Source organism: Macrotis lagotis, chromosome 1, assembly GCF_037893015.1.
Source record: "Macrotis lagotis isolate mMagLag1 chromosome 1, bilby.v1.9.chrom.fasta, whole genome shotgun sequence".
Lineage (NCBI taxonomy): Eukaryota > Metazoa > Chordata > Mammalia > Peramelemorphia > Peramelidae > Macrotis > Macrotis lagotis.
Genome location: NC_133658.1, coordinates 206,369,018 through 206,441,106, shown reverse-complemented (window position 1 = coordinate 206,441,106; position 72,089 = coordinate 206,369,018).

Here is a 72,089-nt window from a genome sequence, read left to right as displayed (position 1 = left end):
TTTCACCTATCACTCCTCACCAATGTTTTGCTTTCGAATACTGCTTCCCTCAATCTGTCCCCTTTCTATCAGGCACCATATCTTTTCTTTCCCTCCTTTCTATCAGACACTCTTTCCATGCTCCCTCTTTTCCCCTCCTAATATCTGAAGGGTAAGAATAATTTTTAAACCCAAATGAGTGTTCTTCTTCTTTCCTCTTTGAGCCAAATCTTATGAGAGTAAGATTCAAGTAGTTCTCACCCCTCCCTTCTTTCCCTCTATTGTAACAGGTCATTTGAGCATCTTTATGTAATGTAATTTACCCCCTTATACCTCTTACTTTCTCCTATTTCAAGGCAATCTCCCCTTTTTATTGTCTTATTTTTTTCAAAATCAATTTATGTCCATAATGCAGCTCCCTCAAATAGATTTATAATTCTCCATAGTTATGAGAATTTTTCTCACAGGTAGGAATGTAACTAGTTTAATCTTATTCAATAGCAGTTTTTTCTTTTCCCATTTACCTTTTCATGTAACTATTTTTAATATATTTTTATTGATATTTTTATTTTTACAAATACCTGTTATGAAGTTTTTCAGCATTCAGATATATATATATATATATATATATATATATATATATATATATATATATTAAGTCACAAAATTTCCTACCACCCTCCCTTTCCATCCTCCTCCCCTCAGCAGCAAACAGGTTAACATTGTACATGCATATTTGTGATAAACATGTTTACAGATTAGTCATTTTCAGTATGAGGAATTTGGATTAAGGGAAAAAGATAAATAAGAGATTATTTTATAAAGTATTCATCAAATTCTGAAGTATTTTATTCTATTTTGCTTTTCTTCCTCTGGATGGGGATGACGTTATCCATAGCTTGTCTAATATGGTTGTCCTTGCTCTCTGAACTGCTGAAAAGAGCTGCTTCCATCAAAGTTTAATCATCTCATAATTTTGATAATGTGTACATTGTTTCTTCAATTTAATTTTTTTCTGAAGTGAGGTTATTTACATATTTTATATCCTCTACTAATAATCTGGGCAATTTATATTTTTGTAAATATTCATCTATTTCACTCAGGTTATTCAATTTACTGGCATACAGTTCAGCAAAGTAGTTCCACATTATCTCTTTAATTTCCTCCTCCTTTGTGGTTAGTTCACCCTTTTCATTTTTTGATACTGGTTATCTTCTTTCATTTTTTTAAAAATCAGATTAACCAAAGGTTTGACTATTTTATTAACTTTTTCATAAAATCAAATCTTAATTTTATTCACTAGATCAATGATTTTCTTGCTTTCAATTTTATCAATCTGTCCTTTGATTTTCAGATTTTCAGATTTTCTTATTTGGCATTTAATTAGGGATCTTTAATTTGTTCTTTTTCTAGCTATTTAGTTGCATACCAAATTCATTGATCTTTTCTTTATTTTATTCATATAGGCATTAAGAGATATAAATTTACCCTCAAAACTGCCTTGAAAGCATCCCATAAATTTTGTTAGTATATCTCCTTAATATAATTTTCTTGGATATAATTATTTGATGTATTATCCACCAATTATTTAAAATTTAGTTATTTAGTTTCCATTTAGTTTCCAGTATTTGGTTTAATCTTTCCATAATCCTTTATTACATTTAATTTTATTGTTTCATGGTCTGAAAAGTGTGCATTTATTATTTCTGCCTTTCTGCATTTGATTATAAGGTTTTTATGCCCTAGGACATGGTCAATTTTGGAATAGGTGCCATATATTGCCAAGAAAATGGTCTATTCTTTTCTATCCCTATTAAGTTTTCTCCAGAGGTCTATTATATCTAAGCTTTATAAGATTTCATTTACCTTCTATACTTCCTTCTTATTTAGTTTTTGGCTAGATTCATCTAGTTTTAAGAGAGAGGGAGATTGAGATGTCCTATTATTAAAGTCATTCAGTTTTTCTTCTGGAAATTGGATGTTATGTCACTGAGAACATTGATGTTTAGTAATGATATAGCTTCATTATTAATGGTGCCTGTTTTTTGCAAGGCAATGATGTTTAGTGGCTTGCCCAAGGTCACACAGCTAGGTAATTATTAAATGTCTGAGGCTGTATTTGAACTCAGATACTTTTGATTTTAGGGCCAGTGCTCTATCCACTGTGCCACCTAGCTGCCCTTAATGATGCCTTTTAAGAAGATTTAATTTCTTTCCTTATCCCTTTTAATAAGATAGATTTTTCCTTTTACTTTATCTGATATCAGTCTTGTGACTCCTGATTTTTTATTTCAGCTGAAGCATAATATATTTCTCCATCCTTTTACCTTCATCCTGTGTGTATTTCCCTGCTTCCATTGTGTTTCATGAAAACAATATATTGTAGGATTCTAGTTTTTAATCCATTTTGCTATCAGTTTCCATTTTATAGGAGAGTTTATTCCATTCATATTTACAGTTAATATTACTAATTCTGTATTTCCCTCTATACTTTCTTTCTCCATTTATATTTTTCTCTTTCCTTCCCTCTTATTTCTCCTTATCATCATTTTACTCACTTTCCTTTTTAACTTTTTTAAAAATGTAACTTTCAGTTTATTTTATATTTTTAGTTTTATGTTTATTTGTATTTTCACTTTCAGTTATACCCTTCCCTTCCCTTTTAGCAATCCCTTTTCCCTTATCTTTCCCTTCCCCTGTGCCCTCCTTCTCTCTAGAGTGGGATACATTTTTAAACCCAAGTGGAAATATATCTTATTCCCTCTCTGGGCCAAATCAATTGAATAGAATTTTCTCAGTGTTCACACCCACCCTTCTTTCCCTTTAAAATTTTAAATCTTTGTGCCTCTTCCACTGGTGTTATATATCACTCAAGTATTTTTAATCAGGTATCATCAATTAATGCTTGATTAATTGCTTGATAAACTCAATTTTTGATCAAAATACCATCTCACTTTGATTATTATTTGATAAGCAACATTATCTCAAAGTCTCAGACTCTCTTCTGTTTCATTAGAAGAACACTTTTATGAGTCTTGAATTGCATCAAATTATAATAAGTATTTACCTTACCCTTTTTTCTAGTACCCTAAAGGGACACACAATCCTCATGAACCAAAGTATCATCCAAAGACAAACCATTTCATGAACTGTTTGTACCTCTCCCTGCAAGCCAAGTTTCTTTTACATTTTACCCCTTCCCCCACCCCTACCCAGTGTACTTAAACATTAGTTAAATAAAGTGTGGATTAAGTCCAACCTTGATTTAATTAACTACAAAAATATCAAATAACTCTAAGTACTTGAGGCTCTGAAGGTCTCACTTGAAATCTTTATAAATGATTGTAATTTATAGCAGACACTGACTCAGGACTGTCCAGTTTATGATGACCTCATTAGAAAAAGTGTTAAGCTTAGTAAGCACTTCAGAGTTAAAGTGGGTCAAAGGATAGTGAGACACTTAAATTTAGAGTTAACATAGCTGCTTTTTATGAGAATTTTTTGTCTTAAACATAGTGATGTCATTTTGGACCTCTACAATTGAGAAAATAGAGCTAACTATACCCATATCTTCTAAGTTCAATAACTTCAATTATATTCAGCCCTTTAATTATCCTTAGAAAAGTAAAATTCTCAAGAGTTAGAAGTGTTATATATTCCTTTTTTGGATTGTATACAATTTGATGGTTTTGACCAGCATTTGTTTTTTTGCTTGTTTGTTTTATTTTTTCTTCCCCTATTCATTTACCTTTTTTATGCATTTCTTGAATTGTGTATTTGGCAATTGAATTCTCTGTTAAGTTCTGGTCTTTGTGTTAGGAAATTTTGGAAGTTCTCTATTTCATTGAACATTCATCTTTTTCCATTACAGTATATGTTGAATTTTGTAGGGTAGTAAATTCTTGGTTGTAGTCCCAGGTCCTTTGCCCTCTGATATATGGTATTCCATGTCCTCCAGTCCTTCATTGTTGAGAATGATAGGTCCTGTGTGAGTCTGATTGTGTTTCTTTTGTATTTAAATTATTTCCTTTTTGTTACTTGCAGAATTTTCTCCTTTCTTTGAGAGTTTTGGAATTTAGCAAAACAACCCTTGCAGTTCTGGAGGGGTTCTGTGTGTTCTTTCAATGGATATATTGTCTTCTTCATCTAGCAGATTTGGAGGGTTTAAGTACACATTTCTTGCATGTTGTTTTCTAGGTTCTTTTTTGATCTAAGCTTTCTAGTAGTCTGATGATTCATAGATTATCTCTCTTGGATCTATTTTTCTAGTTCTGTTCTTTGTTTTTCCTAAAAGGCACTTTACATTTTCCTTAATTTTTTCAACCTTTTTATTTTCTTAAATGGAATCTTGTAATCTTGTAGAATCATTTGTTTCTATTTGTTCAATTCTAATATTGAGGCTTTTATTTTCTTTTGTGTTTCATTTTTAAAGGTGTTTCCTTTTGTGTTCCCTTTTAAAAGGTGTTGAATTCTCTGGTCATGTTTTCATTATTTGAAGATGTAAATTTAAACCACCCCCCCACAAAAAAATAAAGAGAAACCTCAAGAAAAATAAAGTGAGCAAAAACAAGTATACTTCAGTCGTTATTCAGACACCATCAGCTCTGACATTGGGATGGATAACATTCTTTGTTGTAAGTGCATCACAGAAATTGCTTCAACATTTTTCTCCAACAGTTGCTATTGCTAGCTATATTATCCTTAAAACTATTCCTCTGACCCCATTTATTCTATTCTCTCTTTCTTTTCTCTCTTTCCCTCCTTAAAAGTGTGCTGGATCTGACTACCTGCTTGCACAATCTTTCTTCTCTTCTATGACCTTTGGTCCCCCTCCCCTTCCCCTGTTCCCTTTCTCCCATACCTTTCCTCTACTATTTTCCCTGAGGGATAGAATTCTATAACCAATTGATGTTATTTCCGTCTCTGAACTACATCCAATGAGAGTATGGCTCACTCACTCCCTGCACCTTCTCCCTCTTCTACTCCACTGCAAAAGCTTTTTCTTGCCTTTTTAAATCCCATTCTAACTCTCCTTTCCCTATCTCCCAGTACTTCCCCCCATTAACTTCATTTTAAAATATTTTGTGCCTTCAAATTCATAAGTTATCAGCATCATCTTCCCTTGAAGGATTATAAGTAGTTTGTCCAATTGATAACTGGTCAAAGGATATGAATAGACAGTTTTCAAATGAAGAAATTAAAACATATAATCATATGAAAAAAGCTCCAAATTATTATTGATTAGAGAAATGCAAATTATTACCCCATACCTAACAGATGGGCTAAGATGAGAAAATGATCAATGTTGGGAGAGCTTGTGGGAGTCTTAGGTCATTTGATGTTGGAGTTGTGAAATGATGCAACCATTCCAGAGAGCAATATGGAACTATACCCAAAGAGCAATAAAAATGTTCATCCCTTTGATCTAGCAATTCCAATTCTAGGCCTATATCCAGAAGAAATCATAAAAAATGGGATAAATCCCACATGTTCCAAAATATTCATAGCAACTTTTTTTAGTAGTGGCAAAAAATTGTAAATTGAGGTGATGCCCATCAGTTGGGGAAGGGCCAAACAAGTTATAGTACATGAATATTATGGAATATTATTGTTCCATAAGAAACCATAAATGGTAGGACTCTAGAGAAGCATGGAAAGACTTAAAAGATCAAGTGCTGAGTGAAGGGAGCAGAACCAAGAGAACAATGTACACATTAACAACAACATTGTGAGATCAACCTTGATGGAAGCAGCTCCTTTCAACAATTCAGAGAGCTTGGACAACCATATTGGACTGACGATGGACAATGCTATCCCCATCCAGAGGAAGAAAAACAAAATAAAACAAGACAAATTAAACAAAACAGACTCTGATGAACACTTTATAAAAATATTTCTTATATATTTCTTTCCCTTAATCCTAATTTCTCATTCTAAAAATGACTAATCTGTAAATATGTTTATCACAAATGTATATGTACAACATTAACCTGACTGCTGCTGAGGGGAGGAGAGAGGGAACGGAGGTTTGAAGGAAATTTGTTAACTTAAAAATATACATATGCATATGAATGAATGTTGAAAAACTTTCATATCATGAATTTATAAAAATAAAATATCAATTAAAAAAAGGATTATATGCTATTCAACATTTTTAAGTCCCTTATGATTTTTCCTTCCCATCCACCCTCTTCTTCACCTGAGTCCTTTATTTGAAGATCACACTTTCTGTTCAACTCTCTTCATTTCATCAGGAAAATCTGAAAGCCCCCTCTATCTCTTTGAATGTCCATCTTTTCCCCTGAATGAATATATTCAATTTTACTGGGTAGTTGATTCTTGGTTGTAATTCAAGCTCTTTTGCCTTCCAGAATATTGTACTTCAATCCTTACATGCCTTCAATGTAGTTGTTGCTAAATCTTGAGTTTCCTGAATGAAGTTCCACAATATTTGAATTGTTTCTTTCTAGTTGCTTATAATATTTTTTCCTTGGCATGATGTTCTGAAATTTGGTTATAATATTCCTGGAAGTTTTCATTTTGGGATCTCTTTCAGGAAATAATTGGTGAATTTTTTCAATTTCTATTTTACCTACTGCTAATAAGATATCAGGACAATTTTCCTGGCAAATTTCTTAAAAAAGGAAGTCTGGGTATTTTCTTTCCATGACTTTTAGGTAGTCCAATAATCTCTTCTGGATCTGTTCTCAAGGTCAGTTGTTTTTCCAGTGAGACATTTCACATTTACTTCTAATTTTTCATTCTTTTAGGGTTTTTTTGTTTGTTTCTTGATTTCTCACAAAGTCATCAACTTCTCTTAGCTCCATTCTGCATTTAAAGGAATTATTTTCTTCAGAGAGCTTTTGTATCTCCTTTTCCATCTGTACAACTATGCATTTTAAGGCATTTTTCACTTCTTTGGTCTTGCAGACTTTTTTTTAAGATTTTCTTTTCTTCAATATTTTCTTTGGTATCTCCTTCACCAAGGTGCTGATTTGGTTTTCATGATTTTCCTGCATCACTTTTATTTTTCTTCCCAATTTTTCCTCTATCTCCCTTACTTGATTTTCAAAATCTTTTTTTTTCAACTCTTCCATAACTTGGGATCAATTCATATTTTTTTTTTTAGTTTTTGCAAGGCAATGGGGTTAAGTGGCTTGCCCAAGGCCACACGGCTAGGTAATTATTAAGTGTCTGAGGCCGGATTTGAACTCAGGTACTCCTGACTCCAAGGCCAGTGCTCTATCCACTACAACACCTAGCTGCCCCTAATTCATATTTTTCTTGGAGGTTTTAGATTCAGAAGTTTTGACTTTATTATGTTATGAGATTGTATTTTGATCCTCCATAGGACCTAAGTAATTGTGTATTGTTAGAATTTTTTTCTTCTATCATTTGATTATTTCCCCAGCCAATGACTTGATTTATTAAGGTGGGGCAATGCTTCTAGGATGGAGGACACACTCTCCCAAGTCATTGGGACTTTTTGCAGTTGTTTTCAGGGATACCCCTCCTTCAGAGATCTGCAACTTCTCAATTCTTCCGAGGTCTTAAATGAGGCTATGATTGCTCTCCTGGCTTATACGCTGGTTTGTGAATAAGCACAATCACTCCTTTATTTCCTGGAACCATGAGGAGAATCCCTGCTCTGCTACAAGCAGTAAATTCTGTTGTTCTTCTGCTCCTCCACAAACTGGGGCCCCCAGATTGCATCCTTGATCTGAGTTTGGGAAAATCAATAGAATCTTGTCTCAGGACTAGCAAAGAAACAGCCAGCTCTGTGGGCCATTTCTAACCCTGGTGCAACAGATCCTTCCCAAAGATCTTCCAGGTTTTCTTGGACTGGAAAATTATTTCATTCAGTCTTTTTATGGGTTCTGTCAATCTAGAATTTTGTTAGAGTCATTATTTAAAGGCTTTTGTAATGGTTTGGGAGAGAACTCAGGCAAGTCCCAGTCTTTACTCTGCCATCTTGACTTTAAAGTGACTGCTATCTTTTTCCATTTGCCCAATAGCATTTTTGAAGGAATTATCTTTTTTTTGTATGTGCCCAATTGTATTTCTAAAAGATTTGTTTTCTTCTGTCTCTTTTAGGTTGTAAGATGTTAATTTTTCTTTTGCATTTCTTTTCCCAATTTTTCCATTTGATTTTTAAAATCTTTACTGAACTCTTCCAAGAAGTTTTTCTGGACTGGAGACTAATCCATATTCTCCTCCAAAACTTCACATGTTGTACCCCTTTTGACCTTCTTTTCTGAGCTAATGTTTTGCCCATCCTTATTTCCAAGGTAACTTTCAATAGACCCTACTATTCTGACTTTTCTTATTCATTTGGGGATTTGTTATTGGACCCTATCCAGAGATTGTAATCTTGGGGGAGGGATTTGCTTGCTGGCAGATCTTCAGTGTTTGAGAACCCTGAAGACTTGTTTTCCTGGGGCCACTGATGTTAGAAACTCCAGGGTGTTACTCAGTGGATTTACCAGAAAGAAATGACAGAGGCTCTCTGTCTGGGTTTTTAATGACTGGAATTTCAGCTATCCACTCTGTGGGTGATAGGGAAAGATCTCTGGGCTGTCTGCTCCAGGGAAGCATGGGTAGCATCAGGCCCCCTGGGCTAGGAATGCCAGGGTCTTGACATCTGGGTTGGGACATCCAGACCAGCCATGCCAGCTAAATGGGGTCATAGGCACCCATATTGGAGCTCTCCCAGCCTTGCCTCAGCAGAGCCAACCCAAGTCAGAACTTTGAAAGCCTCTACTGGGTATCTCCTCCACAACTGAGGATCTCACTTTAGTCCTTGCCTCACCCTATGGTCCATAGGCTGCTATACTCTGCCCAGAGTATACTCCACCCCCACATGACAATCCTTGTTGGAAAATATTCTACTCTGTTCTTTTGTGTGTTCTGTTACTCTAAAATTTGTTAAGAGGCTTAATTAATATCATTTTTTTGCAAGACAATGGGGTTAAGTGGCTTTCTGAAGGCCACACAGCTAGGTAATTATTAAGTGTCTGAGGCTGAATTTGAACTCAGGTATTCCTGACTCCAGGGCCAGTGATCTATCCACTGCGCCACCTAGCCACCCTGATTAATATCATTTCTGAGGGAAACACAGGAGAGCTTAAGAAAGTTCTTGTCTTCTCTTCACCATCTTGCCTGGAAGTCAATGCATTCAACTGTAAGAGAATGATATTAAATCTACTCTTTGCATTATTTTTAGAATTCTCTCATTATTTTTTTCTCTTCTTTTTAATTATCTGTAAAATTTACCTTAATTTAGTTTCTTTATCCTCTATTATAGTCCTTGAGTTACTTAAATTCTTTCTTAGGTTAAGGTCAGAAATCCATCTTAGTTCTCAGGTCTCAGAATAATTCCTAACTGAAATAAATAATCCCAAAACTCTAGTTCCTCAAATATAAAAGAGATTGAGAAACATTGTTTTAAGGAAACTGTTTTAACTTCCACTTCTATTTCACTCCTTTAAGCCTACCTCATATCATGGTCTCTTTCTGTGACCTCCTTACATATAGAGATGTAGAGATCTTTCTCAAGTTATATATTTTTACATATGCAAATATACATATATTTATGTAAGTATAGATATTTGTTATATGTATGTATGTGCATGCAAACATATATTTTATAAACATATATATATATATATATATATATATACATATATAATATATATAATTCCTAACAAATGTACCAGAACACACTAAACAAGTACTAACTTATAAAACCACACAGGGAAGCTGTTCCATCAATAACTGTCCATAAATTCTATTTAGAAATTGCCTTCTGCGTAAGATTATGAGCCACACAAGAAAATAATTCACAAAACTTTTGTTTTTATAACCAAAAATGGTATTCCCCAGCTTGATCAACCATATGGTTTAAGAGATTTGGCTCTGAAGAGCCTTCAGCTGTTTCCAAAAATCAAATCCATCCTCAAAGAATGAAGAGATGTCACCACTGAATATATTCAAAGAATGTGCATGGGCAGTGAAGGAATTTCCTCAGAGGAGTGCTGAATATATTCATATTTATGATATTATGAGAATCATGGTCCAGATTCCTAACGATATGATTTTAAGAGAAAATCTTTTTTGGATATTTCCAATTGGGAAATAATATTCACAGATGCGCCTTCATATCAGTATTCTAATTGAGATTTTGAGACCAATTCAGGATATGAGATTCTCCCTATTTGATCTTTACTCCACCCAATTTTTAGCATATCCCTAGAGGCTGCCCTTTTGATCAGATTTAGTGTACCTATCTCCCTGTGCAAAAATACCTCTCCCCTGCTACCTCTCCCTATATTCACATCTTTATCCAGATTATCCCTAGCCTTTACTAATCCTATCCTTTCCAGCTCTTTTCTTATCCTGTGCACTTTGTAACCCCTGCTCTATTGTGAACAAACTTCTTTTCATAATCCTTCCATTTTACTGCAAACATCAAAACTTAAAATTCTAATTCTTATGCTCAAAGAGTCTTGAATAGATTTTTAATAAACTTGCCAAAAGGTCTTCCTGAAGTCTATCCCTAAATTCAATCAATCCTTCAAATTGTCCAAGAAATGTTTCACTAGGATAATTTCTCACTATGATAGTTTCACAAATGACATAATGACTGAAAAATAGTAGGGTGTTTAGGAAATGCTTATTCCTTTCCTTTCTCCTCCATATTATATCCTTGAAAGATTCCCTATAGCCTTTCCAATACAATATAAAATAATTCTGGCATTTAAAATCCTCTATGATGAGCCTCTAAACTACTTGTCATCCTACTCCTCTTCTGCTCTATGCTCAACCTAAAATAGACAATCCTTTGTCCTCATTCTCACCTCTGGCATTCTACTTCTGTGACTTTTCTCATGCTCTGCTTTATAGTAGAATATATTCTATTGTATTTAACCTTCCAGATTAAGTCTCTACCTATTAAAGTCTCTCATTTATTTCAAAATTCAACTCTGATATCACCTCTTTCATTAGACCTTTTCTCACTTCTCCAGTTAAAAAGGTGAGCTCTTCCTCCTTAAATTTCCTATAGCACTATGACTGGACCTCTTCTTTGTACTTCTTACATATTCCCTTTATCAAAGTAATTTATTTATGTGACCACTATAATTGATCATAATATGAGGGTCCATGTAAAATCCATTAAAATGGCAGTTAACACGATATCTTATAAATAAGACTCTCTGTGTAAAAAAGGATTGTGGAGTCAAACATTTTTCTTCAAAGTCTCATCAAAATCCTAATGTGATCCTAATCAATCAAACCTATTTCAAACTCTGTGTCAGCAGAGTCAGAGCTCTGAGGCTTCCTATCAATCAGAAAGATTTCAGCTGTAGGCTTTGCAAAGACACATAGACTGTGCGTTTGTTCCTTAAGTATCTATTAACATAGTTGAATGCAAAATAGTTCACTACCAGAGGACCAATCATAAACTAATAGATTTTTTCAATCCCAGAAATGCATTAAGCTCTTTGCTTAATGGGGAAGAAATTTTAATTGGCCTTGATTATAGAATAATGTATATTTTTACAGACTATATAAAAATACATTGACTGTTAGCTCCATACAATGTATTAGAATCAAACCAAGAATTTATCAGCATTTACTGTCTTCTTTGTGAAAAATACAGTGTAAGCATTGGGGGACATAAAGAAGGGAAAAAACATGAAAAGACTTCAAACATTTTACATACTAAGTGGGAGAAACAACATACATTGATACATACAAGATACAATGCAGAATAGAAGGAAGATATCTTTTGAAGGAAAGGCCCAAATGATTAGTTGGGATTGGGTTTGGAGTTGTGGAAAGAGATCCAGGAGGCCTTTTACATGAAGCAGAATTTAAACTAAATTTCAAAGGAAGTCATGGATATCAAGACAGAGGAAGAAGAAGGAGGAAGAACAATCCAGACATGGAGAGCTAATGCAAAGACAAGACAATAGATGGAGTTAGCATATTTGTGGGGGGGGGGAAGGTACAAGGCAGAGTATATGGAGAGGATTAAAATTTGAGAAGACTGTCAAGGTGAGCAAGGGCTAGGTAGTGAAGCTATTGTAAATGCCAGAAAGTAGACTTTGGTTTTGAACCTTGAGGTAATAAAAATTGGTGGCTTGGCCACTCATTCTGGGCAAACCTTCATTATTCATTTCTGGAGTGATGACAGGGGATTTCAGAATCTATCACAGAATCACAGAATCTCTGAATTGGGAGGGACTTCAAATGTAGGTAATTTAGTATAGACCATAACTGAAAAACAAACAAACAAACAAACAAACAAACAAACAAATAAATAATTAAATTCCCTCTTGTGGTCACTCAGGCTCTAAGAGTTCTAATGAGAGGGCATTCTCTCTTTTCAGAATGATCTCTTCTACTTTGGGACAGCTTGAATTTATTTGGATTCTTTCTTTGCTTATTTGTTTTACTCTGCTTTAAATATAAAGATAAATTCTGCCTTTCTGCTTTTGTACAATGTCTCCTGATTCTGCTGCCTTGATGCATCTTCCACTTAACAGCCCCTCAAATGATTAATGTTAGCAATCATGGCTTCCCTTCCATCTTTTCTCCAAGCTAAACATTTTAATATCATCAAGTAGATCCATGAGGGGTAACTCTGGTTTCTATATTATTCTAATCATTATTATAGATTCATTCATTTATTCATTCATTCAAAAAATACTAATGGGGGCAGTTAGGTGGCACAGTGGATAGAACACCAGCCTTTGAGTCAGGAGAACCTGAGTTGAAATGTGATCTCAGACACTTGATACTTGAGGTGTGACTTTGGGCAAGTCACTTAATCCTTTACCTTACAAAGACCAAATAAACGCTTCTGTCTCCTCATCAATGGAGAACTATTCTTAAGCACTCATGATTCCTTTCCCTATAAGAGCTGTTGTCAACTGTTTTTAACTAATTCTTTCTTTCCCATTAGTGGAAGAAACTAAATCTCATATTACTTCTGAGGAAAAGAGATCAAGATCCATCTTCTTATATCTATATTGTGCATTTCTGTACTGTGCATATTTATATTGTGTTTATATGCACATGTCTTCTGCCACACACATATCAAGTCACTAAAAAGAAGATCCAGACTTTAGCAAAATGTTTGTTGTACTATTTTTTCTGTTGTTTCATTTATATCTGACTCTTTGCAAACCAAGTTTGGGATGTGCTTAGCAAAGCTTTTGGAGTGGTTTGCCATTTTCGTCCCCACCTCAGTTTACATATGTGGAAACTGAGACAAACTGAGTTCAGTAATTTGACCAGGGTCACAAAGTTAGTAAGTATAGAGTCTGAGGCTAGATTTAAATTCAGGAAGATGAGTCTTCCTAACTTCAGGTCCAGCACTTATTCCTGAGCTACTTGTCTGCCCTAAGCATTCTACAGATGAAGAACTGAGGTAAATAGGGCTTAAGTGACTTGCCCAGGTTCATGCAGCTGTCAAGTATCTGTGTCTGGATTTAATCTTAGATCTTCTTAACACTAGGTCCAGTTTGCTATGTACTAAACCAACTAACTTCTACTTAGCTGCACATGGTAGATGCTCAAAAAATGCTAATTGAATGATTGATTTTTTTCATACCACAGTCTCTCCAATTTTAAAGTGACAGCAATGATATTTACTTTGTAAAACTTAAAACAATATTTCACTGTGTGGGCAATTGGATTAGGAAATAGCCATATAGAAACCAGATCAGTTTTACTTTTTTTTTTAGGTTTTTTCAAGGCAAACGGGGTTAAGTGGCTTGCCCAAGGCCACACAGCTAGGTAATTATTAAGTGTCTGAGACAGAAATTTGAACCCAGGTACTCCTGACTCCAGGGCCAGTGCTTTATCCACTACACCATCTAGCCGCCCCTAGTTTTACTTCTTTTAAGCTGGCTATAGGTGATCTCAGAAGGAAAGAAACTGGTGCACAAAGCAATGCTATTGGGAATAGTTTTCTCAAACATTTCTCAAATGATCTGTTAAACCAATGGTAGAATACTATCTAGGTAGAAGGTTTCATATGCAGGCCCAGGGATAGACATTATGTCTATTTTTCTGATACTCAGACTATTAAATGCAGAGTAATATACCACAAGAAATTTGGTCTTAGACATTCACAAAGACTGCCAAAGTTTGGTACAAAAATACACAGGTTAAATATATATTTTATGAAAACCAGATATAAATGAATAAAATAATAACTAGCATTTCTATGATGTTTTAAGAATTACAAAATATTTATCTCCTATAGAAGAGTGTCTGAAATGTGATTTGAATTTGTCTTTTTTATTCAAAGTCCAGAACTCTATCCTATTACTTTACCATCTATTAGTGTAATGCACATACACAGGCACACACACATGCACACAGATATACAATGTTGTTGTTCAGTTTTCATTCATATCTGTTTCTTCATGACTTCACAAAGTCTGTCCATGCACATATACATTGCTTGGCTGTCCAAGGGGTTTTCTTGGCAAATATACTGGAGTCATGTCATGTCCTTCTCCAGTGGATCACCTTTTGTCAGAACTATCCACTATGACCTATCCATCTTGGGTAGCACTGCAGAGAATAGCTCAGAGCTTCACCGAGTTATGCAAATAATTCTTCCATGACAAGGCAGAGATCCAGGAGGGGAGATATACAATGCAGTTTGGCACATGCTCTGCTTTAGAGAGTTGTCTGAGGACACGGAAAGGTTAAACTTGCTAACTTGTCGAAAGTCAGTATTATCAGAGGCAGTACATGAGCAATGTCTAAGAGAAGCTCTCCATCTAAGACATCATGCTTCCTATTTTTACATGCACAAACACACACACACATACACATACACACACATCTGTTTGTCTGTCTGCCTGTCTGTCTGTCTGTCTGTCTTTCTATCCATCCTTCCATCTATCTTTCTATCTGTCTCACAGGCTATTGATAGAAATAACCATTCAAGGTTTCATCCCCATGTTAATAAATATAGAATCATTAAACTGTTGTTTTGTTTTTCTTTTCTCCAACATGGGCTAGTTTACCTCTCCTTAGGTGAATTGGTGACCTTCAATAGAAGACTCACTATATTAATATAGATTTTGTATGGATATCCACTCAACTCCAGTACTTCTATAACCTAGAACTTCCAAAGTCAAGGAATTCACCAAACTTCCCCTTCTGCAGGGATTACAGTCATTCCCACAATGTCCAATCATATTCGCCTACTTCATCTCATTCAATATTCCATTCATCAAATCCTTTCTTTTACACTGGTTATCTTCCATGCCTAGAAGATTATCTCTCCTGACTTCCAACTCATAGTTTCCTTAGTTTTCCCTTAGGACTTCCCTCAAACACCCTCTCCTCCAATAGGCTTTCCCAGTTTCCTTTACTACAGTTGCTACAGTCTTCCTAAGTCTACTTTGTTAATCTTACATGTATTGATTTTTATGTACTGTCTCTCCCAATCAGATGTAAATTCTGTATGGAGAAGGGACTGTTTTTGACTTTTCTTTGTGTTCCCAGGATATAGCACATTGTGTCATGTAATAAATACTTAATAAATGCTTCATGATAGACTAATTACCTGATTTATTGAAGGGCTTCACATTAATATCTCATGTGAAGGTCATTTAGATATCCTCAAAGTAAGCAGTTTTTTATTAAAGATATACATCTTCTAATGACTTAAAGTAAGCTAATCATTCAATCAATTTACAAATGATAGTATTATTATTATTATTATGTTTTTGGTTTTAATCTGGATAATCATAGATGGGACTTATGATGAACAAGCAATTTATATTAATGCAGAAAAGTACCTGCTCCCCAATTTAGCCTTAAACAGCTGTGTAGGAGACTGAGGGGTTTAGTAGCTTGCTTAAGAAAGGAGAACCAATATATATCAGTCAAGACTTGGAACTGTCTATGTTACTCCAAATCTATCCACTATTACAAGCTTCCTCTCTTTCACATAATAATGTTATAATTACTAATAAAATATCTTCTTCAAAGTTTAAATATTTCATATTATTTTCAAAAATACTAGTTGAATTTGTCTAAAATTCTTCTGCAAACTTTTTTCATGTTTTTCCTATTTCATAAGCTTTCTATTCCCCTTCCCAGATTTTCCTTTCTTAAAAGAATTTTTTTACTCAAACTAATTTAAAAATAAAACTTTACCCTTTCCACATAAATACGACCCTCACACATTAAAGGGTAGCTCAAGAGTCTCTATCCTTGATGAGCTTAAGTTACATGCAAATAAGGATCAAAGAATACCACATAAGAAAGAGCTTAAATACCCTGAGATCATATAGTCCAGTCCTCCATTTTAATAAATGAAGAAATCTGAGGCTACAAGTGGAAAAATGACTTGCACAAAATTATACAGACAGGAAGTAGTTGAACCAAGTTTCAAACCCTTGTCTGATGATGACAAATGCAATATTCTTTCCACTATGATAGGCTGCTGAAATAAGATTTATTTACATAACTGTTCAGAGAACATTGCAATTAAATACTTTCCTTGCTTAGGGTATATATTCCAAGGAGTTTATTTTAGTTGTTGTTGTTGTTTTTAAATTAACTTTGATATACTGCTTTTTTGAATAAAGATTATGATCACAATCTCTCCTGCTAATCCTTCATGCAAAATTTAACTAATATTCTGAATTCTTTCTTTTGTATCTCTTGCCACACTGGATGACTTGGATTCACTGACTATGAAATCAGAAAACCTGAGTTTAAATTCTGCCTCTGCCACATACTACCTTGTTGACCTTGGGAAAGTCTGTTGACCTTTCTGGGCCTTAATGACCTCATATGTAAAATAAGGATGGCAAAGATTAACCTCTGATGTTGCTGCCAGTTCTTGATCAGTGATGCATGGATAAGTCTCCATTCTATGTGAGTTGACTCTTTTAGTTACAAATATTTTTGATGATATATTTATGCCACTTCTATGCAGTTCTTTGGTAATTGATATATTGCTGCCCATAATAACACCTTGTGCTTATCCCAGGGTAATAACTAAGGTCAGGTGACAGTGATGCACTAGAATTTAGAGGATTTTGACAACACTTTCATTCATTTACTGGTTTAGAAAAAATTCAGCTTGGCACCTAGTCAGCAATAATAATTTGTTAAATTTAGTTAATAGTAATTAGCTGAAAGAACTCAGGTAGAACCTTCTCTCTCTGTCAAAAGTTAAAAAAAATTGTCTTCCCTTAAAGGAAATTTCATCCTTTGAAAAGTTGAAGAACCAAATATGGGAAATTCTATTCTGAACCTGATCCTTTTAATATAGAAGAAATGTCTGCTGAAGTGGAAATGATGAATCCTTGTTCAGAGGAAGAAGATATCAGACACTTAATAATTGCCTAGCTGTGTGACCTTGGGCAAGTCACTTAACCCTATTGCCTTAAATAAATAAAATTTTTAAAAAATTGAATGTGTTGAGAGAAAAAACATTCAAAGGAGGAAAGAAAATAGAGATAGCATAATTATGTAATCTATAAGACAACTTTTAAAAATTGAAGCTAATAATCTTTGTATTTTGTTTAAACTGCACAGTCCTTTCTCTGGATACAGATAGTATTCTTTATCACAGATTCCCTAAAATTGTCCCTGATCATTAAACTGATGGAGTAAGCAAGTCCATTATGAGTGATCATTACCCTCATGTTTCTGTTAGGGTGTACAATATTCTTCTGGTTCTGCTTATCTTTCTCAGTATCAATTCATGCACATCTTTCCAGGCTTCTCTGAAATCCCATCCCTTCTGGTTTCTAAGAGAACAATACTGTTCCCTAATATACATATACCACAATTTTTCAGCCATTCACTAATTGCTGGACATACACTCAATTTCCAATTCTTTGCCACTGCTAGGAATATTTTTGTACAAATGATGTTTTTACCCTTTTTTATGATCTCTTTCAGGATATAGACCCAATAGAGTTATTGCTGGATCAAAGAGTATGCATATTTTATTTCCATTTGGGCATAATTCCAAATTGCTCTCCATAAAAGATTGGAGAGTCAGTTTACAGATCCACCAATAATGTATTAGTGTCCCAAATTTCCCACATTCCCTCCAACATTGATCATTGTCCTTTCTGATCATATTGACCAATCTAAGAGCTGTGAGGTGATACCTTGGAGATGTTTTAATTTTCAATTCTCTAATCAATGATAATTTAGAACAACTTTTCACATGACTATAAATATCTTTGAGTTCTTCATCTGAAAAATGCCTTTGCATATTCTTTAACTATTTGTCAACTGGGAAATGGCTTATTTTATTTTATAAATTGACTCAGTTCTCTATATGTTTTAGAAATGAGTCCTTTGTCAGAAACACTGGTTATAAAGATTGTTTCCCAATTTACTAGATTTCTTCTGATCTTGGTTACAGTGGTTTTTGTTTATGCAAAAGCTTTTTAATTTATTGTAATCAAAATTATCCAGTTTGTTTTTTTAAATAGTGTTCTCTTTCTCTTCCTTGGTCATAAACTGCTCCCCTTTCCATAGATCTGATGGGTAAACTATTCCTTGTTCTCGTAGTTTGCTTATAATATTGTCTTTTCTGCTTAAATCCTGCACCCATTTTGATCTGATCTTGGAATAGGGTGTGAGATGTGGTCTAATACTAATTTCTGCCATATTCTCTTCCAGTTTTCCCAGCAGTTTTTTATCATCAAAGAGCGAGTTCTTAACCCAGAAACTAGACTCTTTGTGTTTATCAAACAGAAGATCACTAAAATCATTTTCTGCTGTTTCTTTTGCATCTAAGCTATTCCACTGAACCACCATCACTCTATTTCATAGCTTAGTACCAGAAAGTTTTGATGACTGAGACTTAATAATATAATTTTAAATCTGGTAATGCTAAGCCACCTTCTTTTGCACTTTTTTCATGAAATCTCTTGATTTTTTGTTTCTCCATATGAATATAGTAACTATTTTATTAGCTCACTAGAGTAACTTTTTGGAAGTTTTATTGGACTGGCACTAAATAACTAGCTTAATTTATGTAGAATTGTCATTTTTATTATATTAGCTTGGCCTATTCCTGAGCAGTTGATATTTGCCCAGTTATTTAGATATAATTTTATTTGTGTTAAAAGTGTTTTATAGTTGTTTTCATAGAATTTCTGAATCTGCCTTGGCAGGTAGACTCAAAAGTGTTTTATATTATCTGAAGTCACTTTAAATGGGATTTATTTCTAACTCGAGTTGCTGTATCTTGTTCATAATATATAGAACTGCTGAGGATTTTTGTGGTTTTATTTTATATCATGCAACTTTGCTAAAGTTTCTAATTGTTTCCAATAGTTTTTAGATGATGTTTTAGGGTTCTCTAGGCATACCATTAGGTCATCTGCAAAGAGTGAGAGTTTTGTTTCTTCCTTCTCAATTCTAGTTCCTTCAATTTCTTTTTTTCTTCTCTTATTACTAAAGTTAACATTTCTAATACAAAATTTTTGCATATGCCCTTTGGGCATAGTTCCAAATAGTTCTCCAGAAGGGTTGGATGAGTTCACAGCTCCACCAACAGTGTAATAGTGTCCCAGATTACCCACATCCCTTCCAACAATGATCATTATCCTTCCTGGCCATACTGGCCAATCTGAGAGGTGTGAGGAGGTTCCTCAGAGAAGCTTTAATTTGCATTTCTCTAATAATTAATAATTTAGAGCATTTTTTCATATGGCTATAGATTACTTTGATCTCCTCATCTGTAAATTGCCTTTGCATATCCTTTGACCATTTGTCAATTGGGGAATGGCTTTTTGTTTTAAAAATATGACTCACTGAGTCCTTTGTCAGAATAATTAGTTGTAAATATTGTTTCCCAATTTACTACATTTCTTTTGATCTGGGTTTCATTGGTTTTATCTGTGCAAAAACTTTTTAATTTAATGTAATCAAAATCATCTAATTGGATTTTGGTTATGTTCTCCAACTCTTCCTTAGTCATAAACTGGTCCCCTTTCCATAGATCTGACAGGTAGACTAATCCTTGATCTTCTAATTTGCTTATTCTATTGTTTTGTATGTCTATGTCCTGTAACCATTTGGATCTTATCTTGGTAAAGGGTGTGAGGTGTTGGTCTAATCTAAGTTTCTTCCATACTAACTTCCATTTTCCCAGCAATTTTTATCAAAGAGGGAGTTTTTAATCCCAATGGCCAGACTCTTTGGGTTTATCAAACAGCAGCTTACTATAATCATCTCCTGCTTTTACACCTAGTCTATTCCACTGGTCCACCTCTCTATTTCTTAGCCAATACCAAACAGTTTTGATGACTGATGCTTTATAATATAATATTAGATCGGGTAGGGTTAAGCCACCTTCTTTTGCACTTTTTTTCATTAAGCTCCTGGCAATTCTTGACTTTTTATTTCTCCATATGAATTTACTTACAATTTTTTCTAACTTGTTAAAGTAATTTTTTGGAATTTTGATTGGTAGGGCACTAAACAGATAGTTTAGTTTTGGTAGAATTGTCATTTTTAATATATTAGCTCTACCTATTCATGAGCAGCTGATATTTACCCAGTTATTTAAATCTAATTTAATTTGTGTGAGTAGTGTTTTATAATTGTTTTCAAAAAGATTGTGAGTCTGTCTTGGCAAATAGACTCCCAAATTTTATATTGCCTGAGGTTACTTTGAATGGAATTTCTCTTTCTAGCTCTTCCTGCTGTTTCTTGCTAGACATATATAGAAAAGATGAGGATTTATGAGGGTTTATTTTATAACCTGCAACTTTGCTAAAATTGCTAATTGTTTCCAGTAATTTTTTAGATGATTTTTTGGGATTCTCTAGGTAGACCATCATGTTATCTGCAGAGTGAGAGGTTTGTCTCTTCCTTCCCAATTCTAATTCCTTTAATTTCTTTGTCTTCTCTAATTGCTGGTGCTAACATTTCTAATACAATATTAAATAGTAGTGGTGATAATGGGCATCCTTGTTTCACCCCTGATCTTATTGGGAATGGCTCTAGCCACTCCCCATTGAATATAATGCTTGTTGATGGTTTCAGATAGATACTGCTAATTATTTTAAGGAACAGTCCATTTATTCCTACATTCTCTAGGGTTTTTAATAGGAATGGATGTTCTATTTTGTCAAAAGCTTTTTCAGCATCGATTGATGTGATCATATGATTCCTGATAGGTTTGTTGTTGATGTAATTGAGTATACTAACAGTTTTCCTAATATTGAACCAACTCTGCATTCCTGGAATAAATCCTACTTGATCATAATGTATTATCCTAGTGATGACTTGTAATTGTTTTGCTAAGATTTTATTTAGGATTTTTGCATCTATATTCATCAGGGAGATAGGTCTATAATTTTCTTTCTCTGTTTTAACTCTTCCTAGTTTAGGTAACAGTACCATATTGGTTGCGTAGAAAGAGTTAGGCAGAGTTCCATCTTTCCCTATTTTTCCAAAGAGTTTATATAGGATTGGAACCAATGGTAGAATTCACTTGTGAATCCATCAGGCCCTGGAAATTTTTTTTTAGGGAGTTCAGTAATGGCTTGCTGAATTTCTTTTTCTGAGATAGGGTTGTTTAGGTATTTAATCTCTTGTTCATTTAACCTGGGCAACTTATATTTTTGTAAATATTCATCCATTTCACTTAGATTATCAAATTTATTGGCATAGAGTTGGGCAAAATAATTTCGAATTATTGCTTTAATTTCCTCCTCATTGGTGGTGAGTTCACCTTTTTCATTTATGATACTAGCAATTTGGTTTTCTTCTTTCTTTTTTTTAATCAAATTGACCAGAGGTTTACCAATTTTATTGTTTTTTTATAATACCAACTTTTGGTTTTATTTATTAATTCAATAATTTTTTTGCTTTTGCTTTTATTAATTTCTCCTTTAATTTTTAGAATTTCTAATTTGGTACTTAATAGGGGATTTTTAATTTGTTCTTTCTCTAATTTTTTTAGTTGCATGTTTAGTTCATTGATTTCCTCTTTCTCCAATTTATTCATATAAGCATTTAGAGCTATAATATATCCCCTGAGAGTCACTTTGAATGAATCCCATAGGTTTTGGTATGTTATTTCATTATTATCATTATCTAGGATAAAATGGTTAATTCTTTCTATGATTTGTTTTTTGGTACACTCATTTTTTAAAATGAGGTTATTCAGTTTCCAATTTGTTCTGGGTCTATATCTCCTTGGCCCTGTATTGCATATAACTTTTATTGCTTCGTGATCTGAGAAAGATGTTTTCACTATTTCTGCCTTTCTGCAGTTGATCATTAGGTTTTTATGTCCTAGTACATAGTCAATTTTTGTATAAGTTCCATGTACTGCAGAGAAAAAGGTATATTTCTTCCTATCCCCATTCAGTTTCCTCCATAAGTCTACCATATCTAATTTTTCTAACAATTTATTTACCTCCCTAATTTCTTTCTTGTTTGTTTTATGATTGGATTTATCTAGATCTAATAGCGGGAGGTTGAGGTCTCCCACTAGTAGAATTTTGCTGTCTATGTCTTCCTGTAATTCTTTCAGTTTCTCCTCTAAGAATTTGGTTGCTGTCCCACTGGGTGCATATATATTCAATATTGAAATGACTTTATTGTCTAGGGTACCTTTTAGGAGGATAAAGTTTCCTTCCTTATCTCTTTTAATGCTATCTATCTATTTTTGTTGCTGCTTTGTCTGAGATAAGGATTGCGACTCCAGCATTTTTTACTTCAGCTGAAGCAAAATATATTTTGCTCCAACCTTTTACCTTTACTCTATATGTATCTCTCTGCTTCAAATGAGTTTCTTGTAAGCAGCATATTGTAGGATTCTGGTTTTTAATCCACTCTGCTATTTGCTTACGTTTTAAGGGAGAGTTCATCCCATTCACATTCAAGGTTGTGATTACTAATTCTTTATTGCCCTCTGGGCTATCTTCCCTCTGTATTTTTCCCCCTTTCCCCCCTTTTATCAACATTCCCCAGTCTTTTGTTTCTGAAAACCACCCCCTTCAGTGTTTTTGCCCTCCTATATCACACCCTCCTCTTTCTTTCCCCTTTCACTTTTCCCCCTTTCCCTTCCGTTCCTTTTGTTATTTCCCCTTATTTCCCCTACTCCCCTTCCCTTTCTCTGTCACCCCTCCCCATTTCCCCTTTTAATACTTGAAAGGTTAGCTGTTTTATAAGTTAACTGAGTATGTGTAGGTTGACTTTAAGCCAAATCTGATGAGAAGATTCAGGTGTTTCTCCTCTGCTCCCTTCTTCCCCACTATTACCATAGGTTTTTTTGTACCTCTTAGTGTAATGAGATTTACCCCATTCAATCCCCTCCCTCCTCCAGTCTCTTTCCTGTCCCCCTTTTTTAGGGCGGTAGTGTTTTTTTTTTTTAGATCCTTCTATCTAAGTCATAGAAAATTCTGAGTGCCTGTCCCTTCTAGTTCTGTACATTCTGTCGAATAGAGTCAAAATTCCTGAGAGTTATTAGTCTTTCTCCCAAGTGTGGTTAAAGCCAGTTACATCCCATCGGATAGTAGTCTCATGGATAGGTCATGAATGTCCATCATTTCTGGCTATGTGTATTCTCTCTGTTACAGTTACATTTCTCAAGGTTTATGAGAATCTTTTTTTTTTTTTACCCCCATGCTGGGGTTTAGCCAATTTCAACTTACTGGATTGTATTTTTTTTCTTTTACCGCCACCCCCGCTTTTTTTTTTTTACCTTTTCATGTGTCTCTTGAACCTTCAGCTTGATGTCCAAATTTTCTGTTTATCTCTGATCTTTTCATCAGAAATTTTTTGAAATTCTTCCATTTCATTAAATGCCCATCTTTTTCCCTGGAAGAGAAGGCTCAGCTTTGCAGGAAAGTAGATTCTTGGCTGCATTCCAGGCTCCCGTGCTCTTCGAAATATCTCATTCCAAGCCCTTCAATCCCTTAAAGTTGATGCAGTCAGGTCCTGCCTGATCCTTACTGTGTCTCCTTGATATTTAAATTGTTTCTTTCTGACGGCTTGCAGGATTTTCTCTTTTATCTGATAGTTCTGCAGTTTGGCCACAACATTCCTTGGTGTTTTCATTTTAGGATCTTTTTCTGGTGGGGATCGATGTACTCTTTCAATAACTACTTTGCCCTCCAATTCCATGATATCAGGGCAGTTTTCCCATCACTAGATCCTGTAATATTAAGTCCAGGCTTGTTTTTCTCTTCAATATTTTCAGGAAGTCCTATAATTTTCAGGTTGCCCCTCCTCGATGTATTCTCGAGGTCAGTGGTTTTGTTTATGAGGTATTTTACATTTGCTTCTATTTTTTCTATTTTTTGATTTTGTTTAACTGACTCTTGCTGTCTCATGGAATCATTAGTTTCTGTAGACTCCATTATTTTTTGAGGGGAGGAGTTTTCTTCATTAAACTTTTGCAACTCCTTTTCCAATTGGTCAATTCTACTTTTGAAAGAGCTTTCCATTTGACCAATTGAGGTTTTGAGAGAATTACTTTCTTTTTGCATTTGCTCATTTGAGGATCTGAGAGAATTATTCTCATTTTGTAATTGTCCAATTGATGATCTGAGAGATTTATTCTCCCTTTGTGCTTGTCCAATTGTACTTTCTAAGGCATTAATTGTCTCCTCCAAATTTTTAAGCTCCTTCCTTATTTCTTCAAAGAAGTCTTTCTGTGCTGGAGACCAGATTGTATTCTCCTTAGAGGTTCCAGGTCTCTCTGAGTTGGGGTCTTTCCCTTCTAGGAATTTTTCTATGGATCCACCTTTCCGCTGACCCTTCTTTATTATGCTAAGACCTTGAGTTGGGGGGGGGGGCTGGTTCACCTGGGCTTGAGATCTCTGAAGGCTTTACTGAGTGAATTTTCCCTAGCTTGCCAGTAGGAGGTGCTGGTTGTCATCTATGGAGTGTCTGTGACCTTGGTTGGGAGGCCTTCTCCCTTTGCTTGAGGGAAGGAATTGGAGCTATTGAATTCTTTTGCCTTCAATCAATGGTGGGTTTACCTTGGCCTGAGGTCATTCCTCAGCTGGGCTGGTTCTTTTGCTCACACACCTGGGCCTGAGGCAGAAGTAATTTGTCTTTGTTTGAGGAGAAGCTTCTGTGCAATGGAGGCATGCCCTCAGAATTTCTCAGACCCTAGAAGACTAGGGATGGTGTCTGCAGTTCTCCTGCACCAGAATACTTCCCCCAGCCTGGTCCCGGAGCTCCAGGGGGACAGCACCAACACCAGTGCCTCTGCTTCCCCCGCGGACCCAAGCCCCTTTCGTCCAGCCCCCACCGCTGATCCAGCAGGTCTGCTCTCGGGCCCTCAGACTACCGGTTCCAATTAAGCTGTTAATCTGGCTGATCCAGGGCAGAGCCTCCCTTGGAGCCCAGACTCACCCACCCGGATTCATCCAAGGCTGCTGCGGGAGACAAATCCTGAGGTAGCTGTTCTTCTGGCTTTTCTTTCTGGTTTTTGTGGATTGGATTTCTTTTAAGAGGTTTGTTTCATGTGATAGATGGGGAAGAGATCAGGAAACTTTAGAACTGTGCCTGTCTTCTCTCCGCCATCTTGGCCCTCTCTATTTTATTCTTGTAAGTATTTAGAGATATAATATATCTCTCAACTGCTTTGGTTGTATCCCATAAGTTTTGGGATTTTGTCTCTTTATTGCCATTGTCTTGAATGAAATCATGATTTGCTGTCTGATCCACTCAATTATTTAAAATGAAGTTATTTAATTTCAATTAGTTTTTGATGTATCTCCCCGTAATCCATTATTGCATGTGATTTTTAATGTATTATGATCTGAAAAGGATGAATTCAATATTTCTGCTTTTCTGCATGTGATTATGAGACTTTTGTGCCTTATTAATGTAGACGCCATGCACTGCAAAAAAAGGTTTCTTCCTTTCCATCCCCATTCATTTTCCTCCAAAGATCTATCATGTCTAGATTTTCTAACATTCTGTTTAGCTCCTTAACTTCCTTCTTGTTTATTTTATGGTTAGATTTATCTAATTTTGAGAAAGGGAAGTTGATGTCTCCCACTAGTAGAGTTTTTCTGTCTGTGTCTTCCAGTAACTCATGCAGGTTCTCCTCTAAGAATCTGGATGCTATTACACTTGATGCATTCATATTTCATATTGAAATTACTTGGTTGTCTATGGTATCTTATAGGAGGATATAGTTTCCTTATCTCTTTTAATGAGATCTATTTTTACAGCTGCATTGTCTGAGATAAGGATGGCTTCCCCTGACTTTCTCAGTTCAGGTGAAGCATACTACATTCTGCTCTAGCCTTTTACCTTTAATGTATACGTATCTCTCTACTTCAAATGTGCTTCTTCTAAGGCAGCATGTTGTAGGATTCTGGTTTTTAATCCACTATCTGCTTCCATTTTATGGAATAGTTCGTCCCATTCACATTCAAAGTTACAATTAGTAACTTCTTATTATGCTCCTTGCTATCTTTCCTCCATTTGTATTTCCCTCTTTTTTTATCTTATCCCTTATTCCCCAGTATTTTGCTTCTGAATACCACCTCTTTCAGTGTGTTTACTCCCTTCTAGCTAACCTCCTTACTTTTGGGCCCCTTTCCTTCTTCCTTTTTGTCCCCTTTCCTTCTCCCTTTTTGTCCCCTTTCCTTTTACCTCTTCTTCTTCCCCTTCTGTCAGTCCCCCCTTTCCTCCTCCCTCCCCCTCTTAATACTTGAAAGGTAAGATAAGTTTCTAAACTCAACTGAGTGCCAAATCTGATGAGAATAAGATTCAGGTAGATCTTAACCTCTTCCTTTCCTTCTCCTCTATTGTAATAGGTCCTTTGCACCTCATCATGTGATGTAATTTACCCAATTTAATCTTCTGCACCCTCCTTTCTCTTTACTGTCCCCCACTTTTTAAGAAGATATGATTTTAAATCATTTCATCAGTCACACACAAGTCATAGGTGTCCATTATGTCTGACTAATTATATTCCTTCTAATAGAGTCACAATTCTCAAGAGTTATGTGAATCTTTCTCTCAGGTGGGGATATAGCCAGTTTCACCCTATTGTATAACATTTTTCTTTTTTCTTTGTTTATCCTTTCATGTATATCTAGTTTGAAGATGAAATTTTCTGTTTAGTTCTGGGCTTTTCATCAGGAAAACTTGAAAATTTCCTATTTTGTTAAATATCCATCTTTTTTCCTTGGAAAAGAAAGCTCAGTTTTGCTAGATAGTGAATTCTTGCCTGTATTTGAAGCTCCCTTGCTCTCCACAATACCACATCCCAGGTCCTTCGATCTCTAATGTTGATGCAGGCAGATCCTGTATAATCCTGACTGTGACTCCTTGGTATTTGAATTGTTTGTTTCTGACCAGATTTTCTCCTTGATCTGGTAGATCTGGAGTTTGGCTAAAATAGTTCTTGGTGTTTTCATTTTGGGATGTCATTCAGGAGGGGCTTGTTGCATTTTTTTTCAGTGACTATTTTGCCCTGTGGTTCCAGGATATCAGGGCAGTTCTCCTTCACTATATTCTGATGTTATGGACTCCAGGCAATTTTTTTCTTCAAGGTTTTCAAGAAGTCCTGTGATTCTTAAGTTGTTTCTCCTGGATCTGTTTTGCAGATCTGTTGTTTTGCTGAAAAGATATTTTACATTTTCTTCTATTTTTCTATTTTTTAAAATTTTGTTTAACAGATTCTTGGAGTCTTATGAAGATATTAGTTTCTACAGATTATAATCTTTTTTTAAGAGAAGAGTTATAGGGGCAGCTAGGTGGCGTAGTGGATAAAGCACTGGCCTTGGAGTCAGGAGTACCTGGGTTCAAATCCAATCTCAGACACTTAATAATTACCTAGCTGTGTGGCCTTGGGCAAGCCACTTAACCCCATTTGCCTCGCAAAAACCTAAAAAAAATCAAAAAATCAAAATAAAAAATAAGAAAAGAGTTATATTCATTTACCTTTTGCACCTCCTTTTTCAGTTGGTCAATTTTGTTGTTGAAAGAGTTGCCTTTTTCCATTTGCCCAATTTTTTTTGAGATAATTATTTTCTTTTTGCACTTCTCCAACTGTATTTTCAAATGATTTGTTTTCTTGTTGTAAGATATTTTCTCTTGCATAATGTTAAAGTTCTCTTGTGTTTCCTTTCCCATTTTTTTCCATTTGATTTTTAAACTCCTTTCTGGAGTTCTAAGTTCTAAATTCTAAGTCTTTCTGGGCTGGAGATCAATTCTTATTCTCCTCTGAAGCTCCAGTCCTCTCTGAGTAAGGATCTTTGGGTCTTCAAGGTAACATTCAATGGACCCTATTTTGTGCTGGCCTTTCTTCATTTTTGGCCCTTAACCTAGGGTATTGTATTGGGGAAGGGACTGGTTTACAGACTTCAGGTGTTGAGATCCCTAGAGGCCTTATCCATTCCAGGGTATTACTCAGTTTACCCACCCATAAGGGATTCTAGAACCTTTCTCTGATTGTCTGTGATGTCAATTGATAGTCCATTCCCTAAACCTGATGGAGGGGGATGGTTAAGAGGGTGGCACAAAATTTGGGTTTGGCCCTCAGGCTATAAAGTTGATCAGCTTAAGCAGAAATCAGAATTTGGGGAGATCCGTAGCTCACACTGGAGTCTTGGGGCAAGGTGCAAATACCTGGGGGCTATTACAGTATTTGTTCTGGAGAACATCATGCTCTCCCATAGGAATGGGGTGGGGTAAACTTAGTTGGAAACACAGGGACTCCACTGAAAGCATGGAGGCTCAAGGCCCAGGATTTCTAGAACAATCAAGCTGACCAGATAGGTGTATGGAGCTCTCCCATCCACCTACTGTGTACACAGCACATACTTCCAACTCTGTTCTCAGGTTCATCCCTGGTCCTTGCCCCACTGAGCCTGTGTTGGGTTTCTGCTCTCTTTCTCCAGCTTGCCCATGCTCCCCTGTGAAAGACCTCTCTGCAAGATGTTGGCCTTGGTTCCTCTCTGGGTTCTGTAGATCCAAAATCTTTTAGTTCACTTTAGTTCTGAGGGAAATCCAGGAGAGCTCAAAAGAATACCTGGCTCCTCTCTGCCATCTTGGCTGGAAATCTAAATTTAAATTTAAATCTAAAAAAAATTTAGGCTATTCATTAGAAGGTCAAATACTAAACATGAAGTTCAAATAATTTGGCCACATAATAAGATAACAGGAGTTATGTTAGGAAAAATTGAAGGAAAAGGAAAAAGAAATGGTAAAGGATGAGATAGTGTCTTAGAAAAATTTAAACATGAACTTGGACAGACATTAAGAGATAGTGGCATACTATAAGTCTTAGGTTAACAAAGAGTCAGTCACAACTGACCTATTAAACAACATCCTTTTCAGCTGAATCTGTATTTCTAGCATGTTCTTAAGTTTAAACAATCAAAAAAAATCAATTCTGAAGCAATTACTAATTTATGAAATACAAATGCTAGCCCATTTTCAGTGTAAGGGCATACAATAGTATCTCAAGAAAGGTAAAACTGACTCTAGAACCTCCCAGGCCTACAGCCCAGATTTGGAGAGAAAAAATTTAGATGATTTTTAAAGGAAGAATTGATATAATACAATAGAATACAATTCTTCAGGTAAATTAATTCAGGACCAGTGAAAGACCTTCAAAAATTAATGCTTAAGACTAAAATGAAACCATTCCAATGAGAAAAATCAAGTTGCCTAAAGAGACCATATATCCACTTAGATTTTTAAGATATCTCCAGATGATCAAAAATATTGATAATAATCAAGAGCAACAAAGCTTGGAATGAATTGAAGTTGGTGAGGAAAATTAAGATCAATAAAAAGTGCTTGCATTTTTGGCTTCAGATCTAGTAGGAAGCCTAATAGGAAAGAGAAGGATCAAAACAATCAAGAACCACTCTTCAGAGTAAATGGGACAGAGTTATCTGAAAACAGAGAGAAAGAATTCTTAAATTTTTACTTTGGTTGTATTCTCTCTGTAAAAATATACACCTTTTAACTGGAAAGTCACGAGGTAGGGAACAGCTAATGAAGAATTGATATGGGGGCAGCTAGGTGGCACAGTGGATAGAGCATCGGCCCTAGAGTCAGGAGTACCTGAGTTCAAATCTGGCCTCAGACACTTAATAATTACCTAGCTGTGTGGTCTTGGGCAAGCCACTTTAACCCCATTTGCCTTGCAACAACCTAAAAAAAAAATACAACAAAGAATTGATATGTAAGAAAAGGGATCGCAAGAGAATACCTAGCTGATATTGAAGAGTTCAAATATATGGTCTGCCTCTTGCATTCCTCTTGACCAATTTTAACATTCACCTTATAATCTCTGTTCTGGGCTCATATTCTCCAACTTATCTTGGTGAACATGTCAATAGGAGTTCTAATTTCCCATTTCCTGAGGAAGAATTCTTTCCATGGAAGCATAGTGTTACTTTAGAGGAAGTGGTTACCCTTGGCTGCTTTATTTACTATTCTTTTGGACACAGTGCAACATATTTTTTCTTTCTGCCAGTGATAAGCCCACCAGTCCCTATTACTTTATAGATCAGACTGATTTTAAAAATCTCCATTTCCCTTCATGGACATTTTCCCCCTAGGATTATTCTTCAGGAGATCTCTTCTGGCAATAGATTTAGATCTTCCTTTTACATTTTCAATATTTCAACCATTGATTCATTTTTCTACTCTTTTTTTCTCCTTATAACCTCTTTCCTTGTGGAAAGCATTTTGGAGTTCCATTCAAAATTTTCATATGGACTTCTTTAGTCACACATTCCCCTCAATCTTCCACTTCCACTTCTACTCCTTCTTTTACAGTTTATTCCTACAAAATACATAGATCCACCTGTAGAAAGGTGAACTGCTGTAGTCGATAGAGTACCAGCCCTGGACTCAGGAGGACCTGAGTTCAAATCTGGACTTGGACACATAATAATTGCCTAGCTGTGTGACCGTGGGGAAATCTCTTAATCCTACTGCCATCTAAAAACTAAAAAAAAAAAAAAAAAAAGGTGAACTGTTTGTTCACTATTGCTTCTAATTTCTTTAAATTCCACTTTCATCTTTGTTTTTGTTGACTGAAAATCTGCTTGTACTTTAAGTTTTTATTTTAATTATATTCCTTTTAAAATTGTAGTTTCATCCCTTTCACTTTATATTATTCTGGTCTTCTCCACCCCACCCCCACCTTTTTTGATTTTAGTTCTGTTTTAAGTCCTATATTCCAATGCTGATTTAGCATTCTCTTGAATCAGTGAATTAAATTTTCACTGATCTTGATTCTTGCCTCAAGTAGCTTCTGGTTGCTGGAAATAGAATGGGGTTAGATCCCCAGTCCCAGTTAGATCCCAGTTCCTTTCATTCTGTTTCTTTGTTTGCTTTTTGTTTTGTGTTTTAGATTTTTTTACAAGGCAAATGGGGTTAGGTGGCTTGCCCAAGGCCACACAGCTAGGTAATTATTAAGTGTCTGAGACCGGATTTGAACCCCAGGTACTCCTGACACCAGAGCCGATGCTTTATCCACTGTGACACCTAGCTGCGCTGTTCCTTTCATTCCGAAGTTTTGTCCCAGGTATAACATTCTTAAGTTCTTTGACTTGCCTAAATTACCATTTTCCCCATTTTCTGACATTAGGGGAGGACAGGACAAATGTTTCAGGTTTAGTCTTCTGAAACTTCAGGGTACAATCAAGTGACTGGTTCTAGATATAATGAAACTTGATTTCTCCCCCTTCATATCTCCTCTCCTCCTTGCCTATCTAAATAGAGTTAATTTTTATTATTTGTTCAAACTGGGCACTAGAAGGGCAAAAAAAGAAGTCTGCTGATAAATTCTCTATAGTACTAAAGACATTCCTTTGTGTGTTGTAAAATCCAAACCTGTGGGTCAGTTTGTGCACCTGGCTGGAGCATGAAGATTAGTAGGGGAGGGGTGCTGAGTGAGAATGGCATGGATTAGCATTTTCCACTGTAAATACAGAAGGTTATTAACTTCTTGGGCTTCTTGTTTTCGCGTCTTGTGGATTTAGGTGTAATTGCTTCCCCTTTAGTGAATAATTCCTCTTTTGAAAAGTTTTTGAAAGTTAATATGAACTAGAAAAAATGTCTATTGCTATATCTTATTGATCAGGTGACCCAGAAGTCCTAAACTAACTTAATTTCCTTTTTTTGACAACTAAACTGGTAATTGAAAGGAATAATACACACACACACACACACACACACACACACACACACACACACACAGATGTATTCTGAAATGAGAGTAAAAGGCATTAGTATTATTCAGTGTATTCAGAACTGGTTGAATGGCCAGATTCAAAATGTCATTATTGATGGTTCAACATCATTTGGAAGATGATCTTCACTAAAATACTCCAGAGATCTGTTACAGGACCTGTTCTGCTTAACATTTTTATGAATGATTTGGATCACAGTATAGTTGGCATACTTGTCAAATTTTCAGATGACAAGAGTAGAACAAAGATGGCAGAGTAGAGTGTGCATTACTGTTGTTCTCTTTCAACATTTCTCTCCAAACAACTTTAAATTAACTAATTGAATCCTGGAGTGGCATAGCCTAAAAAAAAGGTCAGTTAGTCATTTTTTTCAGCCCTGGTCAATTTAAGAGGTTGGAAAGAAAGATCTGTGACACTGAGATTAGGGTTGGTTTGGAAGAAGAGCTTGTGGCATCGCCAGATATGAATCTTGGAGAAGCTAGGATATCATTAGGAGGAGTTTTTGAAGCTCTCAATGTAGAGAAAGAAGGGGGATTGTATCATTTATCAAAAAGAGATTACTGGGAACTCCTTTGCTAACTTTGAGTACTGTTTGGCAACTACATTACTCACACTCAGTTCTGTGTCACAGTTCCAGGACTGAGAGGAGCACAATGTTTAGAGTCACAAAGAAGCAGACTCTTTCTGAGTAAGGACCAGAACACAAACCAAGAGAACTGTATCCATATCTCTTCCTGAATCTCACCCTACTTTAGAAGCATCAAAATCTTATAACATCTCATCCCAGAATTAATTCTGAAAATAGTATCTTGAAAAGCCAGAAACTGAGCAGAGCCCAACTTTAGCATAAAATTTAAAGTCAATAAATAGTTTGGAAAAATGAACAAACCATGAAAAAATAACTGACCAAAAAGCCTAATATAATGACAAGGAGAGCAAGACAGAAACTTAGAAGAAGAAAATGACATGAATATTGCTGCAAGAAAAGCCTCAGAGAAAAATGAAGTTTTGGCACAAGCCCAATAAAATTTCTGTAAAAATCCAAAGAAAGAACAAAAATGATTTTAAAAATAAAATAAGAAGAATTGAGGAAGGGGAAAATAGAGATAATTAACATGTTGGAAAAGAGGCAAAAAAAACCTAAGGAAAATAATATTTTAAAAAAGAAGAATAAGTCAAATGATAAAAGAAACTCAAAAAAATCATTTAAAAATAAGAACTACTTAAAAAGCAAAAGTGGTCAAATGGAGTGAAAAGTTACAGAAGTTCACGGAAGAAAATAATATCTTAAAAATTAGAAATGATTCTCCAATTGAAAAACGGTCAAAGGGTATGAACAGACAGTTTTCAAATGAAGAAATTAAAGCCATATATAAGCATAAGAAAAAATACTCCAAATCACTATTGATTAGATAAATGCAAATTAAAGCAATAACGAGGTATCATCTCATACATATTAGATTATCCCAGATGAGAAAATGGGAAGATGATCAATGATGGAGAGGTTGTGGGAGGATTGGGACATTGATGCATTGCTGGTGGAGTTGCAAATGAATCCAACCTTTCTGGAGAGCAACATGGAACTATGCCCAAAGAGCAATAAAACTGTTTGTACCCTTTGATCCAGAAATTCCAATTCTAGGACTATATCCAGAAGAAACAGTAAAAAATGGGAAAAGTCCTACATGTTCCAAAATATTCATAGCAACCCTTTTTGAAGTGGCAAAGAATTGGAAATTGAGGGAATGCCCATCAATTTGGGAATGGCTAAACAAGTTATGGTACATGAATACTATGGAATATTATTGTTCTATAAGAAAAAAATAGATGGCCAGACTCTAGAGAAGCATGGAATGACTTATGGGATCTGATGCTTAGTGAAGGAATAGAGCCAAGAGAACAATGCACACATCAACATGAGATGAACAACCTTGATAGAAGTAACCCCTTTCATCAGTCCAGAAAGCTAGGACAACCGTATCTGACAGATTATAGACTATATCATCCCCAACCAGAGGAAGAAAAACAAAACAAAGCAAAATTCCTTATGCCAAAAACTACTAATTTGTAAGTATGTTTAACAAAATATGTATGCAAAATGCTAACCTGACTATTCCCAACTGAGGGGAGGGGTTGAGAAGGGAGGGTAGAGGGAAACTTTGTAACTTGGGAATACACATGTATAAATGGATGAAAATAAATTTTAAAAAATTAGAAATGGACCAATGTAAGCTATTGACTCTATGGAATATCAAGAAGCAACAGAATGTGAAGAGATAGTTAACACATTGGATGGCAGTTCAGAACAAATATCTGATTATCACAATAAGCCAAATCTAATAACATGAAATTTTGTAGTCATTTGAGTTCAAAAAATTGTATATATCCAAAATTAGAGACATGATAAAATATCAGGTTGTTGTTTGTTTTGTTTTTTCCTTCAGAAAAAAAGATCTGGAGGCTTCAATAGTTTATAACCTTTATGGGAATTAACAATGTGCTGTGAATACCAAAAAAGCTAACACAATATTGCACTGCATCCAGAGAAGTTTCTAGATCAAAGGGGGTAATATTCCATCTGTTTTCTGTCCTGGTCATATGATCTCTAAAGTATTGTATTCTGAGTAAACACTCAAGATATTTGTCAAGATGTTTATTATATTTGAGCACTGTGAGAAGTGTTGGAGGATACGAAGAAACAGGTAAAAGAGTCTCTGACTGTAAGAAGCATATATTCTAAAGGGAAGGATCATATAGGTATATATATATATATATATATATATATATATATATATATATATATACCCATATATATATATAATATTTGCAAAATAGTTACAAAATAGCAATTTTATAGGCAATGGTACTCAAAACTGAGAAGACTAGGAAAGTCCTTCTGGTGTAGGCATTCAAGCTTGGCTTCAGTGTACAGAGTAAGAACAGGTTTGTGCTCAATAACATTAATGAATGTTGATTGAATGACTGACTGAATGGTCTTGTTTCTATTCACTCATTTGTTCATTCTTTCAACAAACATTTATTATGATTAGCTAAAGGAACTGGTGATATTTATCCTAGAGAAGAGAATATTTATAGTGGCTATGACAGCTCTATTCAAGTATTTAAAAGTCTAAGAGAGGGATTAAGACTTTTTCTATTTATCTCCCCAGGGAAGAACAGTGGAAATCATAAAGAGATGAATTTAGACTCTATGACAGGAAAATATGACTAATAATTAGAGCTATTGGGGCAGCTAGGTGGCACAGTGACCTGTCCAAAAAAGGGAGTCTTCAGAATGTGTGAAAGTAAAGCAAGAGAACAAGGAGTTTCATAAAAAGAATTAAATTTGTTATGTGTAACACCTATAAGCAAATATTCAAGCCAATTGTAGAACTTAAGCAGAAACATTTAGGTTTAATGTGAAGAAAAATTTCAAAAACATTGAGCTGTCCCAAAGTTAAATGGACATCCTAAATATTGATTTCCCTATCACTCATAATCTTTATGAAGAGTCAGACTAAGTCCTGGGAATTAGAAGATTATACATCTAGAACTGAAAGGAAACTTGGAAGTCATCCATCAACTTCTCCATTTTAAAGATGAGAAAATTGAAATCCAGGGTGTTATAGTGAATTATTTTCAAATAGGTGATACTTAACAAATATTTGCTTAACTAAATTCCTGTTTGGGTACAACCTGAATTAAAAGATCTTGGAGTTCTTTTCCAATTCTCAAGTTCTATGACAATAAAAAACTTGTTTTATAATTTTCCAGCAATTCTCAATTTCTAATAGATTTTGGTATTTTTTAAAAAAAAGATTTTTCCCCCTTTGAAATGCTATCTCAAACTCATTTCCCATTGTACCTATCATGGAATAGCCATGTTGATCTCAGATTATATCTGAGAAGGATCTTCAGACAACTTGAGAAATTGCATATGCAGTAGTCTATGTCTGTACTGGATATATTATTCATAGCTGCATGTTTCATGGAGTGTAGCAATTTAGACTCTCAGATAATACTGTCTGCAGCAAGGATAAAAACCACATTCTTTTGTGAATCAGGGAGGAATTATTTTCCCCTTTTTTTAAGCCAGGGGTCACACAGGATAATTCATATTGATGAACTAGAGAAAGAGATTACACTAAAGGTATATGTGAACCAATCATGAAGAAGTTTTCAAATCATACAATCTACATTATTCCAAATAAAAAAATAAGAGATGATAGTATTTACTTAATAAAAATAGATGAAATACAGGGAGAAAGAAATATATATTTCTTTCTATGTGCTAGACATAATACCTGACAATAGTAAATGTTATATAAATATTATTATTATTATTATTATTATTATTACAAAAATTACTGCATAATAGGAGAAACTTGGTAGCATCATGGAGAAAGTGCTGGATCTAAAGTCAGAATACCCGAGTCAAAACATACATTTACTAGCTACGTGTTTTGAGTAAGTCCTTTAGCTCTGTTTGCCTTAGTATTCTTATCTGTAAAATGGGAGTAATAATGGTATCTATCTCCCAGGGCTTATTGTAGGGATCACATGAAATAATATTTATAAAATGATTAGTGCCTGGTATATGTAAGTACTATATAAATGTTAGGCATTAATAATATAAGTATTAGAACAACCCTTCCAGCTAGGGTCTATAATGATCCCCATTTTACAATTGAAGAAACTGAGGCAGAGGTAATGACTTGTCCAGGGTCCCACAGCTAGTAATAGTCTGTGGCTGGATTTGAACACAGATTTTCCTGATTCCATTCCTGAAATTCAATCCACAGAAGTCACCTAGATGCCTCAATAATAAGTTTGCAAAGCACTTAAACACATCTCATTTTAGTGATACAGTGGGGCACAGGGTGTTGGTGGTAGAGTTAGAAGACATGGATTTTAATCAGACCATCTTTTACTACCAGTGAGATCCTGAACAAGTCATTTTACTTCTTTTGTATTAAATGATGCAATTGGATTAGGTTACCTCTTGAGTCCCTTCTAACTCTAAAACTATGACCCTTATAAGAATTTTATGAGTTAAGTTCCATTATTATATCAATTTTATAGATGAGAAAATTGAATGTCACAGAGATTAAGTAACTTGCCAAAGGTCACTCAGCTAGTAATTATCTAAGACAGACTTGAATTAGTCTTCTTGATTCTAAGTCCAAAGTTCCAGTCATCTTACCAAATGACCTCTCTATGTATCTAATGGATCACATACTCTTATAGTAGAAAGAACACAATCTTTTGAGTCAAAAGACATATACTAAAATCTATTGACTCTGTTTCTGTTGTAATTTTGGCAAGTCACTTAACCTTTTATGGGCCTCAGTTTACTTTTCTGTAAAAGAAAATAATTAGACTAAATGTTCTCTAAGATTTCTTCCAGTTCCAAATTTTATGTTATGTCAACTATGCAGTTTTTCAGTAAAAAAAAAACAAACTATGATTGAGGTAAAAAATAAAAAGAATAAAGGACAGCATAACATTACAGTAAAATAATAAGTGGTAAAAATGACTAAGAATAGAGAAAAGGAAGTGGCACATATTTCTCAATGCTTGTATTCAAGTAAAGGGGTTGACATACAAATTAATTTGTGAGAAGGAAGGCTTTATTACCCACCCCCAGTCCCCAATATAATGGGAGAACTCTACAGAGAAATTATCCCAGGAGGTATGGGAAACTCAAGAATGAAATTCTAAAGCTACAAAGGGAAACAATTATGATGAGGAGGAAGAATGAGAACACACGTGCCTGGATTTCTCCTTTCTTCCAGCCATGCCAAATTCTCATTTGTATTCCCCCAAAGCTCAGATGCAGGAAAATAAATATCAGAGCCTTCCAAATAGGGGCGGCATATTATGTATGTAGCTGGGATTATAGATCTAACCCTCCCCTGCACCCCCTCCTGACCCAGCATTGTAGATATTGTTAGTCTTTTCCTTCTAGTCTAATGGGAACCCCCCCCCCCCTTTGTTAGTCAGGGTCCAGTGGAGGCACAAGGGCTAAAACCTCCAGAGAACCCCCAGAACTTTCTCCTCTGTGTTCCTGTTGTCCTGAGACAAGGTCATACATTTTCATTCTCAGCAAGGGAGACCCAACACTTTCTTGAGATTCTCATTATGCCCACCCATGTGATTACAAATCACAATCCCCTTCAGAGTTAAATGGGAACCAGAAAGCCCTGGATGAATGAGCTGATTGGAATCTAACCACAGAGAATAAAAGTGATAATAGCTGGATGCCTCCATGTGGCCCAGGCCACATCAAATCTTTTATAATAGATGTCTGCCTGTGCAATGGTTTGGGGCTAACTGCAACTAGGGCACCTAAGACACAACTTATGGGGTCATTTTTGCAACAGACTAATGCATTACTTCTAGTCTCCTTATAACCCACCCAAGGAGAAAATAATGATCTCCTTAAAGAAATCTTTTTTTTTAATCTTTAAGCAAAACAAAATGAAAAAAAAAATCCCTCAGGCAAGTCCATAATATGACTATTTACATTCCTCTTACATATTTTTCAATGACTAAAAATAGTCATGTAAATTATTGTTTCATATATATATATATATATATATATATATACAGATCTATGTACATAAGCACATGTTATTAGAATAAATAGGTGATAGATTGATACTTCTGTGATTAATACTTCTGTGATTTTTATGAGTGCAGGAATTCTTTCTACCTCCACAAAACCTCTACATCAGTTCTGACCCAAAAAAGTATTGGTATTGGTAATGGTACTGAAAGTATTGGTAACCCATTCTGAACCTTGCTAGATTGGGCCTTGAATGGAAGATGTAAACAAACAAAGCTTATGGGGAGATCTTAGACCCAAACCATTATGTGAGATAGTACAGTGGATAGTCAGGTCTTGAGTTAGCAAGACTTATTTTCCTGAGTTTAAATCTAACTTCAGGTACTATGTGCCCTTGGACAAGTCCCTTAAGCCTGTTTGCTTCAGTTTCCTCATCTGTAAAATAAGTTGGAAAAGAAAATGGCAACAACTCCAGTATCTTTATTAAGAAAACCCCAATGGGGCAGCTAGCTTGAGCAGTAGATATAGTACTGGCCCTGGAGTCAGGAGGACCTGATTTTAAATCCAGCCTCAAACACTTAAAATTTACCTAGTTGGGTGACCTTAACCCCCACCCCCACCCCTTTGGCTTGCAAAAAAATAAAAACAAAAAAGTCTTGATATTACTGAAACAACTGAATACAAGGTCAACTCTATATAATGTTGAGGTATCAAAATAGTCTGATGAAGAAAAGGGAAAGAATTTGAGAAGAATTCAGGGATCGTGAGGAGTATGAGAATTGGTACATACATATACTTATATTGTCAACTTCTCCCAAAGAGCATTGTAATAGTCCTTCTTTAAGAGAATATTGGGGGGGGCAGCTAGGTGGCAAAGTAGATAAAGCACTGGCCCTGGAGTCAGGAGTACTTGGGTTCAAATCCCATCTCAGACACTTAATAATTACCTAGCTGTTTGGCCTTGGGCAAGCCACTTAACCCCATTTGCCTTGCAAAAACCTAAAAAAAAGGGGGGGAATATTCGAAGGTCATGGGATCTACAAAATAATATGTCACTCTCTGAGCACCTCTTTGTCAAATCCTTTAACTACAAAGCAGTAGATAGAAATAACACAATTAAAGCTGATTCCAAAAGATGAGTTTAGGGGACCCCCTAAAAAACAAATATGCAGTTATTCCCCACATTCCCTACCCTCATACCCACATACACTACGAATTAACACTGGACTCTTCAATCATTTGACTCTACATCCAGACACAGTAGTGAACACAGTATTTGAGGCTTGTGACTGTGAACTAAGTTTTAAGGAAAGGTCTTTCCTAACTGTGGTGACCCTGCCTATATGCCTTATTCCATCCAACACTAAAGTGGTAGTTAATTGATTTTGATCAGCCAATATAAGGGAAATGAAAAAGCAGGAAGGAAAAATCAGGCAGGGTGAAAACATGAAAACATGACATTCACTTCTCAGAAATACAGTTTAGAAAAGAGTAACTTGTCAATTCTCAGAGAGGAAATTTGAAAGCTAGCAAAACCAAGCCATGTTCCCCAAGAGAGTCTCAGAGTATGAACTTTAACTATATTCCTATGTTAACTTTCTTTTTTAAATTTTTAATGGTTTTAATTTCATATTTTTAAGTTACGAATGTGACTCAAATCTCTTTATATTTGAGAAATGAAGCTTTTATTAAATACTTGTAAAAATTTTGAATTTTATATAAAATTTATTTATTTTACACTTTGTAATGTTAACTATTTTATTAATCTTGCCTTTGATTTTTCAGGATTTCCAGTTTGGTGTTTTTGTTGGGGATTTTAATTTTTTTTTTAACTTTTTTAGTTGTACGGCCAATTAATTGATATGCTTTTTCTCTATTTTGTTCATGAAAGAAATTAAAGACATAAATTTTCCCCTAAGCACTGCTTTGGCTACATCCCATAAATTTTGGTATGTTGTTTCATTCTTATTTATTTTCTTTAATGAACTTATTGATAGTTTCTATGATTTGTTCTTTGATCCATGTATTCCATTGTCTATTACTAAAGATATTTTTTTGCATTATGATCTGAAAAGTATACATTTACTATTTCTGCTTTTCTGCATTTGGGCTGTGAGGTTTTAAAGTCCTATTACATGGTAAATGTTTGTGGGAATGCCATGTATTGTTGAGAAAAGGTAATTTCCTCTTTATTCCTGTTCAGTTTTCTTGAAAGAACTATCACATCTAACTTTTGCAGAATTTTAGTCACTTCCTTAACTTTTTTCTTTTCTTTTTGTTTTTGGTTAGATTTATATAGTACTGAGAAGGGAAAGTTCAATTACTATACTGTTATATTTTTATTATCTATTTCCTCCTGTGACTCATTCAACTTCTTCAAAACTTTAGATGCTATACCATTTAGTGAATATATGCTAGCATTGATATAACTTTATTGTCTATGGTACTTTTCAACAAGATATAGTTTCCTTCCTTATGTCTTTTAATTGTATTCAATTTTACCTTTGCTTCATCTGAACTTACTTTATTTGCTTTAGTTGATATATAATAGATTCTGCTCTAATTTACCCTGAGTATATCTTTATAACAACATTTTTTTTGTAAACAGCATTTTATAGGACTCTTCTTAATCCATTCTGTTGTCTGCTTCTGTTTTATGAGTAAGTTCATCCCTTTCACATTCATATTTATAACTCCAGCAGTTCCCCCCTTGTTTATTCCCTTCTCTAGCTTATCTTCCCTACTTTCCCCAATCTAGCTTCCCTTTTATTAGTCCTTCCAGCCCCTTTTTATTTTCCAAGCCCCTTTTTAATTCCTTATAGGGTAAGATATGTTTCGGTATTTGACTATGTGAGTATATTATACCCTCTTTGAGTCAATTTTGATGAGAGTAAGTTTTAACCTTTGCCTATCACCCCCTCTTTTTCCCTTTCATTATAATGGCTTTTCCCCCTGAAAGATTATATATTCAGTTTCGCGGGTTGAGTGATTCTTGATTGTAATCCTAACTTGTATTCCAAGCCCTCTGGTCCTCTAATGTGGATGCTGTTAAATCCTGCATAATCCTGACTGTATCTCCAAGATATTTGAATTGTTATCTTTTTGGCTGCTTTCAGTACTTTTTCCATGATCTGTGAGCTCTGGAATTTGCTATTATATTCCTGGGCAATTTCATTTTTAGGTTTCTTTTAGGTGGTAATGGGTAGATTATTTCAGTTTCTATTTTTTCGCTCTGCTTTTAATATATCAAGGTATTTTTTCTTTATAATTTCTTGGATATGTTATACAGACCTTTTTTAAAAAAAAATTTTGATCATGTCTTTCAGATAGTCCAATAAGTCTTATGTTATCTCTCTTGGATCTATTTTCTAGGGCAGTTGTTTTACCAATGAGGAATTTCAGTTTCTTGTATTTTCTTTTTTAAATTTTATTTTATTGATTCTTGATGTCAAGCAGAATCATTAACTTCCTTTTTCTCAGTTTTAATTTTTAATCTTTCATGAGCTCTTGAACTTCCTTTTCCATTTGATCAATTCTATTTTTAAAAGAGTTATTTTTCTTGGTAAATTTTTGTAGTTTTTTGTGTTATTTACTCTTTTGTCATGATTCCCTTTTATTACTCATTTCTTTTGCAAACTTTTCCTCTAGTTCTCTAATTTTCCTATTAAAAATCCTTTTAAGCTTTTTGAGGAATTCTTTTGCAGCCTGAAACCAAATGGCATTTTTGAGACTTAACCTGTAACCATTTTGATATTATTGTCCTCTTGTTTTCTCCCTATCACAATACCAGCTTTCTAAGGTCAGGTTCTTTTATTTGTTTGTTTTGCTCATTTTTCTGCCTTTTTGTGACTTGGTGTATTTGTGTGAGAGTTGGGTTCTGGTCCTATATTGTTGCACGCCTTTTATGCTTGGACTTGGGGTCTTACTGTTGACTTTCACTGGACTTCAGGGCCTAGCGGTTTGTTTCACTGGAAGGTAGGTTTTCCTTCTGACTTGAACTGGGGATGGGGTCTTTCTGTTGACCTCCCCTGGATTTGGGGTTTAGCTAATGGTGAGTTCCATGGGTAGGGCCCTACTTTTGAGTTGCTTTGGTAACAGAGTCTTTCTGGTGGCTGGTCCTGTAGTAGGTATCTTGTTGTTCTGACCCAGGGGGGGATGTTCCTTCTACTGAGTTACTATGGAAACAGGACTTCTAAGCTAGTAGGCCCTGGTCGGGGGGTTACTAGTGGACATCCCTGGGACAGGGCTTCACTACTGTTCAGCAACTGGTCAAGACTTCCTTGTGGCTTGTGCGGGGTCTCAAGTCTTTGGGGTGGGGCCTTGCTATGCTGCACATACTAACTTGCCTAGCTGCTGTTCTTGAGCCTTTCTCCCCTCCCATACCAGTGATATGATTTTTTAGTTGGTTGGAGAGGAATTTAGGAGGGTGTCAGAGGGTTCCTTCTTCCTAACTTTAAAATCAAAGAAGTCAGCTCAGCTTTCAAGCATGCCCACTATTGGAAGAGGAATGAGAGTGATGATGAATTTAAGATAAAGATTGAAACACCAAAATTATGTAGACAAAGATATTAAGAAAAAGTGCTACATATAAAGCAGATAAATCATCAGATATAGCCAAAAATGAAGGAAAAAATGTGTTAAACCTCAAAGAAAAATCAGAGCACACTGTGTAAATATAATATGAAGTGAGCCAATTGTGTCTAATGCAATTCAAAAGAAAATTATTTAAATAAGAAATTAGTATTACTATAAGTCAGAAATTAGAGTTCTTGTTGTAGAAAACAGTTTTCAATGCAGCACTGAACAGGAGAGAAGTTAAAAATGAATTCATGAAGAAGAATATTTGTAATAAATCAGTTCATCAATAGGCACTGGGATGGCAAAATCAAAGTTTTTGACAATCCCTATATATAACTGAGATAAATTTGAAAAGTAAGCTATGAGGATTAAATAAAATGTAGAATTGGGAAGTCAGTGTATTTAAGAGAACATAAAACTGCATTTTGAGGTTCCCTAGGCTATAGGAAAAAGATGTGACTAAGGGGAAGATTGTTAAGTCCTGAATTATGCTGAGGGTTGGTACATAACTATTAGAATTTATAATAAAAACATATCATTTAGCATATAATATGTAACAGCTTTTTGATGTTAAATTAAGGTCATACTCATATTCACTATGTTTTAGACCATAATGAAGCCTTGCATTTTTGTTTTGGGCAATAAAGACAGATTTTTATGGAAAAAATTCAAAGAGTAGTGCTATTTACATAAGAGCTATTAAAAAAATAGATATTGCTGAGATTGAATTTAGTATGTATTCAACGTAGTCATGGAGTGAGAAGACCTAAACTTGAATCCCAGACCTACTATGTGAATGTAAAGATTCCTTATCATCTCTGAGACTAAATACCCCATTGTACAATGAGAAACAGGGATAGATTTTAGAGTAACAGTATATGAATTAAAATCCTGGCTTTGCATCATTTGCATTCTTGGCCTCATTTTCCACATTTGTCAAAAAAAAAACTAAAGTATTAGATATTGAATATCCCTTGCAGCTCTAAATCTATGATGATAAAACTCATGGCCTCAGATATTTTACATATTAAGTACAAAAACACCCTCAGATTGAACAAGAGATACTAATATAAAGAAACAAATTTATTCACAAAGGTCTCATAGGACCTTGAAGATTTCGTTTTATGACTGTAATATCACTCTAGAAAAGTATATCTTTTTTTTCTGTAGGAACCAAATAGGTAAAGGCTAGTTGAGGGAGAAGAAAATCATCTTATATCTTAACCATGGTCAGAACCTCCCAAAGCACTTTTAAAGATATCCCACTAAATTAATTTTTTTTGATTCTTCATGTACATAATTATTATTTACTCTAGGAAAAATCTAAGAAAAAGTTTATATATGTATTACTTAAATCAAGGTGTTAATGTTTGTGGAAAGCAAGGTTGCAAACATTCATGCAAGGACTCAAGATAATAAATATATATTGTATATAGGACAATCCTTTCTAACGCAGAGAAAATTTAGAATATGCAAGGGATGCAAGATCCCATAAAAATGAAGAAAACACCTAAAAAGATTCACAGTAGTTCATAAACAATTAATATAATTCTCCTCCCTCTCTAGTGAGACATACTTTCCCACAGGGTCCTATCAAACATCCTCGCTCTGCTGCCTCTAGATTAGAATGTGCCAAAATGTGGTTTAGACTTCCACCAGAAAAAAAAACAAAACAACACACTTTGAACCTGATAATAATAATAATAGCTAGGATTCATATAGTGCTCTGAGGTTTGCAAAAATTTTTTTTCCTATGCTATCTCATTTGATCCTTATGACAATCTTGTGGTGGAAGTGCAAGAATTCCCATTTTACAAATGATGAAACAGAAGCTGAAAAAGGTTTGTGATTCAGGGATATAGAGCAGTGTTAGTCAGTCAGTTGCCTCCCCACCATCTCTACATTATGAAAATACCATAGATAGAAGAAGGCAAAGCCATCAGCTACCTAATATTGTGACTTTATTTTCCTGCTTTTTGAGCTATAATGGTCACAATGGGAATCTTCTTCCTACTCCAAGAGAAAAGTCATGCAAGGAACTGTCCCTTTTTTAAATTGATATTTTATTTTTTCAAATACATGTTATGAAAGCTTTTCAAAATTCATCCATTTGCATATATTTATTTATAAGTTACAGTTTCCTTCCGCCCCCTTCCCATCCCCTTCTTCTCAGTGGTGAATAGTTAGGTTAACATTTTACACAAAGATTTGTGATAAACATGTTTACAGATTAGTCATTTTCAGTATGAGGAATTAGGATTAAGGGAAAGAGCTATGTTTTATGAAACATTCATCAGATTCTGGAGGTGGTATTTTTTTTTTTGTTTTGTTATGCTTTCTTTGGTTTTTCTTCCTTTGGATGGGGATAGCATTTGTTCATACTCAGTCTAATACAGTTGTCTTGGCTCTCTGAACTGTTGAGAGGAGCTGCTTCCATCGATGTTGATCGTCTCACAATGTTGCTGTTGTTGTTAATGTGTAAATTGTTCTCTTGGTTCTGCTCCCTTTGCTCAGCATCAGATCCTGTAATTCATTCCACTCTTCTCTGGAGTCCAATCATTTTTGGTTTCTTATAGAACAATAATATTTCACAGCATTCATGTATCATAACTTGTTTAGTTGTTCCCCAATAGATAGGCATTCCCTCAACTTCCAAATCTTTGCCACTACAAAAAGAGCTACTATGAATATTTTGGAACAAGTGCAACTCTAAATCTATCTAATCTAAATCCAATCTAAAAAAATTCCCATTTTTTAATGATGTCTTCTGGATATAGGCCTAGAATTGGAATTTCTGGGTCAAAGGGAATGAAAAGTTTTATTGCTCTTTGGGCATAACTCCACGTTACTCTCCAGAACGGTTGGATCATTTCACAACTCCACCAGCAATGCATCAATGTCTCAATCCTTCCACAATCTCTCCAACATTGATCATTTTCCCCTTTTCTTGTCTTGAACAATCTGACACTGTGAGGTAATACTTCATGATTGTTTTAATTTGTATTTCTCTAATCAATAATGATTTGGAGCATTTTTTCATATGACTATTTATAGCTTTAGTTTCATCATTTGAAACTGTCTGTTCATATCCTTTGATCATTTATCAACTGGGGAATGACTTCCAATCTTATAAAGTTGATGCAATTCTCCATATATTTTACAAATGAGACCTTTATCAGAAGTCTTAGTTTTGAGGATTGTACTTCTCTTTTTATAAAGTCAAAACTCTGAATTCTAAAAACTGTAGTTTCTCATGGAGTTTCCCCTACATCTAGAGTTGCCCAAGAAATTTTCCATCTTTGACTGGAAGGATATATACTGGAATCACATTGCCTAGGCTATCCTCCTTCTCTGGTATCCAAATAATATCCAGAATATTATAGAATCTAGTGATATATAATAGAATAAAATAATAATGATGATGATGATGATGATGATGCTATGATATGATATTACTGAATATCCAGTACTTGTAAACTGAGTTACTCAAAAGGCAACCTCCAAAGTTTGTGCTTTCTGGGAACCTCCTATTTCATCTCATAGATAATCTCATGAGTTTGTCATATTCTGCAAAAAAATGAAGACAGGTAATACTGGAAACACCCTCCCTCTCCCAATTCCATTATTATTTGCTCCTGGAAGATTTTTTTACCTCTAATTGAAAAAAAAGAGTTTTGGTAAGTAGAAAGGCAGATTGGAAGAAATTCTAAAATGCATCAGGACAGTGACAATCATGCAGAAGGAAAGATGGAAAATCTTGTTCCTTGCCTACTCTCTACCACACTATTAGCAATTAGCTCACTGAGAGGAAGGGACTCCCTAGTGAAGGAACTTCGAGACAGGAAAAAGTTAAATTAGCAAACATTTTTGCCTGAGACATAATGATGAGCAGAAAAGTAACAGCACTAAAAATTTGCTTTGATCCTAAGAATGCACTAACACACCTAGGCTCAATCTAGGCATTGACTTTCTTATCCTAGGATACTTTGAGTCAAATAAGCTTTAGGAACCATATTCTGTTTTCTATATTCTTTTGTATAATTACAGAAGCAGCAGTCATAAAACAACCATTTTTTTTCCTGGAATTCAAAGCTTTACTATAATTTAGCTAAAAGCAGCCTGGGTCAATAAAAATCTGCCACATAGATGATGTACTGATACACACACCCATGTGAATGTATTCACATATGTGTACAAATATATATGTGCATATGTTTATAACCACATAAACATATATTTCTATTGGCCAATATTATGCAAAAATTTTGGATACAATATTTAAACATATATGAGGGGAACAGATATTTATTAAGTCCCTACAATATGCCAAGCACATTAATATTTCATTTGATTCTCAGGAAAACTCTGTGAGGTAGATACTTCTATAATTCCTATTTTGTAGCTTGAGGATAGTGAGGTTTAAATGACTTTTTTCCCAGGGTCATATAACTGGTAAGTGCTTGAGGTTAGAATTGAACTGAGGTGCCCTGTCTGCTACACCATCCACGAAGGTTGATTTTATTCTACCAAGATCATGCAGCTTTGTTTCATAAATGACTAATACACTTCTTCACCATTGGGCAAATCCCTATTGACTACACCCCTTAGACTAACAAGTTAAAAATGGTCAGTCAGAAAAATTATCCACTCTTTTGAACCACGGAGAGGGAGAATTTCCCCAAGAATTTTCTTAGAGCCAGATAGGATAGAATAAGCATGGGACTTCTCAGAACCAAATCTGTTTTTTGTTTGTTTGTTTTGATTTGTTTTGTTTTCTTCTTCTGGTAAATGCATCAAGTAAGTGACTAAACAATGACCCTCACTAAATGTGTGAGCTACAGCACTTTTTTGTGTGTTTGTGTGGATTTGTTTTTCTTTTCAAAGGTATTTAAGATAAACTTCTGCAGACAATGGGATCTTGAAAATTTTCCTGGAAATTTGACTTTTTGAGGAGAGTGTTGTGAATTTTGACACAGTTTTTTCCCTCTATTTCCTTATGGGAATTCTTTTCTGAACTAAACTGTAGTTTTATATTTTCCCTTGAATGTATGTGAATGTCCTATTTTTTATGCCACACTTATTTATTTCTCTACTGATTCAGTGTGCCTTGAATTTATGTTAATACCTTCATCTTATGCAGCAAATATAGTTTGCTCATTAGTTTGCAACATTTTTCATGGTACTCTGAATTTATGCTCATGAGAAAGCTCAAAAGCATTTATTTTACATTACATCTATGTAACTTGCTTATTATTTGCTAAGGTATTGCTATTTATTTCATTATTGTATACATTGAAAGTAAAGATTTAACTTCAAATTAGTAATAGAAATGTTATTACTTCAGTGTTTATTTAACTTCTTGATGTGAAACTTTTGAATTGAATTTTCATCAAGGACTTTTGATGTTATACTGCTTAATGGTTTTTTTAAACACTTGATATACAAATACTTTTAAATAATTAACTGCTTTCCACACATTCATTAGTGGTAACTTTTGAAAAATATAAGCAATCTCTTTGTGCTACAAATTGATCCTAGCCTAGAAGTCTTCAGAATTGTCCTGACCAATAAAATGATGGTGGCCAAAAACAATAAAAAATCCAAACTCAGTACTCCAGAAAAGAACCAAAAAACCAAAACAACAAAAAAATCAAAACATAGTTTTGATAATTCAGAATTTACAGATCATGAGACATTATTTAATACCTAATTTCATATTTTTGCTTTGAAGTTACCTGTAATTAAGAAATTCTAAGATTTTGTGTATAAAACTCAATTTTAACTATGAAATGATAACACTTTACTGGCTTGCATTTTGATGAGTACACTAATCTGAATGTTGATTGTCATAGATGAGTAGTTGCAGAAGCCATAATAAGTTTAGTATTCATTCAACACCAACAGTAAAGATTAATGACAACTAAGATATCCTGTCTTATAGACAACATAAGTTCAATGTGAGGTACTAACCATAAAAGGAATGCTCTGAGGATATGGGAAAAAACTATTTGATGACTTCATTTACTTAGATTAATAGAAGACACTTGAACTAGTAAGAAACAGATTTTATTAGCCCCAAATGGTAATATACAAACTATATGAAATATGGAGTGCATGATTTCAAATGATTGTCCATTCATGTGCACACTGAAGACTATAAATTCTCACGAGGCTTTGCAGTTAGAATTTTTGAGAATCTCAAAGAAAATAAGGTAAGAAATGATCATTTCACCTGTTATGAGCAGGTAATACAGTAGATAGAGTCCTGGGCTTGGAGTTAGGAAAATCTAAATTCAACGCTGACCTCAAACACTCGTTATCTGTATCCCTGGGCCAGTCATTTAATCTTTGATTGACTCAGTTTCCTAATCAATTAAATGAAGATAGCAAAAGAATCTTCCATTCAGAATTGGTGTGAAGATAAAATAAAATGATATACATAAAGCCTTTATATCAGAGCCTGGAACATGGTATATGCCATATAAAAATTCTTGTTAGTATTATTACTTATTAACATATTGAGACAAAAATCTGAAAAACTAAAGGTCTTAATGCTATTACTGCAACATGGAAAAATATTTTTCTGTATATCATTTCCTTGCCAAAATTCACTCTGACAGAATTAAAGACTTAGAAACAAGTATGGGCTTATGTTTGAATTGAGAAATCTGTCACAATACCAAACGATAGCTCCTAGAAGACCCACAACCTGAATAATTAACTCAACAACAAAGAGCTGAACATGCTGGTAGCTCTTAGGTCTGAGTAAAATCAACATGTAGTATTTCTACTGTAGGAATACAATTCTCTCACAAATGCCCACAAAATCTGCAAGCATTTATGAAATATCTACTATGTAGTAGGAGCTGTTTAATTTCTTAGCATCTTGGCAAGTCTCTAAGAATATATTTTATAGAGAAGTTATTACTCTGCAATAGTAAGGAACGTTCCTTTTACTGATCTTTCCATATAAAGGAAATCTTGTCTCTGCTAATTTTTTAAAAAAAAGGCCAGGCACTGTCCTAAGTAAACCAAGGATCTTAAGACAAACTCAAAATAAACCCTGCCTTCAAGGGGTTTATAGTGTTATTGGAGACTGATGCCACAGACTATATAGTAGACTTGTTCATATTTAGATATTATTTATCCATTGATTTGGGCTTTGTATTCTCAGAAGATGTACAAGAATATTAAAATCAGTGTGTCTCTTAATTGAGAAAAATGTTTTTAAAAAACACCCAAAATTGATTCTTAGCCATCTACAGCTTCCCGGTAGAGCATATATGATGGAAATAATTAAGAATGTAATGTTTATGACAAGATCTTCAGTGAGCTGACATAATTGTACTAAAGAATTAGGGAAATGCCATGATTGAAATAGAAAAAGAACAGATCAATGAAGTGGGAATGGGAATAAAGAAGTTAGAAAAAGTTAGAAAAATTAAAAAATTCCCAATTAAACATCAAATTAGAAATTCTGAAAAATCAAAGAAGAGATTAATAAAGTTGAAAAACTATTAACTAATAAATAAATCATAGTTGCTTTTTATAAAAAAAGCAATGAAATAGATAAAATCTGTGGTTAATTTCATCAAAAAAGGAAGAAGAAAACCAAATTATCACTATCAAAAAAGAAAATGTGAATTCACCAGCAATGAAGAGAAAATTAAAGCAATACTGGGAAAACTATTCATACAATTGACTATATGAATAACAAAACTTATAAAAATCATATGATTATCTCAATTGATGCTGAAGATGCTTTTGGCCAAACAAAGAAGTCATTTGTATTATTTGTAAAGGGGATAAACTAGAAGCATTCCAAATAAGATCAGGAGTGAAACAAGGATGCCTGTTTTCACCATTATTATTCAATATTGTACTAGAAATGTTAGTTATAGAAATAAGGTAAAAAAAGAAATAGAAAGAATTAAAATAGGCAACAAGGAAAGAAAACTCAATCTCTGCAGATAATACAATGGTATACTTAGAGAATCCTGGAAAATCAAATAAAAACTACTTGAAACAATTGACAACTTTAGCAAAGTTGCAGGATATAAAATAAACCCACAAAACTCATCAGCATTTGTAGATATTACTAGCAAAGTCCAGGAGCAAGAGATAGAAAGCAGTTCCATTTAAAATAATTTTAGCCACTATCAAATACTTGGGAGTCTCCCTTGCCAAGACAACTGAGAACTAGATGAATATAATCTACAGTTACAATTACACTTTTCTCACAAATGACATCAGATCTGTACAAGTGGAAAAATTTTAATTGTTCATGGATAAGCAAAGTTATTATGATAAAAATGTCAATTTAACCTAATCTACTTATTCAGTGTCAATCTACTCAAACTATTCAAAAATTATTTATGGAGCTAGAAAAAATAATAACATTTATTTGTAAGAATAAAAGGTCAAGACTATCAAGAGAATTAATGAAAAAAATGCAAAAGAAGGTAGTCTACCATAGAAGATATAGAACTATATTATAAAGTTACAATCATCAAAACTTTTTGTTACTGGCTAAGAGAAAGGATAGGTGAATCAGTAGAATGGGTTATGCACAAAAGACCAGTAGTAAATAACTATAGTAATCTATTATTTGACAAATCCAAAGACTTTAGTTTCTGGTATAATAATTCCAAGGAACTTCAAAATGTATACATGGTTTATACATAAAGGGTAATACCACAAGTCAATTAGAAGACCAAGGAATAGTTTACTTTGTCAGATTTATGTAGAGAATAATTTATGACCAAATAAGAGATCTATAAATATATATATATATGTATATATATGTATGTATATGTATATGTATATACACATACACACATGTATACTCTATATCAGCTTGCATGCTGACTTTGGGAGGGGGAGAAAAGGGAAGGATGGAAAATATTTTTATAAAAATTAATGTTGAAAATTATCCACATGTAATTGGAAAAATAAAATACTATTAAGATAAAAAATAATTAGTAATGTGAGTGAAATACACATAATAGATGTTTGATAGAAAATCATCTGTCTTTTAATAGCTGATATCTCTCACTTAGATGAAGAAGACTATCAAAATTGATGTTTACAAGAAGGTTTAAAAAGTCAATAAACCTATTTTTGTACCTAGAAGAACTTGGTTTCCAGGGTGGGGGGGGCTCTGGGAGAGAAGGTGAATCCAGAATCTGTCCTTTCTCCTCTGAATCTTTTATTTGTGGGTTCATCTGAGGTATAGAGTAAATCTTGAAAACCTGAAGATAGAAAGTGATCTAGCCATGGGTAAGCATGAGATTGAGTCTACAAGCCACTAGAGCTATGGTATGGATATCTACAATTAGGTGGTGGGTCAATAGAGCTCCAGGCCTGCCATCAGGAAGCCTCAGTTCAAATCTAGCCTCAGACATCTATTAGTTATGTGACCCTGGTCAAATAATTTAATTTCCATTTGCATCATTTTCCTTATCTATAAAATGGTAATAATAATAATAATAATAATAATAATAATAATAATAATAATAGGACCTATCTTCTAGGTTATGAGGATTCTATGAGATAATATAAAGTATTTAACATAATGCCTTCAAATAATACACAAAATAAAAATACTATCTTCACCATCATCAATCATTATAACTCAGTATTTATAGCATAAAACACAGTATTTATATATACATAGTTAGCTATTAATAGTCTCATTATTATTATTATTATTATTATTATTATTATTATTATTATTATTACTGATGGTCAATCTAGGCCCTCGATATGTTCAAGGATTCATGATAGAATCAACAAACCTAATTAATCTAGTGGTCAACATTCTTAAAGTTTTGAGATTACAGAAGTGTTACTCATGGAGACAAAAATAGCTGATGTTAGAATGCTTAAAACTTGCATTTTTATATGTGAATGTGTAGGGGAGAGAGATGTGTGGGGAGTTGCTTAGGGTGTCCTTGACCAATTGATTCACACCAAGGTTGATTAATATAATCACAAAAAGTTATGAAGTGAAAGGGCGCCTTGCCATTGCCTGAATGAAGATAAGTCACACATCTTAAGACAGAATATCTTCTCTGGGCAGAGACACAGTTTAGTCGGGAAGCAGCTCAACATACAAAGGAAAGTCCATTATGGAGAAAGAACTGTACAGTTGCTCTTTCCCTATTTTCCCCTTGTGTTTCTGGCAGAAGGTAGGCAATGGATAAGGGATTCTCTTGCCCCTTCTGCTTAGAGAAGCTCTTGCTTAGAGAAATACTTTTATAGTGAATGATTTCATGCCCAGCACTGGGGAGAGTGACCTCTGATAGAGGAGAATGAGAATAGCTCAAGAAATAGTGAGTTAAGCCAGTCTCTTGATCTGGGGCGTAGAGTAGTTCTAGAAGCACAGGCAAATAACCTGTCCAATTAGAGTCTGCACATTTGTATATTCACATGAGAATGCACTCTAGGTTTCTGGTAGGAGAATGTTTTTTTTTTTTATTATAGATCTTAAGATGCCATCTCATGAAATATCTTTGCTTAGTTTTTTTTACTAGTTTTGTATTAAACTATGAATTCCTGATGAGGATTCATGAGTTATATTTTTCAGAGGGCAGACACATAGTGTATCTTAAATTTTAAGGTCATTAAAAATTCAGGGGCCCTCCATTCTGTGAATGTCTATACAGGGTGGTAGTCCTAGAGGTATTATTTTATCTATATCTATATCTATCTATATATATACATACATATTATTTATACACATAATTACAATGTGTAAATATTACATATGTTTCATATATGTGTTATATATGACCTATATGCTTGATATGTAATATACTTTTATCACTAGTTATATGTCCTTGCTATTCAAAACTCTATACCATTTTATGCATTTATTATTACTAAATTAGTATGTTCTTAATTTTACTTTGCATTTGATAATTTTAAACATGTGTCATATTATATTATATATGATACTTTTTTGTTCATTTAATATATTTCATGATATTGAATTCATGGTAATTGGTCACAGGCTATGGATTAAGTTGGTTAGCTGCATGCAATCCTAGAATAAATGTGATGTAATAAATACTTGATAGATATTTAATAATTTTGTAATATGTCATAATTATCTATGACTAGATGATACACTGAGTTATATTACTATTGATATATGTTCACAGATGTTAATGGATAATCTGTTCAAATGTACAGGGTATTGATTACATGTATTTTGGTAGAGAACGCTTATAATATCTTCACTTCAAACTCTTTACAACTTTGATGGTGGAAAAGACAAAGAGAACACCCTAGCTTGTTTTCAAGCCAAGTGATATGAAGAGACAGAGGATTTTGTATCTACTTAAGACTGTCTTATTTTTCCTAAAAGAATAAAAGTTCCTTGAGGGTAGGAATTGTTCGTTTTTGTGTTTGTAGGACAGTGAAGGACACCTAGTTGGCAGATTAAATGAGTTAGAAGGATAGACAGAGGACACTGAAGGACACAGGAGGACAGGTTAAGCATGATGATGAATAGGATGTAGCATGGCTCTCTCCATGTCTTTTTTGCTCTTACTTATACCAAATCATTCTCTTCATGATTAATAATCTTGAAAGAACAAAGTCAGCCTAACTGACAAATAGCAGGGTACTAAGCAGTCAAAGAGAGCATTAGGATTTGCTGATTACAAAACAAACAAACGAACAAACAAACATCAATAACAGAAACTATGATCAACATTGAGTAGTAGACTTGGTTCTCTAATCAACCTTGATCTATCCATTGACTGAGCCATATCACTACCCATGAATCAAAATATATGTGAAGATGTGGAGACTTATATTTCCTATGTTTCTTTACTGATTTCAATGTAGTACCATAGAGGAGGGGCAAAAATAATAACTGTGAATTTCAGAGACTCACTGATTTTCATTGTGCCTATATAGTTTTTGAGTGGGCAAGGGCTTAGGGAAATGCAAACAAATAGTGGTTCAGTAAGATGTTCTATTGCATATAGTTTATTCCTTTTTATTGTGTCTATGCAAAATAAAACAACACTGTAGTTCAAATCCAAACATGCTTGTATGGGAGAGAGATGGGGAGGAGTAGAATTTCTCCAATTACCATAATGACTTCATGATGGTAAGGTCATATACCTAGAACTTAATGAGACCTACCAAGGACAGAGTAGGCAAAGTTGCTAATAGGTGGAGATCAAGAGCTAGTTTTGACTTTGTAATACATGCTGAACAGTGTCTCTTAGGTTTTTTTTTTTTTTTTTTGGTAAGGCAATGGGGTTAAGTGGTTTGCCTAAGGGGGTTAAGTGGCTTACCTATGACCATACAGCTAGGTAATTATTAAGTGTCTGAGGTCGGATTTGAACTCAGGTACTCCTGACTCCAGGGCCGGTGCTCTATCCATTGCACCACCTAGCCTCCTTGCCTCTTAGGTTTAAAAGATGTATTGTCATCTTGAGAGATGTAGAATTAGGAGGTCAAATATCTACCCCACTCTGGTAACCATAAAGAGCTTTGTCACTTTCAAACCTGCCTTTGGGAGTAAAACAAAAATCTCTTTCTTGGTAAATAGTAACAGATTAATGGTTAAATTCACCATATCATCGTTAAATATATTCAGAACATATCAGAAGTGAGGAAAACCAGGGACCAAAGTGTTAGAGAATGGTGAAGAAAATTTGAAAGGAGCAAAAATTGTATTAGCCTAAATAGAGAAAATAGATGAACATTTTGACAAATAGATCATATGCTTGGCACGGGGGTACAATATATTAATTATGGGAAACCAGTATCCTACATGTCTGCTAGAGAGTTATCTTGCACAATAGCAGAGTTATCTAAAGCTTATTGGTATTCCATTAATAAAAATATCATTCCTTAAATAAATGATGATAAGCTCTACTTCCAAAGTTATTTTGACCAAGGAAAAAAAGAGAAGTCTAAATGATAAAAACCTTGAGAAGAAGTAAGGATGACATCTTTATATTCTTGATAGGGGACTTAAACACTGAATAGGTATAACCTTAGTCAAACTGGACCTGGAAAAGACCTTAGAAAAAGTCTCTCACTGCATCCTGGCTATCTCTATTCATCTTGATCTATATCTTTCTAATGGACCCAGATGTCTTTGGAAGAGAAAGTTAGGCTGATGAATTTACACAGCACCCTCCCCTCAAAAACTTAAAACCAATTCATATGCAAGTCATTGAATCACCATCCTAATATCATGATCCTCTTGGGGAATGAAGGACAAATAACAATGATGGCAACAATAACAAAAGATTTATATAGATGATTTGAAATACATCTATTTCAACTATTTCAAAAATATGCCTTACACCTAAAAATTGTACCATAATATAAATATAAATTCAGATATATAAATATAATTCAGAAAATAATATAATAGACCTCTAAGGTCCTATATCACCTAAAATGAATCTATAATTAATAAGTCTCATTTCTGCTGAGTATTTCTTTAAAAGTCCCTCCTTACCCCTCCCTCCTAGAAGCAGCTTTTTCCTTCTTTAGAAATAAATGAACAAGGATTTTCTTATTTTATTGTTCAAGGACAGTGAGGAAACCTCCTTTGAAGCCCAACTCCATTGCCAGGTCTTGGAATAGAGGGAACACTGAGTTCTGAAAGGTTATACTCATAGAATACAAACTCGATCCTATCCTATGAAATAGATTTGAGTAGAAGTTGAACAATGAACCATATGCATGTCATTCCAAGTCCAATCTAACTGACTTGTATAAAACAGACCTTAGAAGGTTGAGTTACCAAATCAGTAACTTAAAAATAACTTTGAGAAAAAATATTCTTTGGGCTTCCTACATATCACTATAACAAATGTGTTCCTGTCATAATTGGTTGATTATTCGGTTTAGATGGCCCAATGAATTCAACTTGACATTGTATGCCATAGTTTTAAATTGTTCTGTTTAATAATTTGATATTTAATTGTTGCAAATAATTAAACCAATTCTTTTTATTATTCGGGTAATACAGGGCATTACCAGGGAATGCAGCAATGTTTAAGTTTATCTACTTCAGATCCAGTCTGGTGAGGATTTTGGTTTTTCCTATGTGGGCATTTATTGATGGATAACTCCCTGAATACCATTGTTCTCCCCATGAGATATCAATAATCAGTGAAAAATCTATTGAACTTCTCCTCTAGTGCTTTATCTAAGGTGCTATTTGCATTCTGTGAAGTTGTGAAAAGACAACATCCATTTCTAAAAGAAAAGAATTGGAATTTATAAGCTTTTACAAATCTTCCCTCTGTCCCACCCCCTTTCACTGGGAGAAAATAAAATTTAGAGATAGTAAAGAGAGGCAATAGTATCATAGATTACACCATTTAGGGGATTTTGAAACCTGGTATAATTTATCATTATTTAAGATGCTTTGGTCTGCAACATTTGAAACAACTGACTGTATTTATCTATCTACATGCAGCCAATTGAATTGCCTCTTCCGAATCCCAGACAAACATTTCATTAGTTACCATTCATCAGTAAATTGGGATGAGGCACCAAAACATTTCTCAGTGAAACATTTTGGATTGCATTTCCTACATATGGTGATTAAAAAATAAACATTCATATCACACATGTCTTTCAAACATTCAAACTCTGCTACATTCTAAATATTTGTACAACCTTCATAACTCTCCCCTTTGGGTCATTTTATCCTCATTTTACAAGTTGAGGAAAAGGCAAGTTATGACTATAGCAATAATCCATTCAAACTGCTGTGTCAAGTTATTTGAGAAACTCTTCTTTGGAGTCTTAGCAACCAGTTGAAGTTAAAGAACCAGTTTTGACATGTTTTGATTGAAGTCATTAGAAGCAGCCTGTTCATGATAGTGTAAAGAAAATATTCAGAGGACCTAGATTTGCATCCAGTTCTGCTTCTTATGTACTACCTGGATGACTTTACCATAAGTCAATTAATTTGTCTCTCTTTCTTTGGAAAATGAAGATAGAAAGTGTCTAGGTGGCACTGTGGATAAGTGCCTGCTCTGGAATCAGGAAGACCTGAATTCAAATCCAACCTCAGACACTTGAACCTTACTAGCTGTATGACCTTGGGGAAGTCACATAATACCATTGCCCCACCAAATAAAAAGGGAAAATGAAGTTAGGAATGAAAATGTGCCATTATTAATTATCTACTTACCATATTCCATTTCCAATAAATGGAAAAAGTGAGATTTGGGAAATGAGTTGTTCAAGATAATGAAGCTGGAATCTGAATCCAGGTCCTTTAACTCAAGAGAGATCAATTGGCATATGAAAAGTGAATGAATGAATGAATGAAAGTGCTTTGCAAATATTATCTCATATAATCCTCATAACAACCTTAGAAGAATGGCACTATTAAAATCCATATTTTACAGTTAAAGAAACTGACTGGGCAGAAGTAAAGTGCCTTGCCCAGGGTCAGAGTGAGTATGTGTCTTGAACTCAGTTTTGAACTCAGGTCTTCCTCATTCAGATCCCCACAGGTTCTAGCCACTATCCATATCTGACTATGTTTTGTGAGATCTTGTCCAAATATATAGTATGGTGATGACCTATTTCTCTTAAATTAAACTGATCATTTCAGTGAACACTTTTCAACCTCCTTTGTCCTTAGATGCCATTTCAGAGTCAAGAGCCCCAAAGTAACAACTTCACTGATATATAAGAAGAGAATAACAGTACCGTATGTTATGAAATCATAATCCCAATTGCTTATTCTTTATATTTATCCCCCTTCCCCACCCCAAAGATTAAGATCAAGATCTTAACCAGGTCAGGTAATTTACAGTTTTGGAAAATAATAACTAGAAATCCATAATAATGTTTCTGACCTTTTATCACTTGATTTATACTTTCTTATATCTAGCAAAGAGTACAAATAAAAATAAAGTAAGAAAATGCATAACATTTCTCAATCATTGATAGAGTAATATTGAAGCAGATAATACTATTGCAGAGTTTCTAAGTAAAAGGTGAGTACTGAAATGGAAGACCCTTGGGTTCTATTCTCAGTTTTTCCATGAATCTCAGAACAATGAGATAAGACTACTTGGTTTGTTTCCCTAGTTGCAATATAACTCTCTACCTTCTCACTCCCTGAAGAGTCTATTCCTGGCACTGTAGGACTAAAATACATTCTTATATTCCATATCCAAGCTCAAGAGGTTTCTTTTTCATTCTTTGCCCTGAGCTATTAGAAATAAAAGAAGATAAGTCAGGCTTAGGGACTGATAAACTTCAGCCTGGCACAGTGCTTGGGGCCTAACACATGAGGTTCATAGGAAAGCAATGGAAGATTTCATAGTTTAACTTCCCCCTAAAATTGTTAAGCATTGTTACAGGACAAAAGAATTTGGTTCTATTTGTCAGATTCAAGGAAAAAGAAAATGTGGTACAATGGATAGAATCTAGAAAATCTAGATTTGAATAAAATATGACACTTTATAGCTGTTTGATAATGTACAAGCCACTACCATTCTTATGATTCTCAATTTCCCCATCTATGAAATGGGGACAGTAATATTTGTATACCTAACTCAGAGTTTTGTTGAAACAAAAAAATATTAAAATGCTCTCTGAAAATCATTAAAGCCTACATTTCTCTCTTTCTCTCAGTTTGTTTGTATTGATCTGCCTTTGTTATTCTCTCCACCCCATTTACTCTCTTACACTAGGTAGAAAACAAAAGTTCATTAAGCACCTATTATGCAAAAATTTACAAATATCTCATTTGAACCCCACAACAACCCCGGGAGGTAGGTGCTATCATATCACCAGTTTGTGGTTCAGGAAACTTATTTAGTCAGAGTTTAAATGATTTGCTTAGGGACACAAAGCTAGTAGATATCTAAGATTGGATTTGAACTTGTCTTTCTGGTTGGAGGACCAGCTGTTTCTTTGCTGTGCCACCTTACTGTCTCCATTTTGGATCCTCATCATCTACCACATGGACTATTTCAATAGTTTCTTAAATGACTTCCTGACTTCAATCTCTGTCCTCTCTGACTAATTCTCTACACAGCTTTCAAAATATATTCCTCTAATATGCTACTTACCTGCTCAAGAGAACTCCAGTGCCCCACTAAACACCAAAGAGGAAGAGGGAAACAATTCCTTAATTTTTCTTTTAAAGGTTTCACAACTGGCTCCCACCTTTCCAGGATTATTGCCTATTTCTCTCTTTTATGCAAACTACATTTCATCTATCTATAAAATTTCATAATATTTTTATATAGGCTGTTTTCACTTTTTAGAATGTATGAATGTATGAACTGCAATGAATCATAAAACATTATATACAAAGAACTGTGCTGAATTCTTCAAATATTAAAAATATCAAGATAGTCTTGCCCTGAAGGAGTTTATATTCTTACAAGGAAATATAATACATATTGGGAATATTGGTCAAGGAAGGATGATATTTTTGGGGGGATGTTATAAGCATAGTGAATGAGACCTTAGGGAACTGATGGATGGGCTATTATCAGTAACAATTAAAGGTTATTGTGATTATGGATTCTAGAGAAAGAAGTAGACAACTGATGTCAATAACAGTTTAGAGACATATGAGCAAATTGGTTAGCAAGAAGGTAATCACATTGGGACTGATTAGAGAAGGAATAAAATATGTGTATATTTACTCTTTCATTCATAAATAAGAGTACCATTCTGATTAAGTCCTCTATGAATTATTTGCTACATAATCTCTCAGGTCCCTTTTTTAACTTCTAAATTGATTTATTATCCTACTTACCAGAAGAACTATTTGATATCTTTTGGTATTTTCTCAAGCCTCCCACCTCATCTCCCTTCCATTAGTCAAGAACCTTCTCTTTTGTACTTCAATGAAAAAGTAGAGACCATTTACTCGAAAGCTCCTTTTTCTCCCTCTTCATTTCATTTCACTCAAAAACATATTTCTTGCTATATCCTATTTATGGCCCTTCTTGAAGTTATATGCTACCAAAACTGATAATGCAAAAGAAATTGAGGGTATCTTAATATATATGAAATACTCACAAACAAGATTAAGTGACTTGCCCAGGGACACATAACTAGTAAATGTGTGGGGCTAGATTTGAACTAGTCTTTCTAACCACAGAAATGGTGCTTTACCTGCTGTGTCACCTAGATATCCTTTCACTATTAGATAGATTCAATTATGAAGGCCTATTTTCTTCCTTTCTGTCTCTCTTGTTTTCCTTCCTTCCTTTCTTCCAAGAGTGGATCTCTCTCTATCTCACCTAAGCTGTAAGTCCAGAGGCCACTCATGTCAAAATTCCAATACTGATCATCATGCTTTTAAATTTGCCCTGTTTTTCCTATATGGGATGTTTTGCCCCTCCTTAAGGTCCCAAGGACTTACCTTATTGGTTACATAATTAATCCAGTCATCTAACTGATTTTAACCCTACCTGATCTCAAGAGACCACAAGTCTTTGCTACCCTAGTAGCAATCCAGCAGAAATTACATTTTGATAAAGATATTATACCAAAACCCACAATAAATACAAAATGAATTCATAGATATCATACTATTAAAATATCAGAAGAGAAGCAGATCATTTACAACTGTGGATAGAAGATGTGTTGACAAAGAAAGAATAGAGGCAATTTCAAAATAAAAATAATAATTTTGATTACACGAATTTGAAAAGCATCTGTACATACAAAATTAAGGCATCTAGGATATGTTATTGACTGGAGAAATTTTTTTTAGCAAATTTCTCAAATAAAGAAAGCTAACAGAAATATAAAAGAGAATAGGGAAGTGATAAAAGATTATAAGCAAAGAGTTTTCAAGAGAAGAAATGGAAACAATAAATAACCAGAAGAAATTATCCTCCAATTCACTAATAATAAGTCAAAAACCCTAAGATTTTACATCACTTTCAACAAATTGCCAAAGAGGACAAAAGATAGAAATTACCATTATTGGAGGAATTGTGAAAAGATAGGAACTCAAATGAAGTTTTGGTACAGTTATAAGTATAATAATTTTGGAAACCAATTTAGAATTTATTTAAATAAAATCCTTGAAATTCTCATACATTTTACCCAAGAAATTTCACTACCAAACATGTGCTCTCAGCATGATATAGGACATAAACAAAGTCATCATATTTATAACATATTTTTTTGTGAAAGTAAAGAACTGGAAACAAAATAGAAGACCATCTATTAGATGAAAATTTAATCAACTATTATGATGGTATAAGAAAGAACAAATATGATGAACATAGAGAAAAATAGACTTACTTGAAGTGAATCAACATAAAGGAGGTGAGGCCAAAATATATACAATAACCACAATGATGAAAATAGAATACCCACAAAATAATTGAAGATGAATGTTGTAAGATTATAAAGAATAAGCCTAACCCCCCAAAAGAAATATAAGAAGATACTTTCCTTCATGTCTTCATTCTTTTGAAGTAGAAGGAACATACTTCACAGATATGGAAAAGTATATATAATTTCATATTTTTATGTATTGATTGATTTTACTGATTTTTTTCTTCTTTATTTTCTTTCCTAAAAAACAAAATAAAATAAAACTTGGTTATATGATATGGCTCTCTGGGGAGAAGGAGGAGGAGGAATATGGGGTGGGGGTGGGGAATTTAGGCAATATGAAAACTAAAAGATATTTAAAAAACTTTATTAAAAAAAGAAAAAGGCATAGATGCATTCTTCTCCTTTGTTAAGTATAACATAGTAAAGGGAACTGAACTTTGATGAACTCTAGAGAATGCATTTTTAATAACTCAAATTCATACCATATTAAAGTTGACAAAGAACTTTATGAATAATTCAATTAAATTCAGTAAGCATTTATTAAGTATGCATTATTATACTACCTGTTATGTTCAAGACACTGTGCTAGTGACTCATAATAAAATTACAAAAAGGAAAAATCATCCCTGTCCTTAAGAAGCTTGTAATCTATGGTAAATTGTCTATAATATGTAAATAGATATAACAGCACAAGCACTAACTAGGAAGATGAGCAAAATCTTCTTCTGCATACCTGAGTCTTTAAGGAGGTAAAGGTGAGAAGAGGATACATTTCAGATATGTGAGCCTATCTAAGGAAATTCTGGGAAACAGGAGGCAGAACTAAAAGGTTTGGGAACAATTAGACTAGTAAAGCTGAAGTTTAGTTTAGCATGTTATAGGAAATAGCATATATAGGAAATGGTCATCCATCCTAGATCATCAAAGAGGGGAAATCCTCTTTGTGAATGAAGTCAGGTCATTCCACTTTGGGATAGCTTTCATTTTTAGGTAATTTAATATGGCATTAAGCCTAGATTTACTTCTTTGAAAATTTCATCTTTTTACCACATTTAGCCTTCTTGAAGCCACAAAAAAAAGTGATTTCTCTTTTGCATGGAAGTCATTGAAACTCTTAGGGTATTATTCATCCCCATTTCCTAGTCTTCTCCTAGAAAGAGCTTTTCTCCTTAGTTCTTTCATTAATCCCCACATGATATGAACTCAAGTCATTTCTTCAATCTTATTCTCCTCTGAATAACTTAGAGCTTATCAAAGTCCATTCAACTGTAGTATCCAGATGAGGTCTGCCTAGGCATAAGAATAGAAAATCTGTGATCTCATTGTTCCCAGAAACTCTGACTCTTAATTTCCCTTTAGTTTTAACTGCTCAACATAAACCAGAGTAGGAGGCAAAATAAAATCTCTTGCAGTTGGAATAGTAGAATTTTTCCTCTTTCAGTAAATATCTTATTTGAAGAGCAGAATGACTGAATGAATGAATAAAGAACAGATAAAAGCACAGCTATTCTGCAGCTAGAGAGGCAGTGTCACATAATAGATAGAGTTAGATTCAAAACCAGAAAAATTTGGGTTCAGATCCTACTTCTGACACATACCAGTTTTTTGACCATATACACATTGTTTAAACTCAATGTTCTAGGTAACCAAGACTATAAATCCCAGACATGGTGCTGACCTGCAATAAGATAGGAAGCTCTTTCTTTAAAAGTTCCTGATACTATTGAAATCACAGAAGTACACTTGAGCCAGTCATCTGAAAAATCAGGTTTATTACCCATGTATTCTTTCTGGACAACATAGCTAAGAAATTACTATTGTACATATCCAGGCAAGGAGAGGGGTGTGTGTGTGTGTGTGTGTGTGTGTGTGTGTGTGTGTGTGTGTGTGTTTCTCATTCTCTCTCTGTCTTTGTATCTCTGTCTCTCTCTCTGTCTCTCTGTCTCTCTGTCTCTGTCTCTCTGTCTCTCTCTGTCTCTCTCTGTCTCTCTCTGTCTCTCTCTGTCTCTCTGTCTCTCTCTGTCTCTCTTTGTCTTTCTTTCTCTCTCTCTCTCCCTCTCTCTCTCTCTCCCCCCAATAGGGTTTTACCTCATGGGTACCAAAATCTTGCCTTGCCAACAATATCCCTTATTGTATTCTCCTTGGTTCTGAGTAAAGAAGAATATCGAACTTCCTCCAAACTTCAGCCTAAGTAGTTTTTTTCCCCCCTGGAAATAGGAATCTTTCATCAAGCACAGTCTCAGTCAATTAAAATCAGAATTCTACCCTGGCTTTTAGAAGAAAAGATAAAATAGCCCAAAAGTCAAAAAATTTTTCCCTGAAGAATTTTTTCCATATTGGGAAAACCCAGAGTGAGGCTCTCATCATCAAAGGAAAGGTCAGAGGAGTAAGTCTCTGGGGAAGATGCCTCCTTGCCCCATGAAGGGCAGGCGCCTCTCCTTCTAAGGATCCTGCTGACAGATACCTTTCATTTTGGTTTGCTGACCTTGTCACTCTGACTTGTCATATCCAAGGCTTGTTTTTTTCCTGAGAAATCACATTAACAGACCAACTCATTGCCTTTGGGATCCCACAGCCAAATAATTCAAGGGTAACCTCAGGTTTCTGGAAGAAAGCTAGGAAAGCCTTATTATTGTAACTATCCTGTTTTTTTTGGTTCAATGAGATGTAGGGAATACCTTGGAGTCACTTAGTCAGCAAGCATTTTTAAGGGCCTCCTATGTAACAGGAACTATGCTAAGTGATAAGGTCACAAAGAAAGGAAAAACATTGCCTCTCCTCTAAAGGAGTTCATAGTTTCATGAAGGTGACAACACAAAATCACCTATTTACAACCAAACTATGGACAGGATAAATTAGAGATAATCAATAGAGGACACTTAGAATAAAACTATCTGCTGTTTCAAGCTATTTTATGCTTGGGATTGGGGTCTGATCTCTGGTTTGTCATTGGCCAAGATGTTGCCTATTCAGTCTAGGCCTTGTCTTTGCAGTCCAGGTTCTGTCCTGTGTTCTGTCCCAATGTTCCCAGGGTTCAGACTTTGTTTGGGGTTGGGACTCTCCCTACTGGCTTGCTATCTAACTGCTGGAACCTATGTTTTGTCAAGCTGTCTGGACCTGGATTGCACTGTGACTAAAAACCTCCTGTTGGTTTTCTCACTCCTCTGTCTCCTGGACTTTACTTCCCTTCTCCCCCCTAAGAGACAGACATTCACTGAAGATCCTCCATGATGTCTACAGTTGAAAACTTCTTTGAATCTTCTCTTTTTTCTTGGTGGAATCTGTAGTGTGAATGTCAGAGTAGAGGCTTCATTTATCTTTGGTAGGGAGAGGCTCCAGGAGTAGGTCAACTCCATGCTACCATCTTGGCTCTGCCCCAGAATTCCCTGGAGATATCTTTCAATTTAAAGATTCTATGGAGATAGATCTGGCATGATCTGCTTATGGAGTGAATGTGAAGATGAGATTAAAAAAAATGAAAATGTTATTAAGGTCTCAAGATGGCACTAAGCTAAAACCTGATATAATACATTGAAAGGAAAGAAGTAAAAATAATGATTGCATTTAAAGGCAGAGTCAGAGTGACAGGGAGAAATAAAGGAAAAGAAAACTACAGAAAAACAGAAACTGAAAGAAGAGACAAAGAGAGAGAATCAGAGAGATAGAGAAAGAATCAAGGAATATCTACCCAAGTTTTATTGGAAATATTATTGGAAAAGGCACAATTAAAATTCCATACTTTCTGTTGATGAATGATCAGTTGTCTTTGGGGGGCAATATTTTAGAGTTTAATCATTTCTTTTTCTCGCTATATTTTAGGAACCTCAAACCATTTTCTTTATTTTCAGGTGAAGTGATTATAGACACTAAGACTAACATGCTACTGGATACCTATCTCAGAAACTCAAATGAAAATGTCCTTCCATCTATAAAGCTTCCCCCACCCCAGTAAAAACTAGAAATACAGATCAAAAGTGCTTCAAAAAAAGGCCAAATTCTATGACAAATGCAATTCTCAGATTTTTCAAAGTATCAACAAATATTGTTCCATAAAAGCATACACCATCAGCATAAATATATTAGATGGGTCATCATTTCATTCTCTGGGGAGTAAATGAATGACCCCAAAATGAGAATGAACTTTCTTGTGACATATCTATTAGGAAAGTAATGTTTCTTGTTTCATTGGGAAAATTCTTGTCCAATTTCAGCTAAGAGTTCTGGATATTGAAGCTAGCTTGCATGTGATGTCATCACGGATATATTTTTTGGGGTAACTGGATCAATGATGATCTAAGTGATTCCAATACAAACTATGGTTCAATTTCCTCTACTTGAATTGGGATAATAACAAATTTTCACTAAGTACCTTCAAGGTAAAAAAAATTAAACTTTAATCACAATAAAAAATGTTTTAGCTTTCATGATGTGGTCTTTAATACCAGTGATCTAGTAGACTATTTTATAGCTTCACTGTTTATGTTTTATCTCCCCAAATAGATTTAAGCTCCTTTAAAGCAGGTATATCTTAACCTTTCTCTCTCTTGCAGAGTTTAACACAATTTCTGGAATCCAGTAAGCATAAAATGACTATAGCTTTAGTAATTACTTTTTAGTAATGAGTTCATAATGCACTAAAATGATTTCTTCAAGTTTTCGTGTTTTTTTAAATTCTCATAAGAACCCTGTAAGCTAGACAGGACAGATATTATCCTGGCTTTTAGATGAGAAAACTGAGGCTCAAAGAGATCACATTGCTACTCAAGTAACTGAGACAGTTCTCAAGACTATGATGGATCTGATTAAGTGAGGGAAGATTAGACAAAATGAAGACTGACTTCAGTGGCCCAGAAACTGGAGGACAAAACTGACGTGCCCTCCTAAGTGATGCTTCTTTGGGCAATCTTTCCTGGACATCAGATAATTGTCTAAAGAAAAAAATTCTGGAGTTAGAGTCCTAGCACTCTCTGCCCTGTGAGTAGCAGACCATTCAACAAGTATTCAAAACTTCTGTAGAGAGACCTATGATCCCAGGTGTAATTAGAAAGACTTACTAGTCAGCCTTTGGTTCAGAGACTGGGGTAACCACATGGGGCACTTAATTCCTCATTACTGTGACTGGTGTATGGTACCTGATCAGGAAATGTGACTGACCTTGGAGCTGTGGGAGACCAACAAGGAAAATTAATGAAGGACTATTTCATTTTGCTGTAACTGCAAGATGAGAGAGAAACCAAGAAGCATCTGTCTTCTATTTTCTTACTCCATTGGCAAGAAAAGGACAGCCATGTGGGAACAGAATACCCTTTGCATGGTGCAATTTAAGAGACTCCAAAAAAAATTCTTCCTTTTATCTTTAAATTATAGTTCACCTAAATTCTATCAATAGCCATTCATTTCTTTTGTTTGAGACCTAAGTACCAGTGAAATGCAATATAGGTGGGGACTCCATGGAATCACAGTGCTAGAAAGGAACCTTTGAGAACTTCTCCATTATATGGATGATAAAACTGAATCTTGGAGAGTTGAAATAATATGCACAAGATCATACAGATAATTAATAGCTGAAACTAAAATTTTGGACTCTGAACTGTCAATCTAGGGTAATAGAAATCACACTCCCACACTCTATTCTCACTATTATTGAGTTTAGGAGAACATTTCTCTCCTAACAGCCTGATCATTATAGAATCATAGATATAGAGGTAGAAAGGATTCTTAACAGTTTTTTACCCAACTCTCTTATTTTACAAATGAGAAACAGAGACTCAGAGAGTTTGTGACTGACCTAAACCAAGTCACACAAGTAATACATGGCAGAGCCAGAATTTAAGCCCAAAGCTGATTCTTATTTGTTTATTTATTTTCATCCATATGCACATGAATATTTCCAAGTTACAAAATTTCCCTCTACACTCCCTTCCCACCCCCATCCCCTCAGCAGGGAAAGTCAGGTTAGCATTTTACATATAATTTTTTAAACATGCTTACAAATTAATAATTTTTGGCATGAAGAATTAGGATTAAGGGGAAAAGAAACAGATAATTTTTATAAAGTGTTCATCAGATTCAGAAGGGTTGTTTTTTTTTTTTCTGTGTTTTGTTTTGTTTTTCTTCCTCTGGATGATAGCCAGTCAAATACAGTTTTCTTAGTTCTCTGAACCATGAAGAGGAGCTGCTCCCATCAAGGTTGTTCATCTCACAATGTCCTTGATGCTTATATCATTCCCCTGGTTCTACTCCCTTTGTTCAGCATAGGATCCCACATTCCATGCTTCTCTAGAGTCATGGTTTCTTATAGAAAAACAATATTCCATAGTATTCATGCACCATGATCTGTTCAGCCACTCCCCAATTGATGGGCATCCCCTCAATTTCCAATTCTTTGCCACTATAAAAAGTGCTGCTATATAGGGGCGGCTAGGTGTCGCAGTGGATAAAGCACCGGCCCAGGAGTACCTGGGTTCAAATCTGGTCTCAGACACTTAATAATTATGTAGCTGTGTGGCCTTCAGCAAGGCACTTAGTGCCATTTGCCTTGCAAAAACATTAAAAAAAGTGCTGCTATGAATATTTTGGAACATGTAGGACTTTTCTCATTTTTTTTTATAATTTCCTCTGGAGAGAATTGGAATTGTTGGATCAAAGGATATGAATAGTTTCATTGCTGTTTGGGCATGGTTCCATGTCGCTCTCCAGAAAGGTTAGATCCTTTCACAACTCCACCAGCAATGCATCAATGTCCCAATCCTCCCACAACCTCTCCAACATTGATCATTTTCCCTTTTTCTCATCTTGGCTAATCTAATAGGTATGAGATGATACCTCACTGTTGTTTTAAGTTGTATTTCTCTAATCAATAGTGATTTGGAGCATTTTTCACATGATCATATATAGCTTTAATTTCTTCATTTGAAAGCTGTCTGTACATATCCTTCGACCATTTATCAATTAGGGAATAACTTGTAATAAAAATTTGGTACAATTCTCTCTCTATTTTAGAAATGAGACCTTTATTAGAACTCTTGGTTGTAAAGATTGATTTCCAACTTTCTGCTTTCCTTCTAATTTTGGCAGCATTGACTTTATTATTGTAAAAGTTTTTTAATTTAATATAGAAAAAATCATTCATAATGTGCTCTAATTCTTGTTTGGTCATAAATTTATCCCTTTTCCATAGTCAGAGTATTTTTGGGCCTATTAATTTATCTATGGTATCGCTCTTCATGTCTAAATCTTGTACCCATTTTGACCTTATTTTGGTATAAGGTGTAAGGTATGGATCTATACCTAATTTTTGCCATACTATTTTCCAATTTTCCCAACAATTTTTGTCAAATAGTGAGTTCTTATCTCAGAATCTAATGTCTTTGGGTCTGTCAAACAGTAGATTGCTGTAATCATTTACTGCAGTTTCTTTTGAACTTATCCTAATCCACTGATCCATTAATCTATTTCTTAACCAACATCAGGCAGTTTTGATGACTACTGCTCTATAGTATAGTTTTAGATCTGGTAGAGTTAGGCCACCTTCCTTTACATTTTCCAAAGCTTATTCTAAATCTAGAACTCGTTTCTACTATATCCCATCAACTATGGAAACGAATCACCAAGAAAAAAAGGCACAGAAGTTTTGCAATCATTTTAACTCCAAAATTTTCATAGCTCACAGAGATTATAAGCAAAAAAAACTTTATTTCATTGGGGGAGGGAAATTAGAAACAATTGTCAGAGCCTCCTCTAGTAGTAATGTGTTTGTGACTAGACAAACAGTTTAATGTAGCAACAGTAGTTATCTATAACAGCAACGGTGAGCCAAGGTTGTATATGACAAAATGCCCATTCATAGCAAGGCTTCAAGGCTTCGTGGTGCTTAACCAAGCTCAGAAACCATCAGTGATGTGATTTTGCTGCAGCAGATCATCCAGAAGGAGAGTTCAAAGCATTTTTGCTATGCCAAGCTCAAGGCACAGTTTGCTTGCTGGGCCTTAGCTCTGGGAAACACTGTCTCCTAAAAATAAAAAGAGAGGAGTAAAAAGAGAAAGGTGGTCTTGGATCTTGACAATTCCTATCATCAAAAGACTTGAAGTTCAGTCTCTTCTTCAGACCTTGGGAAACATTTTTTCTTTTAGAGTATCTACAATCTTATTGATGCAAGTATTCTTCAGTAGTTTCACAAGCTATTCACGTTTTTTCATCCCATTTGAGACTTGCTCATATACTTCCATAAATCCTTCACAGAGCATATTTCTTTTTTTATTTTATTTTTAAATGTATTTATTTAGTTTTTAATTTTGCAATTTTCATAAAAGATTTTATTTATTTTGAATTTTACAATTTCCCCCCAATCTTCCCCCCCCACAGAAGGCAGTCTATTAGTCTTTACATTGTTTCCATGGTATACATTGATCTAAGTTGAATGTGAGGAGAGAGAAATCATATCCTTAAGGAAGAAAAATAAAATATAAGAGATACCAAAATTACATTATAAGAGAACAGTTTTTTTTTTAAAAATTAAAGGTAATAGTCTTTGATTTTTGTTCAAACTCCACAATTCTTTCTCTGGATACAGATGGTATCCTTCATCTCAGATAGCCCCAAATTGTACCTGATTATTGCAATGAGCAAGTCCATTAATGTTGATCATCACCCCCATGTTGCTGTTACAATGTTATTTACAATGTTATTTGGGGCTTACAATGTTATCCTGGTTCTGCTCATCTCACTCAGCATCACTTCATGCAAATCCTTTCAGGCTTCCCTGAAATTCTTATCTCTCTTGGTTTCTAATAGAACAATAGTGTTCCATCACATACATATACCACAGTTTGTTAAGCCATCATCCAATTGAAGGACATACACTTAATTTCCAATTCTTTGCCACCATAAACAGGGCTGCTGTGAATATTTTTGTACAAGTGATGCTTTTACCCTTTTTCATAATATCTTCAGGATAAAGACCCAGTAGTAGTATTGCTGGATCAAAGGATATGCATATTTTTGTTGCTCTTTGGTTGTAATTCCAAATTGCTCTCCAGAAAGTTTGGATGAGTTCACAACTCCACCAACAATTCATTAGTATCCCAGATTTCCCACATCCCTTCCAGCATTGGTCATTGTCCTTTCTGGTCATATTGGCCAGTCTGAGAGGTATGAGGTAGTACTTCAGAAATGCTTAATTTGCATTTCTCTAATAAGTAATGATTTAGAGCAGTTTTCACATTACTATGGATAGCTTTGATTTCCTCATTTGTAAATTGCCTCCACATATACTTTGACCATTTGTCAACTGGGGAAATGGCTTTTTTTAGGGGAGGAGTTTTCTTCATTAACCTTTTGCAACTCCTTTTCTAATTGGTCAATTCTACTTTTGAAAGAGCTTTCCATTTGACCAATTGAGGTTTTGAGAGAATTAA